This window comes from Chrysoperla carnea, chromosome 1, assembly GCF_905475395.1.
Source record: "Chrysoperla carnea chromosome 1, inChrCarn1.1, whole genome shotgun sequence".
In the NCBI taxonomy this organism is placed as follows: domain Eukaryota; kingdom Metazoa; phylum Arthropoda; class Insecta; order Neuroptera; family Chrysopidae; genus Chrysoperla; species Chrysoperla carnea.
Genome location: NC_058337.1, coordinates 76,842,381 through 76,903,328, shown reverse-complemented (window position 1 = coordinate 76,903,328; position 60,948 = coordinate 76,842,381). Strand labels below are relative to the sequence as shown.

Below are 60,948 nucleotides of genomic sequence, written 5' to 3'. Positions count from 1 at the left end.
GAAAAAAAAAAACCATTTTACCCGAATTCCTGAGGAAATTATGCATAAAATAAATTTTTCCAGATCTTTCCGACTTTTTTTTTAGTTGATTTAAAAATAAAAAACTTTATTGCAAAATTATAATTTACTATAATGATAAAATTAAAAAACTTACAAACATTAAAAAAATAGAAAAACTTATAAACTAACAAAATAATTTATTATTTTCATTCAAACTTTAATGGACCTTTAAATTCCAAAATTTCCTAAAATTAAGTATCTTCCCTATATGTTTATAAGAAGGGAAATAACAAAAAAAAAAAAATCTTAAATAAGCAATGTATAGCTTACTTATGCTAAGTCGTTTCTTGGGAGATTCTTTTTGAAAAATAAACATGAACATTCTTAGAGATAGATAATTATGATATAAAGTTCTAAAGTCTTATTAAAATCGGTCCAAGTGGTTGAATAAATACTGGATAGCATGGTAAGTGGAAGTATTTTATATGAGGGCACGTGAGACATATGCATTAGTGAAATACGAATCAAGTGAATATCGTATATATTTCGTATGAGTGTTGACTCCCATTAGGAGTAAACTTCTATACCGGGTGTCTCATTTTAAACAATTCGCTGAAAATTTCTTCAATTAATAGTTTTTTAATAAATGAATGACCTTCGCAAAAGTTGTTGTGTGTGGAGAGGGACATTCCACAGAAACCGTGAATTTGATCTAGACTTGCAAGGTCATTTAAAAATCAACTCTGCTCTAAGCTGATAAGAGCTACTAGGTCAACCCTAGTAGCTCTGTTAGTTAAAGGTAAACCAATTCCGTACGCAATATGTCTAGGGTAGCGGATTCAATTATCGCAGTCACAACAAAAAATCAATTTAATTAATGGTTGTGATGGAATAGTATACGCATGAAGGAGGTGTACTCAGCCAAAATAATAAAAATAATGATAATGAAAAGATAAATAATAAATGAAATGTGTCTCTCGTGGACAGCCAATATAACCTAACCTAACCTAAGTTGATAGGAAATGACGGAAAATTTTAAATTAAAAAGTTTTTCTTTATAAAATAACAAGTAGCTTTTGTTAGAAATTTTTTTTGGAAACCATACTCATAGTATTAATTTAGAAAGTAAAAATAAAATAAATAGTAGTACCTACTATTTTGGAAATAGTAAAAGAGAAATAGAAAAAAGCTTCAAATAACAAATTTTGTCTTTTATATAAAAAACCCAACAAGTTGGAAACACTTTTTTGTACATTGTTTAGATTTCATAGAAATCAAATAGAAAAACTAGTATCGATAAATTTTTGCGTTCGATTTCTGCTGATATTATAAGTTTAATGAACAAATATTTCTTACAAAAGTTTTTTGTTACTTTAAAAATAAAAACTTTATATAGTTTAAACTTTTCCTCCAAGTGATTTTCAAAATACCATGCAAATTTAGATCAAATTTAAGGCTTCTATGAGATGTCCACTTTCGAATAGATTACCTGGATTGTTTAAAATATAGGCACCCGGTACATACTATCTGTTCTCTAACTGCACTAATCTAAACTTAAGAAAATTAATAACATTGCTGCATTTCGTATCAAACCAATATAACTATCAGCTGATAAAATATAATTCGGGCTTAATAACTATTTTTTATATATGATTAACTTAATGATGCCGCACCACCTCTTCGATTATCGAACACACCCTCCGATTTCGAACGGATCTGCGATATTGCTGTTGCCGCTGAATAACCAGATTCAACTACTTTTACGAAATCAATACCTTTTTTACGTAGTTGCTTTGCAACACTTTCATCGTCAATACATTCGTACATATATTTAATTTTATTTTTTGAATAATTTAATTTGGGTGTAAATCGACAACTTTGTAAAGCCTTTTCTAATGATTGATTCAATACAAAATAATTGAATAACGTATTAACAATAGCACTTAAAATTTTTCCACCACCCGCAGCACCAATTTGGAAAACAGGTACGCCATTTTTATCAACCATCACCAAACCAGAAATCGACGAACCGGGTGTTTTATTTGGACCTGGAGCATTGCGTACGGGCTTTCCTTTACGCCTCCAATTTGGACTGCTAAAATCACGCATTTGATTATTGTAAAAGAATCCCATTTTTTGCGATAAAATACCCGATCCAAAAGTGTGATTAATTGTACTGGTTGCCGAAACGGAAGTATTTCCAATTTTTATGACTACATTTGTAGTACCAAAATTTAATGGTGATATCATTGGTGCAACGGTCACAGTACCAAATTTCCGAGGGATTGTTGGTTTGATTTCCACACCACCTTTAACAATTGCTGTTCCCAATATTTTTCCACCTTTATCAATGATATTTTTAATTGTTTTGCTCGTTAATTCACGTACTTGCGGTTGAAAAGCATACGTATATTTCAGTACTTTTAATAAATATACAGCTTTTTCAGTTGGTGAGGCACCCTTCTTCATTAATGACTTAATTTGTTCAATCATTTTTAATGCGAGTAATACTGTATATCCGCTTCCAGGGACTCTTGTTGTGTATACCTAGCACAGATAAGATACGATACATAATCAGAAAAGTTAAAAATTTCTACAATCATGAAATTTTTATCCTTATTATGCTATATAATATTAATGGATAACCCGAAGAGACAAAATATTAAAATGAGAAAAAAATGTGTTCTAATTTTGCAAAAAATTGTATAATTAATATAACTATTCTAATGGACAATAAAATTTGACTAACATTACTCTTCAAAATTTAAGCTTGTATGTTTCAAGAAAACCAAGATTTAACAATGGAAAAAGTGAATAGAACGAAAACGAAATCTGGTAAAAATGATATTATATTACATCGCTTATCGGGATTCTTGTATGAATTAACCCTTATTGTTTTCTTAATAATAAAAGAGTTTTGAGTAAAAAGGTGGCAAATAATAATAATTTGAAAATTCAATTATTTATAATCGAAAATTAAGTTTCCTGCGGGGCTCATGCTATATAAAAAAAATAGTTTACACCAAATGATTTTCGCGGAAACTTCGGATTTTCATTTTGATACAGAGTTTATATAAACAATTGTTCAATAATCAAAAAGGTGGTAGGGTAAATCAAACATGTTTCGATCGGTTTCGGGTTTTTGCAAAGTTTTAACTTAAAGTTGGATGATTCCGGATACATATTCCTCATAAAAAAATGCTTGTTCCGAACTATGCTACCTTCCCTTGGATTGTTAATCATTTATTCAGATATATATATATATATATATATATATATATATATATATATATATAATATATATATATATATATATATATATATATATATATATATTATAGTATACTAACCGTATATTTTTCAAATTTCGCGGTTGCTGGTGCCATAACTTTTACTTTATAATTCAGAACATCTTTGGATGTAATATGCGAAGTTGTTTCCTTTAAATCTTCCATTAACATTTTATGCAGTTTACCTTTCGCTTCGTACATTGAGGATGAAGGACCATCTTTACTAACCTGTCGTAAAAACTTACAGAACAATGGATTTTTAATAATATTTGTTTTGAAATTAATATCGATATATTTGTCGTACTCTCTCGAAGTGTTGTATTTCTTGATTGTCTCAAACATTGCACGTGTTGTTTTAGACATTTCAAAACCTTTTTCACATAAGTTAATAACTGGTTCAATAATTTGACTCCACTTTAGTCCATTTTTGTCTTTATCTAAATTATACATTGTTTCATAGCCCTTCAATACACTTGGAATTCCAATTGAATTACCTTCAACTAATTCGTAATCCGAAAACGAAGCATTGCTTGGAGATTGTTCTCGAGAGTTAATATACAAAGCTCTTTTCTTTCCTTTACTTTTAGTATAATATACAGCTTGAAATCCACCACCTACGCCAGAATCCATAGGATGAACAAGTCCTTCACAAAGTGATACACCAATAAATACTTCTCGTGCATTCCCACCTTTTGCGATTAATTTATTTGCAATATTTGTACAATACTTATTGTTTGTAACAACAATATTCTGTTTCTTTGCGATTGTTTCACTTATTGTTATTAATAAAACCGCAACTGTGTACACTACTAAGAGTACCCTCTTCATTGTTACACTCCGATACGTATAGTATGGGGATGATAAAAAATAGAATATTGACGTTTTGTTGAATACTAAATTATGTTGATGTTGCATACACATTTTTATATTACCGGAAAAAAATAAACTTTTTCCTCATGAAAATATTAATCTATTTTATCAATCTTCCTCTATTAGGATCTTTGACTTTAGTTGTGTTTATACTCAGATTATAAATTTTTATCAATTTGATTGTTTACCGGGTTTTTTTTTTTTTAAAAAAAAGGGAATATTCCAAACATATTTTGCGAGTGACAAAAATCGAATGTTTTCTTACTTTATGAGCATGCGTATGTGTAGGCCCCACGGCAGGATTATTTCAATGGAAGGTCCTAGATGCAGCATCTAGATCAGGGGTGGCGCGATTCTTTATGTATATAAGCGTGCCATTTTTCTAAAGAAATGTTTGACTAGGTCATAGACGTGCCGTCAAATAGTTCTGATTTCGTGATTATTGAAAAAAAAATCGTTAATATATCACAAATAAACTTTAAAAATACAGTTGTGCAAGCACAAGTACTCTTTTTTGAACCTTTTCAACTTGTGAAGGTGTACCCTTGATTTTGGATAAAAATTTTCGAATACTCATCAATTCCTTGGAGCTAGTCATAAAATACGTCACGCAAACAGGAAAGAGTGAGAGGTTATGGCTTAGCGCGACAAAGTATGACATGGTGGATGGGTGAAGACGTTGCAATTCGTCGCCAAATTCATTAAAATTTTTGTCTTTGCATGGGGTTGCAGAAAATGTGACGCAATTTAACGAGGAAGGAGGGAATGATTCAAAACAATGAATTTTTGCGGGGCTTATTTTATGTATAGCCCCTATCTAATAGTAATCTAGTTTGTCGAACTAAATAATGAATGACCATCGTCATAATTTATGCATTTGGTTAAGCCCTACTCACACGATTGAGATTTAGGTTGCAAACCAGTTGGAAAATAGATTTAACTCAGTCGTTTTCCTTCATTGTTTATTTCAACTTGTTGCAAAATTGTTTGCACCAAAAGTAGCATCCGTGTGTATATATAAGCCCTTATAGATTTAAATATTTTGAAATATGAAGAACAATTATTATAATAAATTTGTTTCAACAGTTATAATACATGTATCCTAAAATCATGCTACTATAATCCTTGCATAATATGATACAATAATGTTTCAAAATGGGCACTGCGATACGGCATAGCACCATACACAGGCGGATTTACGCTGTAACCTATCTACATAGGCGGATTTAAGGAAAAAGGCTCTGAAACTATAGTTTCAGTACTCTCAAATTAGTTATAAGACTTGCTAAGACCGTACCAAATTTTCGATACGGCTAGCTCCTAGTTTATTAACGGGAAATTTTAATCGTTTTTATGGAATTAAGTCTCATCAATTGTAAATGTTATGAAAAAAATAAATTTTGAGAAAATATCAGTTTGACCTTATGATGAATGTGGTATTTTTATTTTTATTGCACATTGATAAATAATGTTATTAAAAATAAATTTAACTGATAATTTTTTTGGGAATTCCTATATCTAATAACATTATGAACTTGGAAGAAAAAAATTTAAGCACATACTAATACTTTTTAAACTTTTAAAGTACAACCTTTTATTGCAATAAAAGGGTAAAAAATTTCTATAAATAAAAGTTTGAGGAGCGCAGGACAACAATAAATGCAATTAACGAAATTTCTAAACATTTTAGATCGAGACCTTTAAGGTTTTGCGAATGGTTATATATAAGGTGTCCCGGTTCACCATCGTCGTATTTTAGATTAGAAATAATCCGAATAAGTTTTTTTCTCAAAATGGATTATTCGAAGAGACTAGCCTAAAGGTCTTTGTAAGTAGAATTATTACAAAAATCGGTTATAAAAAATTTTGCTCTAAATCTAATTAAATATTTTTATATTAATGAATTTGAAAGTTTAATATACCTATAGCAAAATATTCTCCTAATGAGAAATACATCTGATTTTGCTCATTTTCAAACTTGGATTGCACATTATAAATTACAAAAACTAGTACATTTGCATACGAGATTTAAAAATAAAAAATATAGTTTAATGCGAAAAAGAAAGTAGAAATTTCCATCTAGGTAATATTCTTTTGTCGTTTTTATAAAAATTCAAAAGTAATTTTAAAAATAATTTTTTAAATATTAGTTTTGGAGCCAAGGATAAAAAAATTCTCGGCATCTTTTCACGGGAATTGAAAAAATTTGAATTGCTCCTCCAAGCTTCAAATTGAAAGATATCCCTTTTGTTTTTCAAACAGAATAAGATGATTGAATAACAAATGAAGGATTATGTTGCCCGCTACCGATAATTTTTTTATGTATGATGCTGCCCGCAAAGGTTTACAGAACACATACAAAGTCTTTACGGTGATGTAATCAGTATTTTTTTGAGCGTGAGCCTACGGATTATTATGATGTCATAATAAAGAAAAAATATTATGTACAAAAAAACTTTTGTAAACTCTGCATTAAATCTAAATTGGACATTAATTTGATTAAACTTTTTTTTATTTTGATACATCTATTCATCTGAATGTTAAATTAAAATTTGATCAGTGGTTATCGTTAACAATAAAATTACAAAAATTACGGATATTAATTTGGTAAATTGAAAAATTACTATCACAGAGCATTTTAGCAAAAAAAAGTAGACCGACTTTGAGAACATGGGTAAATATTGAAAAACCAAAATGAATCAATGAGGCAGGATCAAAAACATATATGTATTTACCTGCTACCCACTAGATTCGAGTTTCACGTCCTTATATATAGGGTTAAGGCGGCAACAGTGGCTATAGAGGGAACACTGGCGCAGTAGGCATTGCTTAAAACTTAAAAATAAACGTTCTATCTCTTTCATGCTTTAGACGGCCTTTCTATGCGTAGATATTACATGCAGTCCGCTTAACAACAAAAACAGCATTATTACTTGACTTAAATTATTCATGATTCACTGTAAACTGAGGGCCTATTCACTGTATCCGACCCCCAGTACACAGTGGCTCAAAACAGTTTTTTTTAGTTTTTTTTTTTAAAAACACTGCCTATCTCCCAATATATTACTCTGTTGAACTAAATCGAATTAAATAATCAATATTTATATGTATATATATATTAGTTACACTTTACACACTTACCCCTTTTTGCATCTTTTTAGCAATCTTCTAAGTCTAGTTTGGGGTGCTTGAAAAAAAAAGTGAACCACTGTTGCCGCCTTGACCCTATATATGTTCTTGGCTAAAATTTAATTTATACAAAATACTAATCTCCAAAAGAGCGTGTAGGAACAAACTATACCTCTTTAATAATAATATTTTTTTTAATTCAAACATAAACTTCATTTATTGTTTGTAGAAAAATGTTATGCCAATTTTCACATAAATAGAATAAATTTTATCTCACATTTTGTACTTATAATTCATATTGTACTTATAATTCATTACTCAAATTTATCGATTTCCAAATTTCATCTACATTTTCGGTAACAGTTTGTAGTAATGTTTCATTTAAATCTTTTAATTCCTCTTGTTTACTTTCAATAACTTTCAATAAACTTTCAATCTCTTCAAAATCCTTATCATATGTTTGCATTTTATCGTCTACAGAAATTGTTACGAATGGTTTTGTATTATCATCAAATAATTTTTCCACTTCTGTATCATAAATTTTGTTCTTATTTTGTCTACAAATAAAGCGTAACGGTTTACAAATTAGTAATTCAAATAAATTAAATAAATATAAAAAATGTATGTACAAACTCTTTATTAAACAATTCACGGTTCAATTTTTTAAATTCCATTCTCCATTTTTTTTTGGTGTGTTTTAACATTTCTACATAATTCGTTGTATCACTTGGTATTTTGGCAAGCGCATTTTCTGAATTGAAAGACATTTTTAATTTAACTTTGAGATTTTTCTGAGGTTTTTCTAAATTTTAACGGTTATTGAGGTTAAAGTAAATAGTCTTAAATTTAAATTTTTTAGTAAACAAATATCTAACAAACTGTCATGTAAACCATGCATGCAGGAAAGGTAGATATTAATATTATTGTAGTACAAATCTTTGATTAGTTTAATAAAATTAAAATAGATGGCAGAGATTGTGTTTTATTAATTGTTAAAAATTGTATACTGTAAATTAATCTAGTTCGTAGAGTAAAAATTTCAACTTTTTTCAGAAAGAAATGCGGCATCTTTATGGGGAGCAAAAATATGTGGCGAAAAAATAATTTTTTTTACTATATTTACAAAAATATAGGATGGTCTTTAATCCTGCAACTCTTGATAGTGGGACCCATGTATAAAGAAACTTTTATGTTTACTTAAGGTACTCATTAAGGGAAATGGAAAATAAACATAAAAGTAACTATAAATATGGATCACATCATTAATAGGAATAAAGACATTCCAGTATTCCTGTAACACCTGAGAATACCATCTAGGTTTATATATATTTTGGGTCTCTTTTATATTTATTTTGGGTCTCTCACTTCGTACCTAAAATATTTACTATTCTTCCTGTATAAAAAATGAAATTAAGTACAATATTAAGATGCTATTAAGAAGTTAAGAGATATAAGTATGCTAATTACTAGACACTCCTTAAATTAGAAACTCGAAAAATTAAATCCACAAATACAAAAAGAGTTATGCAAGAAATGTTTTATGGGTATGTAAGTCTAACGATTATATAATAATTTGTATCAAAAATTTGTATCTAACATAGGTGTAGAACCCAAAAGAATGAATTTGTGTAGATCTAGAATCCTGCAGGGGGGTGGTAAGGCTAATTTGTAATTTTGTAATTTTCGTTTAATATTTAAAAATGTATAATCTGTAATTGAAACATACCTACTTTGAGAGCGCTGAAAAATAATTGATTCTCGAAGTGGGCGGTAGGCGAAATAAGTTTAAGAATCTCTGGTGTATATTAAGCACAAAAAAGTTCGGTGTATCAATGGCAGACGATTTATGTGGGAATTACTACGTGACGGACACACAGACTGGCAACAAATTGATGAAAATTTAAACAAACTGTTACAAAGCATATTTAGACTTATCGATTGCTATGTTTTGCCTCTGTACCTGTTGAAAATAGTTTTTTTTTTTTTTTTTTTTTTTTTTTTTTATTTCAATTAACCATGATTCTCACGAAAATGTTTGGTTTCGCACGTTTTTAGGATGTTTTATATTACTTTGTTATCATTTTTTTCTTTATTTTTTAAACACCGAATTTTTTGTTAATCTACATATTTTCACTGTTTATACTACTATAGGAAATATCTAGATTATGGATTTTGCGCAAATTTTTACAACTTTCTCATTACTTCTTTTCTCGTTAAAGATTAGCCTTTCATCTCCTACCAACTTTTTTCTGCTGTTGCCACCGAATTTTGAGATTGATAGCTACCTTGAAGTTATCAGCTATTCGATTTTTAAAACTATCTTTAAGGGGTGGGTTGAGTTTGTATAAATGATTAAGAGACAAATATGTGTTAACGGAAGGGAGTGGTATTTTATTATTGAAAATTAAAAAACAAATGGTTATAAAATTGTTCAAGGCCAATAATTAGATTAATAATAACATTATTAAAAAATCTGATGTAAACACCCCATAACTTCTATATACGAAGAACGTATACGCTTCTACTGCCCAATATATTTATAACAAAAAAATAAATAAATCGGTATAGCCGGAATTCAAAGGCGAAAAGTATCTATGCATGAAATAGGCAGCCGAAATGCCACCACAGGTCAATTGTTTGTTTTCCCTTGTTTAAAATGTATATTATGCTTGACCTTTATGTTCTCAATCATGCAGATGAATGGTTAAAAAAGATATTTTTGGAATCAGGTAATCTAACAACCTATAATCGAATTTTCGGGTGGAAAACATTCCCTTTATAAAATCACGTATATATGGAGGTTTAAAAATATGTTCATAAAATATCCTTAGAATTTTTAAATTTATTCTTTACAGTAATTTGCATCTCCTACATATACATAAAACAGTTTCTACATCCAAGGTAATTAAAAAAGAAACTGTAAAACTTTTTCGTACTTATGACTCAGTGGCGTATTCTTTTGCCGAGTTTACATTGAGTAGGACTACAGTTTAAAGGATACTTTTGGATCAATTTAAACGCGCTTCTAATTCAGTAAACTAGTAAAGTTTACAAAAAGTAAATTGACAATACATTTTCTTGAACATTCCACCAGAGATAAATTCATGGAATCCAAGATTGTTTACGTTGAAAGGATTTACATTCTTTTAGAAATATGATTTCTTTTAGAATCTAACAGCACCTCTAATTCAGTGGACTAGTGAAGTTTACAATCATTACTTAACAATAATGTTACTGAAAAATGATCATTAGATAAATTCATATAAAATTATTTTTCACGGAGTTAAAAATTTTGTTTTAATACCTTTCGAAAATGGTTTTAGTTTTTTTTTGCCTTCTATTGAAAGTTGCAAGTAATTTTTAGGAGTTGATAGGTCGATTCGCGTTCATTATGTCTTTGTTTTTATTAAAAATACTTCTTGTACTATCCTTCGCAATATCAGGACCTTTGCTTCTTGATTAAGTGACCAGAGGTTTTCCCTAAAATTATTCCCTGACTTTCGTTTAATAACGTTTTGCCTGCTTTGAAGTGTAGTTTTACCTAAGTGTATGCGATTGTTAGGCTTTATTTGCAAGACCATATCTCTTACATGAAGAAATTCGATGGTCTTGTAAAGTAGATTTCACTTGATAGAAACAAATAGCATATTAGTCTTGCTTATATGAAGTCGATATACCCCCCGATTACAAGTAATTCAATGTGCTCGATTCTATTTTCATTTGTACTTGGTAGTGAAAAAGGCGAAGCGAAGCAGATAGCAGAGGAAAACTAAATGTCTTCAGCTCAAATGTTCTTTTTCCGGAATTGATCTTTCTAGTACCTAGAATCAAGAATTTGACAGTCATATTAGAAATATTCTTTCAGAATTGTGTCATCGAAAATATAAAAAGGAGCCCTTTTAATTTCGCCAATTCCATCTGTGTTACAAAAATCAAATTTTAAAAATCTTAAAACACTTTGTACCTAATTTTGCCATTTGTATTTTGATAAATAGCATATCTAACTTTCCTTTTCAAATGCACATAGAGCCAGATACGAACCTCCATAAGATGCAAAAATATCGATAGTAGTACTCAATAAAGACAATCAACGAAAGTTATTTCAAACATTAGACGTTAATTAGAGGAAGTGGGGGGGGGGTAAGTGTAGTATTTCATGAAGACCGTATGATTGGATAAATGTTCGAAAGATAAATACAAAATTCCCAGTAAAATTTTTACGTCTCGTAAATATTACGCGAGATAAAAGCTCTTAAAAAATTTGGTTCCTCCTATAAACCTAAAGCCACATGATCTAGAAATCTGAAAAATGTAACGATAGTAGTAGCTCGTTAATGACTTTCAACGAAAATTATTTCGATCGTGATATGTTTATTAGGGACGAAACATATTCACCTGAAGAGCAAAGTTATTCGAAACTTTTTTTATATTTTTAAAGATCCATATACAATGCGATTGTGCTTTTTTATACTATATCTTGCCCAAAATCCGATAAAATGTTTCCTTATTGTTTCTCTCATAGATCATATGATAGAATCCTTTTATACCCATAATACAAGCAATTTTATGGCAAAGATGCGGACTTTTCATATTGATAGTATCCCTATAAAATTTAAATGCATTTAATCCATTTATTTAAATGCCTACTGAGCTACAAACACCTTTTCAAATACCTAATAGTTGTATTGTAAATATTTAATAATATTTATTACAACAGTTGTAACTTGAAGTAATAAAATCAATTTATCATTTACAACAATAAATTTTATAAATATAATAAAATTGAATAAAAAATTTGCGTTTAAGGTTGTTGTCGCGATATTTGAGTAGCGTCAGAAAAGTCTAAATTTTTGTGTACTTACTAAAGACATGATTATGATAAATTTAATTAAAAGTTTGATATTTAACATGTATGGTATACACTCTTTATACTTTTGCATCAGTTATTAATTTATAACAAACTAACTGTCAGATATTTTCCAAAAACTGACAGTGTATTAATTGATTTGTTTCGATTCTAAAAAAAAAAAAAAAAAATAAAAAAAAATTTTTGACCGTCTAGTTATTTTTAAAAAATGATTTAAAGTTCAACAATTTATAAGCAAGTATACATAGTAGCGAGTCAGACAGAAAGAAGTAGTAGCGAGTATACATAGTAGCGAGTCAGACAGAAGAGTGTTAGGATTGGTGTTGTGTACGTACACACATGAATATTGTATGTGTAACGTCTCCACGAATACAGGCTTGCTTAAATATTATGGATCACTTAGCTACAAGCTCGTATACTTTTACAGCGCGCATATTCCATAATATTTAGATATATATTGTACCACGACAACTACCTTAACTTGTTATTATTAAATATGAATGGAGTATTTTATTTAAAACCCTTGTTATAACAACATTCAATCAATTAATTATGTATTAATTATTAAAAATGTGATATATCATTGCCATACCAGGAGTCATTTGATACATTTCAATCATAAATTTTAAAATCAAACAATTCTGATATATACCTATTTACAGTAAGTTTGTAAAATATTCAAGATATAGAAACTCCTAAACTACTCTCCTAAAATAAAACGTAAAGGGGCTATATCAATAATCATTTTGACCTTTTACAGCATATGAATATTCAAATTAAAGCTATCGTGAAAAGCCATGAATTATGTAATGAAATTCAACGAAATTCTCATGCAGTGAAAAAATATAATTATATTTTACATTTTATGATGATCAGTATGACTAATATCACTTTCAAAAGTGTAAATCACAGAATTATAAGTAATAAATATACAGGATGTGTAGGTAAAAATAAGCCGATTTAGATAAACTTACTTCAACCATGCTCCGTCTGGGTATTAGTTTCGTAATTGTCTTTTTTTTTTTAAATAAATTTAAAGTGGAAAATATGATATTATGTTACAATTTACGGTACGTTGATACTGTTTGTTATATCGGACAATAGAAGCGTTATTAAAAATATGATTCAACAAATTTTATTGGCTTGGAATGTTCAAAGTTTTAGTAATTAAACTTAAATCATCCAAACTTTTATACACTTGTGGAGGATTTTAAGTATTAAATTTTCATGAAGTAATATGTTTAGCATGGAAATATAATCTTGGGAAGGCACAATTACTTTTAAGGTTTACACTAAATTTTTAATTTTAATCACTGAAATCTGTTGAAATTGAAGTAGGAATTATGTTCAACTGTTCTTTGCATTTAAAAATATCATTTATAAGATATTTAGAGATTGATCCATCTATGCTCAAAGTACAATTAAAATCTATTTCTATTGACCTCTTGATAATTCTAAGAAAAGTCATTCGCATTTCAGGATCATATTGGGAACGATCCTGAACTGGATGTGTATTATAAAAAGTAGGTATATTCTTTAATTTGGCAAATTGTTTTGAGTTTGACGATGGACCAGCGAAACTCAAGTAACGCGTGTGTATTTCAGTTGAATAAATGTCGATACATGCTGCTGTAAGAGGATGAATTAAGTGAAATAAAATTATTTTCATGAAGCTTCAGTTTGTAGCCTTCCAATACCTCAATATTTTAAAAGCTCCTTGTACAAGACTTACATTGTAAGTATATTTAATAAAACAACTTTTTATTTATTATAAAATCATTTCATGACATTCTTAAATTAAAAAAATATAACTTTTTTTTTTGAGTTTCAAAAAAAATTATTTATTGTTTAAATCGGTATTACTTGAATATTTCTGATAATAATTATATAGCAACTTTTAAACATATACTGAAGTAAAAGTTTGATTAAAGACGTTTTACTGTACAATAAATAATAGCAATGAAATAAATAAAATTAATAATAAAATAAATAGTTCAAATTAACACACCTTTTATTAAATGAATTAAAAAAAAAAAAAAAACAATTACATAAGAACATATTTCTTAGAATTCAGTGTCACTGTGCTAAAATAAAACAAATAATATGTTGTATAGCTACTAAAATTTAAAGTACAATCTCTTACGTATGGTATCACTGTTCTTTTTCTAGGTCATGTATCAAAAACATTTAGATTTTGATAAAGATCATCATAAAATTTCTATACATTAATATGAATGTAACAAGCATGATTTTGTCATTAAAAACCTCATATTGTCTTGGCCGTTTTGTCCATTTTTTTAAAGAGATAATAAATTGATTGACTAGTGATTGTAAGAATTATAAATGGCGGAATTACATGGGTTACATAAAATGATGAATAAGTGTAAGCTTTAATTATGCGAAATTGAAACATATAGACAATCAAGGCAAAATTTGTCTTAAGTGTCACCCGGGGGCTCCGTGAAAATGCACCTCTGATACCTCTATACTACAAAAATTGAGTAAAAGATCAGATAATAGTTTCTGAATAAATATAATACGTAAACCAAGTACTTCGTTATTGTATGTAAAATCATAATTACTGTAGGTATATCTTTCAGAAAAATTTAGTGCACAGCATCTGATTCTGATGGACAAGTTCCAGCAGAAAAGAACGAGGGGAAGAAAAAAAACATCATGGATGGATAACATCATTAAATCGACCAACATTAAATTCAACCACCTCATCCGTAGTGTTCATGTTAGAATTAAATGGAACAACGTGGTCTCCAACTTCCTTCCGTTTAGAGATACGGAACTCTTGATTGATTGATATCTTTTTAGAGACAAACAGATCTGACCTTTTAAATTTGCGAACTGATCTATTAGATCTTCACAATCTAAATGGGGATGAAAATCTGATTCAATACATATTTTTAAAACTTTCCCAACATGAAAATGAACGTTCTGCGCTGCAGTTTGTAACAGCAAATGTCATGAATATTCGATATGCTATTTAAACGTTTGTCAACTCTGTGTAAAGGTCAATACGCATGAAATTCGTTATTTAATGAAGACTCGAAATCTAAGAAATTAACGATTTTTTTTTTCCACATTTTGTCACCCTGGGCTTAGCACCATATGGCTGTAGGATTAATCTAACATTGGAAGTGTGCTTGCGTTTGGTAGGATGGTCAACTTGAATGGATTGTACTTAAAAATAAGAAAGAAAGAACTTAAAAAGTTTTTTTAAAACATATTTTTGAAACGGACACTCTACCATACACGATTCTTGTGTTTGTCTAGTCCTACGATGGTCCAACGATTTTTTATGCTTTTGTCGTGAATACAATTCTTGGATGGTGGAGGGAACGTTTTTTCGTTAAAAAAAAAAATGTTTTTTAAAATTGTTTTTCGAACTGAGGGTGGTCTTAAAATTTTTGTAGTAGGTGTTTCAATTTGACCCAACAATATTTCAAAGATTAAAGCAAAAAATTCGCACTCCTTCTGTTTAAAATAGTATTCATGGATTTTTTTCTTCCTTGATTTGTAACTTCGATAATCTTAAATCTTCAAAAATTATTTAATAAATCGTGATGTGGGGAAGCTGGTGGGCAGTAAAGATTGATCGAACGATGGCTAAGCATTTGCCATGGATAAGTTCGGAATATTTGATCATTTTCATTATGAAAAGCTACGCTGCTGTTTTATGGTGGAGGCTGTGAGAAATTATTTCAATCGTTAATATTTATCAATCGGTGGGTGGTCAAACGAAAATTGAGGTTTATCAAAAGTGGTCTTACTATGGTGAATCGATTGAGCTCACAATTAAATTAAAATTCGTTCATGAGAGTGCCTACAGTGGAGGCTATGGGAAATAAAACACAGTTTTATTTTAATTATTAAATAATGAGACTGAGAAAGTTCTAAATTTTAGTAAGATTATAAAGCTTAAAATATATCGATAGCTATAGAATAATGATAATAGTTTTTTATGTGTCAAAACGGTAACATTTTTAAAAACACTTGACTAAAAACAAACATTGATTACGGTTTCCCCATGTACCGCCATGTAAAAAAGTTTATTTAAAAAAAATACTTTTGCGTAAACCATATAGGAATCGACTGGAAAATTATACAGAAGACGTATTAAATAGGTACCTACTCATAATTGGCACACAAAATTCTTTATGTTTGATAACACTATCGTTTCATCATAAAATGCCTTAAGTTTTTTTTATAGAAAGCCTATAAACAAAAGGGAAGTTGATATGATGAAATTTTTTTATTTTTTTTGTTCTGAGATATCAACTTCTCTTTTTTTTATACGATTTTCTGTGATTTCGACTTAATTTTCTATGATAGATAATAGTAGGTTTTTTGAATTTGTTTATAAAAATAACTTTTTAATCCCAATTTAATATTTAATGACGACCTTTAGTACTATAAGTGTTTTTATCTCAAATTTCATGCTAAATATTTTTCTTTTGACAACAAATTTTACAAAATTTTGATTATAAATAAAAAAGTTTTACTATCGAGTCATCGTATGGATTTTTGGACAAATTTTTTACAAAACACCTTTCTAATTTGTAAAAAGAGCGTATTAATTGATCGAATACATTTTTAACAAAAAATAAATAAAAATGGTTCGAACAATTAATAGCCCAGTGCCTTAAGTTTTAATACACAGCCTTCTACATGCGACATTTGTGCAATAATAGCTTGTATTTAGAAAAGTATATTTTGCTTAACTTTTTTTGACTAAAAACATAAAAAATCAAGTTATTTTTTTAACATTTTCCCCATTTCTCGATGATTTTTCTGTTGAAATATTATTGTATGATCTTAAGAACCTTTAATATACAAGGTTTAAGCCGGAAAAACAGGCAGGCTTAGAAGCAAATTAAAAAGAAGCTCTTAAAAATACTAGAATTTAGAAATATTTCTAAACGACGATATATTTACAGTGTGTCCCCGGATAGAGGTAACTATACTTGTAAATTTTCTTTTTTTGCATTTTAAGAAAAAGTATGTACATGATAGTCAAAAATTTGGTATCACTTTTTTTTTTTTTGGTAAACTATCCATCCTTTTTATAAGTTGACAAAATGTTACTAAGAAAAGTTGCTCGAAATTAACAACTATTCCATTCTTAGTGAATGTTTATCCGAGGAAATAAATTTTCTTTTTAATTTTCTAACAAAAAGTCTCTTAGTCCACAAAAAAAAATACACTCTCGAATAGTACATGTTAATTGATTTATTATTATTTTCTTTGTTGCGTTTTTTTGTAATAACAACTTTTGTCAAAAAAAAAAAAAAAAATTGCTATAATTAAAGTATACGGATCTTTTTGAAATTTTGTAGTCATAATTGTTAATTGCGAGCAACTTTTCTGAATAACATTTTGTCAACTTATAAAAAGGAAGGGTAGTTCAATTTTTTGGCTACCCTGTGAATTATTTAGAAGTTTTAAATATGCCTACATACTTTTCAGAATAAGCAAAATTTTTTATAACGAATGACTTTTTTTCTTAAAATGAAAAATAAGAAAATTTACTAGTATAGTTACCTCTATCCGGGAACACACTATATATTTAGATATATGGAGGTCAAAATATAAAATGAATTAACCTTTGTAGAAGATGATGCTGTTTGTTCTCCTTTAAATAAATATATTTTATTTACAGATAGATATAAGTGAAAGTAAACTCTAAAATTATTAATAACAATTAAAATTAAACATATTCGCTTCAGCATCATCACGACCGGTTGTTTATTTATTTATTCGGACATCCGTACCGTGGCATGTCGGTCGGGTCGTTGATATGTGAAGATAAAATTTATTATATTTAAATGATACTCATTTTTTATTTTTATGAGTCAATAAATTAAAAAGATGTTTTGATTTTTTATTTATGTATTTGTATATTCAAAGAAGATAGTATCAAATTATGTTTCACTTGCATAGTAGTAAGATGAAATTTTTATTAAAAGAAAGGAGTTCACAAATATTCAAATAAAAGTGGTATTTCCTAATTCATAAAAACCTCACGGCATTTCTTTGGTTTTGTATAGGGTAAATGAGGGATTAATGAAATTTATACTAAAGAAGAGATATTGATATTACATCTCAATTTGAAGTTGAAGTTGAAAATTACAATACGTCTTAGAATCTATAATACCTTACCAAAGGCTTACCTATAATACATCATCTTATTAAATAAATACATCGAAATCTATAAACATTTTACATCGTTTCTTAAATGGAAAAATCTTATGTAAAAAAAACATTGATATCTAAAATTAACGTAAGTTGGACGGATAAGCTACCGCTAAAACTAGACTAGAAAAACATTTACAATTTAGAATACACCAGTGGCATGCGATATCGTTTCCCGAAAAGCAAGGTAAGCGGATCAAATTGGCCCAGTTCGGTGATTTCCGGGAAAAGATTTTGTGGGATGATTGGAAATAGGATTTTGAAATAGTTTGGATGAAGGTTCTGGTTGTGGGATGCCTATGGAGAGCTTCAGTCGGATATCGTAGGGGCTCTCGTAATCATCCGAAGACAACAATTTTTGGGCGATATTTGTAATCGAAGACAACGATTACAACTCGAAAGGGTATTGTATTTCATTTAACGATTACTGTTTTCGTATGACGATTTATCAAGACTGTATTGTAAATGATCACAATTTCACAACTCCCTACTAAGCAGCAAGTTGAAATGCAAGTTCCTAAAGATCTTTTGAAGCCCGTGAAACATTTAATCGATTTCCGGTAAAAAAGTAATTGCACTTCTACGATGTTGGTTGATCTAAATACAACTGACGTTAGCTTTAAGAGGCAAACTGTTTTTTCACTGGCTTAACTATGTACTGTTATTGCCCGAGTACTCTTAGAACACTTTACCCTATCACCCTCTGTGCTTCATAACAAAATTTTTTAACAACAATTCCATACAAGCCAGAATAGCTACCTGAACTACAACCTCTAACAGTAATCACGAGAATGTGAAAATGATACTCGCGGCGAAGCTTTGTTTCTTAAACTCTTATAATTCATTAAAAAAAAAATAATGCAAGCACTGACATTCAACACTTTCTATAAAGGGTACAAGGGGTAGAGCCCAAAAGGATGAAGAAGAAAAAATTTACATGCTAATATTGTGTACAAAAATCTGCCGTTTCTTTATTTTTGCTAACTGTATGTATGATGAATATATTGTTGACTTTATTATTGGTACAATTACTATAATTATTATGACTGACTATGTAATTAAAACTAAATGTTGTATCGTTTTTTTTATTTACTGTAATGCATAATTATGTAATAAATCAATCAATGTAATCATGATTACATTCATTAGTTCATTAAAATATTTAATTACAGCGGGAAATAAAATTTTGAAATGAAAGTAGATAGATACTTATATCTTCTTCATTTAGCTTTTAGCTAAATTTTCTTTCGGTAATATACAGGTTGTCTCTAAAAGGTTCTACCACATGTAGTACAGCTTACAATAAGCCGGTATAACTAAAAATATCAACTTAGTATTAAGTTGCTTCGTTTGTGAGCTATAGACGAGTCAAAAGTGGAAATTTTGAAATCGTTTTTTATAACTTACCTCCAAATGCGAAATGATGCGCTAAAGTTGGGTATATTAACATTGTTTTATATGAAAAAAAAGGCTAAGATAAAAATTTAAATTTATCATTGATAAATTGGCGTAAAACGTAGGCCAAACGTATTTAGTATACGAACCCCCGTATTTCTACGCCCATAGAGGTGAAGAATTGAAAGTATTGAATTAATATTATCTTACCTATCCTTATACTCAATATTTATAAATTTCATAATTGCAATCAGTTTTAGCAAAAAATTGAGCTACGAAAAACTACGTTCTATTGTTTCAGAAGTATATTAAATATAAATAAATCGTATAAAGAATACAATGAGCTCCTAGCTCAAGATATCTAAAAAGATTAATTTATAACAGAAACGAGGTTCCATATTCTAAAACCATGAATCTAAATATGTCATTTATGACTTTAATATCACTTCTTTTAAATTTGGAGGTATTAGTATCATTTCCACCATGGTATTTATTAGTAGCAGCTTTGTTTCAGAGGCCGTGGACAATAAATAATTCTTAATTATTTTATTTGATTGATTAAAAGAATTTTGTCTTTTATATTTTAATTTTCATATTTTTTTAAAATTCTTACGGTTTATCATTTGTAGGAGAGGAGCCCATAGTTTTCTAATTTTAGCTTATGCGGAGAGAATGGGAATTTAAAATCATTGAAATTTAGTTTATGCAATACGAGAACGCTCCTTGAGAAGCGTCTATGTGTCGATTTCTTGGATATATGTATTTTGTATACTTTAGGCTTTTCTGACTGTGATTTTAGGCATTATTTTGGTTGTAAATTTGAAAATTGCAAAAATTTGCCATACTTTGCACTTAGTTTTGCACTGAAGTTTAATGGTTAGTTAGCATGAGCGCTTTTATAGATCTGTAAGAAAAAGCTATAAGTCACCCTAAATTGCTGGAGCTGCTCGGAAATTTTCAAGTAAGTAACCGTTCAAAATCTTGAACCAAGTAATCCCATTATATTTGGGACGGTTTGAGACAAAATTTGATTTTTGTAAAATTTTGTTTTTCGGGATATATATACTATTGTTTATGCCAATTTTATAGTGGAATACGTTACAATTGTCTTGACAGAAACATTGGCGTAATTACGTAGGCAGTAAATGCAACCGTGAGACACTAAAAACTATCTCCAATAATTGAATGATTACCAGTATAAGCTGTTAACATCCTGGTCAGTCGGCGAATAAGGGATATTAATTTTTTTACGCACAGCTATAAAAGACATTATTTTGCATATTTTTTCGCTCGATGGTTAATATAGCACACGATATTCGACTCTATTTATAAAATTGTCATCGATTATAAAATTTATGTAAAAATCAACAAAAAGTGAAAGCCCCTATTATAAACAACACTTAATAGTAACAAAACATTTGAATGATAAAAGTGTTAAGATATTAGATATACACCACAATGGAGACAAACTTAAGAGCTATAGCTAAGCTAAGTGGAAGAAGAATACAAAATCACATGTAAAGAAAGACTCCCCCCACACATTACTACTATATGCACACTCATATAACAGCTATTATAGTGTCTCATGGTTTTTATTGTCTTGGATTATTTAGGTTAGTTATAAATCATTTCGCTCGCCAAGAAATTCATTTCCAATTTTTTTTTTAGTAAGTGGAAGTAATAATACACTTCGGATGTGATACAAATTTTATAGTAACGGAGGAACAATATGAATTATTTTATGGTGTTTAGTGTTGATATGTGCAAGTGAATCTTTCTATTATATATTTTTTATTAATTATTTCAAATAGTAATTAAATTATTTTGGAAGTTTTTTTTTTATAGTTTTAATTATTTTTTATTTGTAAATAATAAAATGTGGCAAATTACATTAATGGATTCTAAATTAGTAAGTTAATTTGTTTTTATTTTCTTTTGAATTAATTAAAGGGGAAAATTGGAAAATTTTAAGCATATAATTTCTAAAAATAAGTTTAAAAAACGATTCTTTGAAATTTTTTACTTGATTGTTGAATATAAAAAAATTGCAATTTTTACCTGTTTGGAAATAAAATTAGCTAGCCCTATAACTTTGGTACTAAGAAAAATTTATCAGCAAAATAATAGCCTAGTATGAAGTGATTGGGTAGGGATACAATCCCATTGTTTCTTGTTCATCCTGTATGAAAAATGAAAACTTTTTGAAAATAGTCAGCTCCTATTATAATTTCGTATCTATCTTAAATAAATGATACAAAGGTGGAAGCAGGGCCGGATTGAAATTTCTGCCGCCCTGGGGCGCTGAAGAAAATGCCGCCCTATGACTGAAATTTTATTTTAATAGTTTTGATATCTTATTTAAAAAAATTAGAATAACTAATTAATTGCAGAAAATTTATTATGTATTACATATTATTTATTACTGTTCTTTTAAATTTAAATTAATTGGTGTTATTGGATAATTCTCCAATTTAAGGAAAATTCATTGATCAATTAAAGTTTCTGTTATCAAAAAGACATAGATAATTTGAAAATATTTTTAATGCTTCAAAAAAACTATATTTCTGGAATTGATAAAATATCAAATTTTATTTTTGCAAACCTTTATGGAAATAAATTAATTAAACTATTTTAATAGTTTTCACTTAAATTTCCTATATTATAATATACAAAATTTTGATTTGATACATAATGCATAAATTATATTTCTTGAAAAATAAAATGTTTATTTAAAAGAATTAGTTAATTATATATTGTATTGAAAATATTTTTTCACTTTCCAAATTTTGCCGCCCTAGAAAATTTGCCGCCCTGGGCACTAGCCCCGACTGCCCCTAGTGTAAATCCACCACTGGGTGGAAGTTAAGGGAATATAATACCCAACGATTTGTGAAAAAGAAAACAATCTTTCTTTGTACCGCTTTTCAATATTGTGCGACATGCGGTCTAAGCAGTGAGGAATTTACATTCCAGCTTAATGCTGTCTGATACTGAAATAACAAAGTTTCGATTAAATAATCTAACTTTAATATTTGAAAATTTTTTGGAATCTCGGAAGTTTAGCCCTATTGGTCGAAAAAAACTTACTGGAATAACTCTGTTCTCTAACTTTTAAAAGGGACATATTGAAGTCATAAAAATAGGTATTTAAAAAGCCGGTAGGCATCTACGGTAGATTAGGGAAAAATATCTAGACTTCATACAGAAGAAAAAATGCAAGATCTTTCTGCGTTTTTGTTAGTAATTAGTATGGACTTTACTTTTTGATGAGCCATTGCCACAAAGCAATCCTTACTTATCAAAATAAATTATTTTTTAAAAAATAAAAAAGTTTATTTTATTAAAATTATTGAGACAAAATAGAATGAATAAAATAGGCGCCGGTATTGGTTAAAATTGATAATATCTTATTTTAAAAATAGTAAAATTAACATTTGTAATTAATGTGGCATTCAGATTTATGTAAAATTAGTGTTTTTCGCTTTTATTTTTTTAATTATTTCTTATCTTACTATAATGGTCAAATAAAACGAATGTGTAAAATTACTTTCACAAATATTATAAATGAAGATGATAGACGTTAAATATAGATACCAAAATAAAATTTGGAATATTTCTTTAATTTTATGGTTTTCATAAATATTTGTATTTGGCTATATAGTGGTCTATACTAGGTGATTAGGTTAAACTTGTTTAATCATCAATCATGTAATTATAAATATTTGAAATTTTTTTCATTCTTTACACTTAATTAGCAAATACTTTTACGTTGGATGATAAAAATTAATACATTTTTTATTTTGAAGCGTAGCGAAATATTGAAAATAGCATTTATGAAAATTTCAATCTTTTACCGTTTACATTAATCCGGTAATTTTTTAACTCATAGAACTTGTGAGCTAAGAACCATTGGAATTAGGCCTTAAAATATATCTAGGTCTCAATTTAATTATAATATTAAAATATATCTAGGTCTTAAATATATTAGGTCTCAATTTATAATTTTCTAGCTATAACAGTCGATGGTGCAGTTAACTTTACTACCAAAGTATAAACCTGTCCTCAAAGTATGAAAAGGATTAAATATATAGGTTGAGGCATCTTTCAATTTTTTTTAAAAATGCATATTAAATACAAATGAAATAAATATTTTCAAATGATTAGTACTTTATATTCGAGAGTACCTCCTACACCTTTCAATTATGAAACGAATAGTATTTCATTCAAATAACTGCCTTGGCTACATTTCTATATATTTTTAATGAGTTTAGCTCCCCTTTCTCTTTAATTGCGTCCTTCAAAGTCACAATAGTTTCTGGATGATTAGTATAATATTTGTCCTTGACGGCTTACGTCAAGTAATAAGCCGTCGGTTAATAAGTTATCAGTATTTGATAAATGAATTTGTGATAATAAATTTTGAAGTTTTCATTCTCCAATCGTCAAATGATCCGGTTTTTTGGATATTACTGGTTTAAATTATTCTATACTAAGTTCCGAAACAAAAACTTATATTAAGGGATACTTTCAATCGGAAATTTTCAAAATTTCCCAACATTTACGGTGTATCAGCTCCCCTGTGCTACTGGACATATAATACCGAACTTTTGTCATTTGAAAGGTGACCTTCGATCTTCTAGCTGCGAAATAACCACCAATTTAAAAACTAACGAAAAGATGACTCACTCTGTGTACTTTATTATATAATTTCCCATCGCTTCTACCATTATGATGAAAATAATTTCCACCACTCAGAGTTAGCAAACTTATTATCTTTCTAATTGCGAGATTAAGGAAATATTACTCCAAAAAATTACAAAAAATATAAAATAATTTTAAAGTACCGACTTCAATCAATAATTTCCTTATAAGCAATTATGCTTTGAAGATGACGCCAATGAGTCGGAACGAGTGACGATTTAAGTCGGCTATTTTTTTACTTTTTTTGAATTCTATTTTTAGCAAAAATTTTCTATTTTGTACTTTTTGAGAGTTTAGGCCTAACTTTGTACGTAGTTCATATCTTAAAAACTACTAAACCGATTTCGATGAAAAAATGGTGAGACTACCTGTAGAATATATAATTTAGTTGGTTAGGTATTTGCCTAAATGCCTTAGAATTTATGAATTTTTTATTTTAAAACTATCTTATTTGCTCCCTTTTATTCCAAAAATTCCTGTTTTGATAACCGTTGATGATCCTGGATCAGATAATTGTAGGTTGATTTATAGAGCTATTGTACGAACGTTTTCAAAGACTTTCTCAAAGTGTTATAGATTGGATCTATATAATGATGTGAACAAGAATTAAATAACAATTAATTATAAAATAATATTGGATCAGATTATTTGATAAACACACGGTATTCAAATCCAATGAAACAAACATAAAAAAATTATATTTATATGCACTTATTTGAAAAATAAATTTTTTTTTAATTTTTATTTTATTATTATTATTATTATGTGTCCAACCCACATTAATAATAATAATAATAATTGTTCTTTTAAAAGATTCTTCCACACACAGGAAATGATTTAAATACACAGGCGGTGCAAAATAATTTATCACACCGTTAAAATAATAACTAATAATCATTAGAGAAGAGATAGACATACTACTGCTAACAACAAAAAAGTATTACATCAAAGAAGTCACGATTTTTTATTTAAGAGAAATTAACACGAAATATTTTAATGGTTTTTTATTTTTTTATTTTAGAATAGATGATCATTTTAACATAATAATTTAGTCATTGTCAGTGAAAGTTTTTCTATTTTATAGGGGTTTTAATTCTTGGAAGTTTAATGCAAAGCTTAAGTAATCTTCATCTCGCCCAAGTTGAATTTAACCAAAAAGTAAATAAAAATTAATTCAAAATATCTTCCATTATATTTTCTGAAACTTTGGTTTCTAGTAACCTTTCATGGGTAGGTCAAAAGTGTTAACTCAACCAAGAGAAAAGTTACTGAACAAATTTTATTTTACTGTTAAAAATTAACGAGTCAGCAATTGGAGAACGTGAAATTATATGGTATTTACAGTAAATAGTGATTAAAATTGAGCCATTAAATTTTTGCTGAAGGCATGTTTTTTTTGCCAATTTTTGAGTTTTAAGGGGGTTTGGCTTGTATTTAAAAACTAGGATACTTCTTCCCGATGACATAAAGAATAAATAAAGTACAGATTATTTTTTTTTTAAATTTTCGTATTTGTTATATTAAAAATTAAAAATTAACTTTTGTCACCAATATATGACTAAATTGATAAAATGACTAAATAAAGCGCTCAACATTAAAGTTCCTTGTGCCTATAGAACTTTAGTTTTGCTTGTGTTTCGATATAGCTTGTGTTTTGAAAGCTTTTCTTTATATAATCGATTCACGGACTCACTGATATAGAAATTGTACCTATAATCTCGAGTCTATTGTAATAAGTAGAAAATTCCTCGCATAATTTACGGTTTTTGATAAGCGCTAAAATAGACGGTTTATCACAAAAAGTAATTAGTTTAGTAAAATGATTTATGTTAATTATTTGACAATAACATTGTATAAAATAAATTTTGTAATTTTTCCTGTAATTTAAAAGGTTATTAATTAATTGTTGAAGGTCAAATATCGTACAAGTAGTCAATGCCTAATTATATATATACTTACAAAATTTTATTCCTATGCAGTCAATAAACGACAATTATTATTACATGCAGTCAATAAACCGGAAATATCATTTTTTTACCTATAAAAAGTACTTGCCAAAGTAATAATTTTGAAAATTTTACGTAGTAGGTATGAGTTCCGTATCTAGGATCACAATTATTAATAATTTATAACGCTATCTCTATATTCACCATTGATAGCAGGCAGTTACGTTAAAACATTGCAAATCCTATCAAGTTTCTCTTATAGACATTCAAAGTCTCCAAAAACAGCTTCAATTGCCTTCTTAATTTATTCCGGGGTTCTCTTTAAAAGTTACCAAAATAATTGTAACATTAAGTACTTAGCTATTACTATTGATCAGTGGTACAGTACGTTGTTTTCATCCTGGGTACATAACAGTACGTCTATCCAAACGTTACCTCCTATATACATTTCTAAACAGTAAAAGCAATATTTATTAGTTCTTGTTTTAAAAATTTCGGCTTAATTTTATTTGAAAATAAAATAAGTCGAATTTGATTTCACAAAGTTGCTGTCTCATAAATGGCAATATCTCCAAGAAACTGAAGATAGATTTTCTCCCTTTACTTTATATAGTGCTCTCTTAAGTTTGAAATAGTGCAAATAGTGATTTTTTATACATTTCACTATTTCGTTTTTAGAGAGTGTGTCTTTAGATGGAATTAGAATAAGAAAAATCCTGTAAAGGCGTATCAGGATTAAAAGTCAAATAAATGTGTTAAAGCTTAAAGTTGTTTGCAACGTTTCATTATTTGATTGTTACTTTATCAAGCTCTGTGTGTACAGTTTAGGCATTTAAAGAAAAGTCAATAATTCTTAATATAATATAATGAAATAATTTGTTTGTTATCAGGAGTTCTATATATGAACTGGATACAAAATTTAATAAAACTAAAGTATTTTACTTTGAACCATCCAAAATCACCCATAATTTGCTTCATTAAAAGCTATTTACTGTCGTTTCATTTATTGTCTAATAATATCTTTTTTTTTCAGTGGATAATATGTACAATTTTATTGTCATTTTTAATAACAACAATATCCACATCTGCATGTCTATTTGGTCCATATGGTAATTGTAAATTTGTACCGGTACCACATGGGAAAACACCTGAATGTGCACACAGACCAGGGCAAACATATTGTGAAGAAGTTCAAGATTATCCAAAGTAAGTTAAAATTTTTGCATACATTGCCTGTATGGGAAATAATTTTTTACACAAAGCAGTTTTTTTTTTTTTTTTTTTTTTTTTTTTTTTTTTTTTTTTAAATAATTTCATTATAAATAAATTCACTAACTAATTATTAGGTGAGTTTTAAGGTGAAATTTACTCACAACAAATTTAATTTATATGTAGGTATTTCTAATTTAATTTATTTCAATAAATTATAAATTAATTAACAAATAAAAAAATCAATGAATATTAAAATTTCGTAATTAAATCATAGTTGAATGAATTAATTCATTAATTGTAACATTGACAAACAGGTGATGTAAAAATTACATTTTTAATTTAAATAGTATATCAATCATTGATTTATTTTGATATGCGTTGGTGTAAGGTATTGCAACACAAGATTCAATGCCAAATTTTGGTCCTATGCTGCTGCTATTGTTGTAGAAGCATGTATCCAGGAGAGTCGTATTAATCCATGCTGGAGCTTTTGCGTGCGAGGAAAGGGTGTGTTGAATAAAAATTTAATTTTATGCGTTGTTGTCCAGAGTTCAACACTTTGCCCTCTGGTAAATGCAGTGCCATGGCGCTGAGAACTACATACCTTTTATCTGCCTAGTTGTCCTAGATGCAACCCTTAGAAAATAATCCAGCCAGCACCTGAAAATTTTTATTTTCTTTTTGAATTTTTAGTTTCTATACCTAAAGCTATTTTTTTTAGAAAAATTCAAATTTTCTTAAATAAAATAAATTAATCTCAGGAAAATAATAATAGGACCAAAAATTTTCGTCAAATCCGTCAATAAAATTTAACCAAACCTATCGAGTAGGATATCAAATTGAAAAAAATTAAAAGAGGATTGCAAAAATATATACATATAAGTTATATGTTTAAAAATTAGAAATACCAAATAATAAATTCGTTTTTATATATAAAGTCTTGCAGTAAAATAAGAGGGTTTTGTTAGTGGCATTAAAAAGTCCAAAATAAAATAAAAAATTCAAAAACCCGACTGCGTTAAATAAAATCTGAAAAGAAAGAAAACAAGTCCACTAGTTTACATTTCGACTTTATCAGTTGGGGCTCTTTAAAATCTATTTCGGCTCAAATCTTTCCAATAATGGGCCTGAGTTGTTAAAGTCGCTATGTAAACTACTTGACTTGTTAACCTTTTTTTGCAGATTTTATTTAACGCAGTCAGGTTTGTGATTTTTTAAAATTATTTATTTTATTTCTTAATTGTTTCAAAAACAATTTCTCTTTTCGCAGGAATATGTTAAATGGTCAATGTTTTTTTTTTTAATTCAGCTTGTGCCACACGATTTTTATAACATAAATTTGCATGAATAAGTAGATTTTAGAAGTGTACTTTTGTAAAATTTTTTACTAAAACAAATGTTATTTTATACACGAAAATACAAAAATTATGAAATAGATTATTTAAATCAATTTGCCGGATATGATGGATCATATAATTTATTTATAATTTAATGTTTATTTTAAAACATTAATAAATTTTAATTATTATTATTTATAATAAAAAATGTTAAGTAATTTTAAAATATATATTGTTACATCGTTAATTATAAAACTTAAGTACACATTTGAAATAAAATATAAAAATAAATATTTAATTTTTTAACAATTTAGTCATTTTAACACGAATACTGGTAAATTATATCAACATTTTTATATTTACCTTGAATACTTTTTAAAAAAATAATTTTTTAAAAGCAGTTTTCTTTTTCTAAAGGAAATGATTTTACACCATTATATTATATGTAAATTCGCTTTATCTCTAGGACGTATATAGAGCCAGTAGCGTAGCTGTAGGGTAGATTAATTCCAATCAATAAACATAATTCCCATTTTATCCTTGTTAGGTATATATTTTCAATTTAATTATAGGGCATTAATTAATGTCAATTTTTTATTTTTTCAAAAATGTTTTAAAACTTTTGGAAAAGAGGTTAAAAAGTATATACAGAGTAGACCATTTTAATATATTATGACCAGGGTTCGAGGATATATATCAATGGATATATATGATGATATATATCCGATGTATATCACATGAATTTTTTTGATATATATCAATACAAAAATGATTTAAAAAAATTTAATATTATTTAGTAATTTTTGGCGTTTGTTACTGTATTTCTTTTTCCCAAATTTTGATGGCATTGGAGTAGAGTTAAAACATACTAATACTAAGTTCTAATCGTGTCGTGTCAGAAAAATTTCGTTACTAAAGAGTAAGTTTAAGTAAGATTCAGAATCGGAAGATGATCTACCTCTATCTACCTTGCAGTCAAGCCAAGCACAATTATGAATACGACATTTTTTTATTTTTTGACTGATGATTATTATTTCTAATGTTTATTGTTTTGTTACTTAAGGGTAGGTATGACCATTGACTGATTTATAAAATTGTTTTATGTGTTAGAGTTGATTTTTATTTATAAAATTTTATGATTTTTAGTTGATTTTGCCTGATCTAGAAGAATATTTTATGTTTTGGTTTCATTTCTCTGATTTTAAGTACCTTAGTAAATAAAACATTAAAAACATTTTAGTTTTTTTTTTATATATATCAAAATTTTGATATATATCAAAAATATCCGATTTTGATATTTATAATAAATATCAGATATTTTCGAACCCTGATTATGACTGATAGTTTTGTAGCTAACCAATCAAAAAATAACTTAAGCAAAAGTTGCAAAGTTTGATGAGACACATCATGTTCTGATATCAGATTGGAGCTACTCCACCGAGTTACTTTAATAGTCCATTTAGACCCTAAACGGTAAGAGATAGAATGACATTTTAAATTAGAAATTTGACCCTCTTATAAAACCTAACATTTATTATTTCAACATATTTTCGAACATCGTTAGCTTGGAGGAAATGTGACATAAAAATATGTCATTATTGCATTTAATCGAAAGAACACCTTAGCAATAGAGGACATGCGCCTGTGACCATGGCTTTGAGCTGTAATTCTAGTTTCAACGTGATTTGACCTTGATATTCATATGATCTTAAAAATTTTCCTGGGCTTAAAAGTTGTTTACACGGATGAATGACCTTTATTTTCCTTGATAAATTAGTTTAAAAAATTATTCTAAAGGTAGCGTATTTTCGTTCGATTCAATGCAATAGGGACATATTTTTAAGTCGTATTTCCTTCGAAAACAAAAGATTGAGGATTAGGAACTAAATTGACTATCAAAGCAACCCGGAGAACTAGATCCAATCTGATCATATCCAATCAGGATATGATTACCCTCCCCCCCCCCCCCCCATCAATCTCTGCACCTTTTGTTAAAATTATTTTTTGATTGGTCGCAACTACAAAAGAAGCTATTAGTCATAATATATTATAATGGTCCATCCTGTAAACTGCAAAAATTTTTTGGTAACCTTGTCATATTTTTCTATATTAGGTACACATGTCAAGATGGCACAAAAATCTATCTATGGCTAAATTTTGACCAAAAATGTTTTTAGTTTTCGAACTGTTGTTTTAGTTTTAGCGTAGATATGAAAGAAATCAAAACAGATATGAAAGGTATAAAGTATAAAATAGATATATGAAATCCTCACTTGCACCCCTCCCTCCACATTTCCTTGCGTGGGATAACAGTTTTGTAATGTACACGTCATGCTCTTTCATTTGATACCCCACTTAGGTATATTTGTAAATATTCGATAATTCCTTCCCACTTTCTCCCTACACCTTTCTACCCTCCGAAGGTTAAAAGTAGATAAAAACAATAGATCTTTGAAGCTGGTTGTATATCGTGTCAATATTTGAGCTTAATCGATGCACAACTTTTTTAGTTTTTGAAGCATATCCTTTTCAACCCCTATTTCAACCCCTTAAACTACTATAAAATGGATGAATTATACATAAAAACCTTCCTCTTGAATCACTCTATCTATTAAAAAAAACCGCATCAAAATCCGTTGCGTACTTTCAAAGATTTAAGCATACAAAGGGACATAGGGACATAGGGACAGAGAAAGCGACTTTGTTTTATACTATGTATTGAAGTAAGTAATAATTTTGTAAATATGTATTGACATAATGATTCATACATCATACATCAATACAAAGAAGTATAATAATAGTAAGAGAAAATAATTATTTCATTTTACTCCTAAAATAATTTATTTATTCAAACTTTCTTTATCATTTTCAAATTATTTTTTACACTTGTGCATATAAATTGATATAAATAATTGACAAAATTAAACTAACTTGGATTTGACATTCAAAACTCATAATCCAAGTTAATTATAAATTCAATATACGATCATGAATTCACAACAAATGATTCTCACTCTTCAAATTTTTAAAATTTGTGTTTTTGGTAAAGATTGGCGCACATTAAAATTCTTCGCTTATTAAAGGAATTCAAAATTTCTGAATAAGAGTATATTATGATCCTAGGCCAGAAAATTTGAATAACTGGCGTATGAACAATTCAAGCCGAAAAAGTTGATCTGTCTGTAATTAAATCAGATATTTTCAAAATATGTTTAAAAGAAAAGTTTTAAAACTAAAAAAAACATCTCTTCTATATATAAAATCTTGAATATCTCTTCTATACATGGCCCAAATCAAGGAGGGGTCTAGCCGGACAATCGCACGGAGCAGCTTAAATGTGGAGCGACAAAATAAATTTGCCGCTGCCAGCGCTATTTTAATTGTTTTGGAATTTGTTGAAACTTAATAGATGGGGTAATTTTGATCCAAAAAGTATAAAAATCAGGTTTATTTAATGATTGGATGCAGAGTTTCTGAGATATCCAAATATTTGGATGTACTTTAGCCCGTATCTTAAAAATTATTCGACCGGTCAACAAATGCACTCGATTTTTGTACTGTTTGGGTCAAAATTACCTTATATACTGAGTTTTAACGAAAGTGGACATAAAAAAATGTTTTCGATACTTTGCGATTTTTTTAAGGGGTACGTACCCCTTTGAAAAAACCGAGTAAATCGGAAAAAAATTTTTGGTTTGGAATTTGATGAAACGCTGAAACAATGTCAGTGAGTATCATGGGCAAACCTTATTTTCAAAAAAATTCTCTTCACCGAGTTCTCCACCGAAAAATTAAAATCCATAATAATGTGAACAAAAAGGAGGATAACTGAGGGCTATAACGTGATAGTTTTTTTTTTTTAAAGGAGAAATTGCCCAGCAAAGCAAGCGGGTATCTGCTAGTATTTTATAAACCTTAATTATCCAAAAATTTCTGATGTAGAAATTTAAATTTTGCCAAAACTAATTAGAACAAGTAAAAAAAAAACAATTGACTGAGTTAATTGTTGAAATACCATGTATAGACAGTGTTGATTTCACAATCGTTGCTTTTTTACGTCATGTAAGTAAAGAAAGATAGTCATCGTTCCACACAAAGTAATAAGAGTTTCTTTCTTCTCACTTCTTCAATGTACATCGTAATAAACAAACAAATACAATATACAAAATAAATATACTTTAATACAATATATGTAGAAAGCAACTGCTACTGTTACACATAGTATAATATGCTAAATTAAAAGTTTATGAAAGGTTAACTGAGGACAAATTATTATTAAAGTAAAAGCATTTTCCTTGTAAAAATATATTGAAACAAACAATAATTTTTATGTACAAAAAGTAAGAGAAAGAAATTTTTACAGTAAAAATGTTATAGTATATGTCAATTAAGATAGATAAATTAGAATTGTTTATAAATAAATAATTATAATTCTAGACACGTATTACTCTATATGCTAATTTTTCAATGACTTATATATAAATTTACTAGAACAAAGTCTTTGTATTTATTAACATTGGAATAGTTTATATTGTTAAATGTTAACTTTCGGTTACAAAAAAAAAGGGGGGGGGGTCTAATTTTGAAGTGACGAAAACAAGTGAACCTTAAAAAATGATGAAGAAATAAAAAATACTTACGTGCTTGTGTAGTAAAGCTCTATCACAAAATCATATTTCTCCCTCATTATATAATATCTTTATAAAAGAGTCTTGATACTAATTCAAGCATCATACCGATCAACTGTCTAGTTCAATTAAGGAAAACTTAAGCTTAAAGTCATAAAAACGTCGAAAACAGTGGTTTTTGCCTTGGAAATCTACCATATTCTCGTTTCTATTACATCGATCTGGTTATAGATCCGGTAAAATTTGTCATCGAGCATGAATAATTTTTGCATTGAACAACGAATAATTTTCGCGGTAATTCGATAGTTTATTGTTTAAACTATTTTTTTAAACAAATAAATAATATTGACTAAATCACTTTATCATATAATTGGGGTCAAAATTAATAAAAGATGATAAATATTTCTCTAAAAAAAAGCAAGTTTTACGATTTACGATTTTTACGAAAATCGGTTTTTAGGAAAAAGAAACTTTTAGAACTTTTTTATTAACTCTGTTAATTTCGAGTCGATTGCTGAAAATTCCGTCGTCTAAAACAAAAAATCGTTATTTTTGATTGATTTTTCGCGCGCTCCCTTAACAATTAACAATCAAGCACTTAAAATGCAAATCCTACCGGGTTACTCACCGGCATCCTGCACTCTTACTTTCATGAGCATTTTTTAAACGGGATCCGGCAAAAATTTTCCATGTGAAAATTATTCATGTTCAATAGCGGATTTTACCGGGTCTATTAGTAAACAACTCTACATGTTAGTGTAATCTACACTTTCGGAAAAAAATATTGTCGATAATGTCAATAAATTATTTTGTCATAAAATATTTTAGCTCATAGCCTGCCTGGAGAGCTCGAATTTGGTCATTTATCTTTTGGAGAGTAGATGGCTTTCTTCGATATCTCATATATTTTAATTATAAGGGGTTCAGTACATAGCATACTATTTATTTCGAAATACTATTAACCAATAAAAATTGAAAATTACGAAATAAAGTTACCCCAAATTCGTATTTAAAATTCAAAAAATTAATGTATGAATCAAATTAAATTGTTACATAAGAAACTCCAATCTTAAACAATTAATGAATCAAAGTAATCTAATATTATATAAAGTTAAATACTTTATGGTTATTTAAAGAGAAACCATTTAAAGTAAGAATTATGAATCTCTCGTTGCAACTCATTTCTAGTATAAAATACTTATAAGTTTATTAAACAAATAAAAACACATTTCTTTTTTTAGATATGTAGATATTAACTTTGTTATAAATGTGTAGAGGTAAATAGCGGGTGATTCAACTTTTTTACCTCTGTACATCTATAAAGATGTATGTTTAAATTTATGCAGCGAAAGAGATGGCATGTATCTTTGTATAAAAGTTAATTGTCTCATGGTTGGTTGGTTATCAATATATAGATATAGGTAATAGTTCCTTAACCGATTTGAAAAATTATTTCACGTATAGGAAGCACCAAAATAATAAAATCGATAAAATTGTGAACAAAAGGAGGATAAGTGACGGCATATGAAGTGAAGACTATAACACAATATAATCTTTGTATTTAAAATTGAAGTAAGTTACCTTTATTTCTTTAACGGTATAAATATATTGAAATAGAATTATAGAACTATATAAAAGGTAGTTTTGGGGTTTTCTCAAAAACGGCTCTATCGATTTCGATTAAATTTTACACAAGGCTAGACCTTAAGGTGTTCTTAGGATTGGTATAAGCCACTTATCCGGGAAAATTCGAGAAGGCCCACACCCTAGGGAAAACCTTTTCAAATACAGGAAAATGGGATTTTCTAGGGAGAGGCTGAGGGGACAGCAGTGAAACTTCGTATCAGGGCTTATATCAACAAGGTCCTAGGTTTGATATAACTCCCCTCTGGGATCCCTCCTCCTATAGCCGTGGAGCTGGACGGGATGAAATCGTCAAAAGTGGTCAAATCAACCCTACCCAAAATTGATCAAATATTATTTAAAATGTCTTTTTAAGTAACTTTTGTAATTTGGTAATATTTATTTAACCTCACCCTTACTAAACTACATCCTTCTAAATATTATATTAAATCTAATAAATACCTAAGCCTGTTTCTCATTACCGTATGATTCCAAATATACCGCTATGTTTGTATCTATAGCTGATATAAAATAAAATTTGGGAAAAATAATAAATTATCCAAAAATTATCTACCTTTTACCAAAAAATTATTACATCATAAAGTTTGTAAAAAAAAAATCGAGAAGGGCCACACTCAAGGAAAAACTTTTCCAAATACAGGAAGCTTTTCCTCATTTTTAAATAATTCTTACAATTGACTGCTTTCAATAAAAATATTACAAGAATAATATATCAATTTCATAATGTAATAAAGTCTTGTCCGATGTTTCGGACCGTTTATTTTTTTGGGGGTGCAGCCGAGTAAAGAGAGAAAGCAATATTGTCCGATAAAATCAGTACACAGATGTCGTGTGATGTTTTTTATTAGATATTTATTCAATGCATTTCATTAATAATTTTTTTTTTTTTTTTTTTTTGATTGTGGGAATTCCATGCATAAGACTTTCTACTTGTATAGATATTTTAATAGTAAAAATAATATTATTATTAATAATGATAATCACACGCATATTTATTAGATAAACATACAAAATAAATACAGCAGGTAGTATTAAAATTATTGTACACTAATTATTGTGTAAAGAATAATAAATATCTTCTTTCTTTATTTTATTATATTTCACATGACATCTGAATTATATAATGAAATCATTTTATCAGTCGAATTTTACTAATCAATATTCTTTCGTTTAATTAATTATTATTAGCAATAAAAATTTTTCATGTGCATAAAAAAAACATAAATGTCGTTTAATAATAAAAATTTTTGAGCACTATAAATCGTACAGAAGACGCCGTAAATGTCTAGTCCTCATACTGGTTGTAGTGTTACATAAATGCGTAATTAATTTGCTTCTCCAACTTCCCTGGTAGAAATGATTCCGGGCCCCTGACTAGGTTCCGTACAATGCCCAATTTGAATTAGGGCCCGACAAAAAAAACCAGACAGTTAGTATTCACAGTAATCGGGGGTACTATATTTAGCCACGATGCGATGGGTGCTCAATCAGATTTATACGCAGGGGTTAACGATATTTTGCCGAGTTGGTTGTCTGGTTGGGTCAATAGTAATCGGGGTAGCACGTTCAGCTGCTGTGGATGCTTGTTGCCCGGTCGGGTTAAGATTCTCGGGCTCACTATACCAGTTACCTTGCCGGATATTCGGTAGTAGGGGCAGTATAATCGGCTCCGTTCTGGCACCTTTCATGGCTCAAGTCTTCGGACCTTCTTTTCATTGCCCGATTGGGCCCTGGCAGCAAGTCAGGCAGTGGTCGGACACCTTCTACCAGGGTTCGAGAATTTAATACCTAAATAAAAGAAAACAAATTGCTAAAAATGTTGTCAACTTGGTTGTCGCTGAGAAAAGAATACTCTTTAAAACATTCTCAAACGATGGGTGGACGCCAACACGCGCCCTTTAATAGATAATTCTGCACAATTAAAGCAGAATATTTTTATTTATAAGAAAACGAATGTTGGTAAATTTTATGCGTGCCAACAAATTGAAAATTTTTAGGGTTCAACTTTTGAAGCATTTTTAAAAGTTATTCAGCTGAATTAAATTTAGCCAATCACGCAAGAATTTCTAGCCGAATATTTATCAATAACAGCACCCAGTCTTATTTATATTCATTCTTCGCATTCATTATGAGATGTTAAATATCCATTTCATATTTGCCTGACCGTAGCTTTAGAAGAAAATAAGACATCATTCAAAATATTGATTGACTGTTAAAATATATAGTTTGTTTTCATTTATAATATAAATCTCATAAAGTTATGTAACAATTAATTATTTAATAAAAGTTAAAACATGCGATCGTAAATTATATCGACGTTTGCCAAGTCCACATACACTATATCAAGTCAAGGGTCAATTATTGTTGTTTGGCCATAAACAAATACATTCTATAATTTGAATCTAATTCTTTTTAGGTAAAATTGTGTAAAAACTATAACATTTAACAAATTATTCAAATTGGACTTGTACCTTAAGCATAACACATATTGGCTATTTATCCTTTTGAATTATCGATTATAACTTTACAAACAATAATAACATCACGTTTATTGAACACAAGTAAAACCTACGTAATTCATTTAATTACTTAATATGGCCAAATGAATATAGTTCATGATAATAAGAAGTTGGATTAGGTTTTAAAAAGTTATGAGTTGATTTTTATTTCATTTCAAGTAAGAGATAATATTGTACGTATAGCTCGGGTTCAGGGTCGAAATCGTAATAGGGCATTCGTAGCAGTGCTCCGAAACTTTCGTAAATGACTTGTCACCTTCTTTTTTTCTCAGTTGCTTTCTGCCAGGTCGACATTTTCAAAAGAGATCAGTTCAATGAAAAATGTTAAAGAGTTTGTCCGTTTTGTGATAATTCAGAATTCGTTATTTTTACTTTGCATTTCCATGATATTATTATAAAGAGTGATTTTTGGATGTGACCCCCAAATTTGGTTTTGCGCCGTAGCTTTTTCAGCTGTACATTCAGCCCTAGCAGAGTTACATTAAAATTTGAATGAAAATCAAATTCAAGAATTTGTGGTCCAAATACGTATGTGCTCCTAAAAAATGAGCGACTGAAAATGAATTTGGTCACAACGTTAAATGTATATTCACCATTCCTTCAAATCACAAATGATAAAAGTCCACCGATTCATTATTTAACAAAACATTAAAAAATAATGAATTGTCTCAACCGAGTTTCGAACATGCGACTACTCCATGTGGAATTTTCCTTGGAGTCAAATATATATAAATTTATAGGTATTAAAAATATTACCAAAATACAAACTTTTATTGATTGCACCACTTTTCTTTGTCACCTGTATATGGCAATAATGAAAGCTTGAAGCACCTTTAGTATGGCCGCTGAGAGAGCCAACCTATGGTTGTTTTTTTTTCGAAATATGATCGAGTAATTTTCTTTAACAATTTAATTGTTTATAACGCTACCAATCATGGTAATGATTTTTGCAGTTTTAAATGTAAAAACGGTAAATGTTATGCGCTAAAAGTAATTCTTTGAAAGAATTTTCAAAAATATTAATAAGAATAAAAGTTATTAAAAAATTTCGGGAAAACAGCATTTTTTAGACATTTTCGTTATATCTCGGATTTTAATGAAAATGCTCATTTTCAAGCTAGGTCATACAATACTCAAATATTGTTTGAAAGGAAGTTACACCGATTTAAAAAAATGTAATTTTACAATAAATTTCATGTAATATTTTTAAACGTTTATTATGTAGGAGTATTTAAAACACAATATTTATATTTAAAACACAAATATTTTTCGCTTTTCTAGACATCTCTAACTTGATTTTCCCTTGATAATTTGAAGTTAAATGCCGGTACTCGAATTTATTAAATGAATTTTTTTATAAAACAATTTTTTTTAAATTTATCTTCAAATTAACGTTTTATGTTCCACTCAGCGGCCGGAGTATTTTTGAAGTGAGCATAGTTGTAGGTAATAAGTATTTAATACAAATAAGCAATAAAACTAAACCATTTTAACTGAAATAGTTATAAATTATTGCATAATAAGATTAATCTGAAAGTAGGTACTATCTATGTAAACAGGTGTAGATTACATTTTGTTGAAAAATTGTAGGTGATTGTTGTATATTTTTTTCTATAGCTAATGGTACATATCGTAATAGGTTGGCTGATAAGTCCCCGGTCTGACACATAAATGGCGTCGCTAGTATTAAATGCATATTATTTTTATATAGTACCAACCTTCAAATGATTCGTGTCAAAATTTGACGTCTGTAAGTCAATTAGTTTGTGAGATAGAGCGTCTTTTGTGAAGCAACTTTTGTTATTGTGAAAAAAATGGAAAAAAAGGAATTTCGTGTTTTGATAAAATACTGTTTTCTGAAGGGAAAAAATACAGTGGAAGCAAAAACTTGGCTTGATAATGAGTTTCCGGACTCTGTATTTTTTCCCTTCAGAAAACAGTATTTTATCAAAACACGAAATTCCATTTTTTCCATTTTTTTCACAATAACAAAAGTTGCTTCACAAAAGACGCTCTATCTCACAAACTAATTGACTTACAGACGTCAAATTTTGACACGAATCATTTGAAGGTTGGTACTATATAAAAATAACATGCATTTAATACTAGCGACGCCATTTATGTGTCAGACCGGGGACTTATCAGCCAACCTGTTATGTTTGTTGCTCTAGGGTCAAGGTTTTGTTTTATTTTAATTTATTGTTATTGCAAATTTACAACGGCTTTTTATTTTATTATACTAATAGATATATTTTAGAAGCAGCTAATATAAAATAACAAATGTAGGTAAGTTAAAAGAAAAGAACATGAAATTTAGTTAGCAATACGCTGCAGTTTTTTAGCACAACTTTTTTGGTAGTTTAACAATGTATCTCAACTTATTTATTTATTATTCATTTACAATAGATTCAAAGTTAAAGATAACAGGAATATATGTATTGTAATAGGCTTTTATCCTCTAAGAATAAATCGGTTGGATAAAAGTTTCTGATGATTAATCATGATATGGAGATAACAAAACATAAAATTAATTTTTATAAAATATAAGGATTGTTATTATTTTTAAAAAAAATTCCTTAAAATTATACATCCGGTCACGTGACAGCAAACACCAATCAGATGTACTTTGAAGGTACCACGTCACGCCATATGAAAGATTAGTTAAGTTTACAAATACAAAAACATGTAAACTTGTAAATACTTGTAAACTTGCATATACAGAAATAATTGTATGCCATTGTTTGATGTCATTCAAGACGTCATGTAAAATGAAAAATACATAAGGTAGAAGAATGTGTACTAAAATCTACACTCTCTCTTGTACGATGTCATTTTGGTTGAAGCGACCTATACCTTATATAATAGGAGAAGTGTAGTATCCAGAATCAAAATTAAAATTTATGCCATGCATTAAAATATCACAATGTTAATTTGTTACACTGTTATAGTATGCTTCAACGATTTTATGTAACCGATATCGATATAAACGCATCGAAAAGTATCGATAATTACGCGTGAATCGTGATACAGTATCAGAATGTAACCATATAGTATCAGAATGTAAACCTTAATGTACCTAGAATAACTCCCCCACCTATTGAAGCCAGTATCAGGTTAACCCATGTCGAGGCATATAGGCAATTTATTTCTCTGAAGTCGCTATGTTCAACATGTGATCGCTGGAGTTTACTTTGGATAATAGAGTCTCTAATAAAATGCATGCGAATAAAACATTGAAAACCCTACTTATTTCTCTTACAGCCATCCGCTACTCTGTACGTCCAACCAAAGCTTGAACTCAAATTTTTAATGATCGAAGGAAACTCTTTTGCCACTTTTACTTCGCTTACATATTCTTGAAAACCCATAAAACAAAAACTTAAATGTAATATTGAAAGCTTACATGTGTATGGTGCAAGATTGATAGATTCAAGGTATGTACATCACTTTGTGTATCTATTTAAAACTGTACGTCTTTAAATGTTTAAAATTTGAATTTGTTATACTAACTAAATCACCAATATCCAATGGAATGACAAGCTACAAATTGATTCAAGGTACATTTGATTTTAGGTACTACATCTTACCCTAGAGGTAGAATTTTTAGAAATTTATTTAACATTTACATCGAACATAAATAGTGTAATGTAATGTATTATTTTATCACATTCATATTCAATCAACTATAAAATTAAATATAATAGTAATAAATTAAAATAATAAATTAATTAATTACTTGTGTATACTTAAAACAAAAACCTTGTACTATTAAAGTAGTAAATCGTAATAATAAAATGTCCTTTTTTTGTTACAGATATTTAATAAAAAGCCTTTTAGATAAATGGTGCTACGATTTCAACACATTATTTTTAAGTGAAACACCAATTGATTTTAATGGTAATGTAGTACGTAATCCACATCCAACCACACATGGACATCATATTCAACCTGTATATGGACCACCAAATCATGTACCACCAAATGTGATTGGACATTACCCAGAACCAATTTATATACCAAAACCAGCATATGTTACAAATGAAATTGGTAATTATTGACCAATTTTTTAAAAATTAAATAAGAATGTTTTATTTAATTTTTTTAAATTTTACTACGTTTATGCAATAAATTAAGCCGGTTTGTATTAAATTTAAAGAGAAAAAAATCAGAATTTTTAACAAACATTCAAATAGAATACCTGATACACTCACTTTTAGGCCAAAATTATTTTGTTTTTAAATATGACATAAACTATTTTTTTTAATAATAATTTACTCATTTAGGCATAGTAATGTTCTTTGTTAAAGTTTTTCTTTAGTAAAGTCTTCTACTAATTATTTCAAATAACTTCTTATTTCATTAAATATCGATTTTCATTGTTCATTATAGTGTCATAGTTATTTCTGTTGAATTTTCCAAACAATTTGAATCCATAATTTAAGATCTATCACTATGACGTTATTTACAATACCGTATGGTATAAAAAACTTTACAGAATAATTGTGTTCACTTACATATTGATATCAGAAAAAATTTCTTACCGTGTTGTTGTAACAGTCATTTCAAAACGATGCCCATTATATTTAGTTTGTGCGCTTATAATTTATTACATACATATATAAGTTTGTGACAGTAAAAAAATTAAAATTTAATGAAAATGCTGGTGAGACTTTTCTTTATACTGAAATATAATTTTTTGTTTATTAAGATTGTGCTTATCAAATTTCACTACATTTGGCCATTTATTTTTTTAGTAACAAATACGCGAAAAAAATTGGCTTCTCAAAAATGCCGGACAGTTAATATGGTAATCATAAGCAGGCTTAAATCTCTCGTTAATCATTGAAAGATTAAGCTATTTTTTGTTAGACATTCATTCATACGTTTGAACAAAGGTGATGAGGGAGATCAAGATCAAGCTCAAGACCATAGTTATGTTAGTATTGATCTTGATCTTGACTATTAAATCTTGGTATTGGTTTTGCAATATTAGTTTTAGTCTTGATCTTGGTATTGGTCTTACGAAACATATGTCTTAGTCTTGTAGAGTTAAGTTTTTATCTTGGTCTTGGTCTTGCAAATATTATCTCAGTCTTGGTTATAATCAATCGAGTCTTGTTTTTGATCTTGCATCAACAATTTGAAGTTTTAAATTTTGAATGTTCTTGTAATATTTCAGAATTTTTGGAATCTTACTTTGAATAATCATTCAAAATGATGAGAACAGATAATCAAAGTCTGTCACCCAAACTGTATTAAACCAAAAGTTAGTAGATTAGTTATTGTATTTCCTTTATTTCTCTGGTTTTATTTCAAGTACGAAAGAAGAATTTACTCAGGTATAATAAAAATGCACATTGAAAAATTTTGTAGGTTGATCATTAATTATTTCCAACAAGTTTGGTAAAAGTCTTACAGTGTTGCGTCTTGGTCTTGATCTAAATTCATATAGATAGGTCTTGGCAGTGGTCTTATCGAAGTGATACTATATTGGTCTTGGTCTTGGTGTTAAAAGTTTGCAAAGCCAAGATCAAAACTACAAAACCGAGGCTAATTTCATGATTATTGAACAGTATTGTTGTAAATTAATATAATTTCTTTGTATCCATATAAAGCTTTTTATCGAAGTTCTTTTTAAAATCAACGATTTCACATGGCAAAATGATTTTGATAATATGGCATTATCATTTATATTGTTATTAATAGTGTATGGTTTGATTCTTAGGTAATACATACTTACCACCATCTCCACACGCAGTTTCGAACTATTCAGATCATAATCAAAATTATAATCAAGCAGGAACAGTAAATAATAATGTCCATTCGAATAATAACAACTATTATCCACAAAATTATTATCCAAATACGATACCATACATCCCATACAACAATCAACAACAGTTAGCATCATTAATTTCCAGAGACTTTTGGGCACGATTAATACATCAACGTGTACGGAGATCTCCATTTAAAGAGAAACAACCATATAAATTCATTCCAAAAACGGAGTCGTTTAAAGAATATATAACACATAAAGCACCCAGAAAAATTGATTATACAAGAAATTCAACAGATTTTCAACGGGAAAAACGACAATTTATGTCAACTGTAAATAATGTGGGCGCAGAAGAAATAACAAGTTCTACACGTGTTAAAAGACAGTTTGGTGGAACAGAACAGTTGTGTAATGTTGATACGGCATTTGTTAAACCCAAGACCGCAATGAATACAAATGGAAATTGGAAATATGTTGTCAATTTGGATGATAATCCACAATATGAACAATTTGTTCAAAGAGTTGAGTGCGTGTAAGTATTCAGTTTTTACATAAACATATTTTCATAGGGAAGAACAATAGTTTTGTTATTTCCAACCTTTCAAGGATAGGTACCAGAAAAAAGTTTTAAAGAATTTCATTTATGAGAATACTTTCATTTATATAATCAATTATTTTTATATAAGTGGATAATTTTTTATCTACGCCCGTGAGATAAGAAGTACTTTTCTCACTCAGTATGCGTGGGAAAATAGTTCAGTACCGCACTTGTATCGTAATGAATTCATTATCACACTTTAAACTAATAATCAAAAAAAACTAATAAGAAATTTCTATGGTAACTTTTTTAACGTTATATTTTTCTCAATAAGCCGACAAATTTTAAATAGTAATAACCGTTTTTTTCACATTTTAGAGGCGTAGATAAAATTTTGTACAATATTTTGTGATAACGCATTATTAACGAAAATTTCACAGGCATACGTTAATAATGCTGTTGTACCACTAGTATCGTAAATAACTATTACTCACGATTTAATCTAAGGAAAAAAAAATTTCATTCAAAACCAATTTCATATTCAATTTCAATTTCATAATTTAAAATTTCATTCAAAACCAATTTGAACTCATTTGTTTACGAATGCAAACGAACATCCTAACTTCATTAGAAAGTGTTTGGATTATAGTTGCAGTCGAACATGCTCGTTCATGGTTCTAGGGCACACTTTTGGTTTTGGGTATTGACTATTTCACTAAGTTATTTCATCGCAAATAAATTATACTAAAAGCAGTCCACCCGAAGAAAACGCCAAGACCCTAATACTCAGATTTTTAATATACATTATTTCGGTGGAAGCGTTGGGAAGCATTCAGTTTTATAACAATGTAGAAATGAAAATGCTTTCACAAGCGAGCCTTTAAAGTATATATAAAATAAAAAAGCTTAATTGATCTTTGTCGGAGTTTAAAAAGGAATAATAAAGAATATTTTTGGGTTGAAATACTTTTGGAAATTTTTGACCATAGCATTCAAGAACAAGGCTTTGAATGTTTTATTAATTAGTTTACTGGTATTTTCAGATCCCCTCGAAGTCAATGTAGTCAACTATGCAGTCTACCTGAAGGATATCGGTCAGTCTGCGAACAACGATACGTGCAGAAACGTTTAGTTTCTCTAGCCGAAAATGGACAAACTTTAGAGTCAGATAGATTTTGGTTACCTAGTTGTTGTGAATGTGTAATTCAAAGAGTGTAATGTTCGTGCGTAAACTAAAAAACAAACTTTTATAATTTATTATTATTGTTGAGTATTAAAAAGCTACTAGATGTAGTTGCTATCATTTATAAGTGAACTTTTAACATACATTCATAGATGTCAAGAGATCTCTCACATTTAAAAAACTAAACAAAAACATAAGTATTTATAATTTTTTAATGAAAAATAAAACTTAAAATGTACAGTATTATTTATTTTTTGAAATAAAAAAATATATGAAGTTTTTTTTTGTATCAGTCCTATTTTAATTAAATATTTTTCATTTAAAAAAAGCAATTATTTTTAAGAATATCCACCAATACAGTAAAAATTCGGAGTAATAATGTGGTTATTATTCAAAAAACAAATACATCTCAGCAATGAAACGTTTCATGATATTACTATCACGAGAATAGAAGCCCAAAGCTGTCTGTTCAAAATCGTTTATTACAAGTTATATTGCGAAGGTTAATAATTCCAAGGGTTTGCTTAAATGCTATTAAATGATATCAAGATAGCATTTGATTCTTCAATTTTTCGTTTGTGAAGGGCTCAGAATTAGAAAAAATTTCGAGACGATGTAGAGGGAAAATTATAAGTTTAAATAATTTTTAGTTATGAATTAAGTTTTAATAGATTATGAACGGACTTGTTGATAGAAAAACATGTTAGATAATTAATGTGTTGTACCAAAATTCAAAATTTTGAAAATCTATAAAAAATAAATTCATATAAATTATATTGTATTCATTTTTTTTTACTGATTGTTTCAAATAGCTGAAAAGTAGAACTAAAATATGAAGTTTTTATTTATTTTTTTTTTTTTGTAGGCAACTTTTATAACATTTTTGTAAAGTATTTGATTGTATTACATACAATTCGAGATTTAATAGTATTAAAGCCTTATTAAAGCTAAGTAGAATATTATGAATGTGGTTTAACGTCCTTTGTTTGTTTATTTCAAATGAATACCAAGTGGAGAGGGTAGCAGGAAAAAAGGCGTCTATCTCAACGAGGTCTAGTCTCGGTCATTGCGTACTTGGTACTGCGCATGGGGCTTTCTTTTGTTTTTTGAATTTTTGTCTTTTGTTTTCAATCACTTAGACAGCCTAACGCGCAGTACAAAGTACGCAACGACCGATGACTAGACTCCGCACAGATAGGCGCCGTAAAGTCAGCCATGGGGCTTATAGCTTGGCATAGGAGTTTCACGTCCTTATATATGTTTTTGTTCAAATGTATTCCGTTATAAACCTACTCTTACACAAACTATGTGTGATATTTGCATGTAGGAACTAAACATTGCCAATGCATTTTCTTAAATTAGACAGTGCAATAAGTGAGAATTAAAATTTGAATGTACATTGTGACAGTTTTTTTTTGAAAAGTTTAAACGGGTCTTAGGGGGAAATCTCGGCGCCTATTTTTTAATATGAATTTGTTTTGGGATTTCAAGATTATGATTAGGGATTTTTTATGAATGGTTCAATGAATTGAACGACGTAGCTCTGAAAAGTTGATATGGGCTATTGGTATCAGTAACTACTGGTAAAGGAGAGAGATATGGATGGATCTTTACCTGTACATTGTATATTAATCTCTCATTTAGTCTTGTTGGATATTAGATATGATTTTTGGTTAGATTTCTGGATCCATGTTAAGAGTTTAATAGTTTCATTTGCTTATAACAGAAGTTAGCATAAAAAGAAAGTTGTGCTATCAAATGTTGCTTATAAGAAGGACACCTTTGGGGACGTATATTTATCAGATTGTCTTGATAATCAAATGAAAAATCAAATTAAATTTTTTTTAAGCTGACCTTAGTTGTGACCTTACTCGGTCTTGGTGAAGTTTAAGGCAAAGCCAATAAGTAATAAAAAGAAATCACAGGTATAAATTTAATCCTCCAAAGAACCTTTGAAGAAATTAAGGCAGTTGTGGGGCAGAAGCTCTTATATGACTCCTTGGATCAGGATTCTATGGCCAAGAAAACTAAAATATTCTATTTCAGTTTAAATTGCCAAAGAATTTTGGATGAAATCAGCAAATTTTTATAGTTAATTTAATTTAACTGTGCTTTAAAGAATTATTAATATATTATACATATGCCGATAAATAGTATATCTTGTACTTGTACTAAACTAGCTAAGGGTAATTTTTGTGGGACTATATAGAAAGTAAACTTTTAAAAAAGGTTGTATAAAATTGTTTATTAATCAATCCAATAACATTTATTGAATTTGTAATTTGACAAAAACGATGATTAAAGAAATGATTCTTTTTTTTCAATTCCATTTAAATTTAACTATTTGGTATCTGTAAAAAAATTGTAATTTGGTCGCGTAAATATATGATTTTTGCAAAAATAATTCTTTATAACAAATCCATATGTTAATTTTTAAAACTATTTCAATTTCAAGTTTGTGGCACAGGGTATACATTTCGTAAAACTTTTTTTTTTTTTTTTTTGTAAATTGGAGTATAACCAAAATTGCTGCCCCATAAACTGAGCTTCATCTTGCATCACTAATGTAGCGTCTTCTCCAAAAGCTGCGACCCACATTGTGCTTTGCCGTGCTAGTTTATTTGAAAAAACGAGGTGTATATTGCTTTTAATTTCAGTTAATGTCAATTTTTTTGAAGTAAAGATAAGAACTTAATTTTAATAAACTGTATTGTTTGTTTTGTCCTTACAGAGTTTTGTTGGTAAAATTTCGTCATACAATCATAATATTATTTAAAATAGATATAATTATGTTTATTATTAATATGAATGTTAAAATGTATAAAATATAATTATGTTAATTATGAAATATACAATGAATTTTTAATTAAAATATAATTTCCTAATTTAAATATAAAATGTAAAATATAAATAAACAAAATAATAACAAGACAGATACCTAGAAGAACGCTAAACTACGCAACAACAACGCATTTACGCATACACATTACACATATTATAAGGAAAAACATACTGAACATGTAACATACTTAGAAGGTTCAAACTTACTGTACTCTCTGAAGAACACTGCTCTGTGCTCTTGTTGATGATGTGACGACAATTTACGTAACAATTTATTATTAATTATAAAACGTTCTTGTTTTACGTTTTTGTAATTATTATTAACATTTTTTGTACAGGGTCTTTCATTTTATCAAGTTCACCTGTTACAGAAAAGTATATTTTGATCTATTGTGATTTAATAAATTGTTTATAAAAATTTTTTAAATTATTTTTCCCGTCGCGTCCACCATCAAATCATATTTCTTCCTATGTATTTTCGAAATTCATTATAATATTTAAAAAAATATTGAGCTGTCAGTAAAATTGTACATGTTTTCAAGTTTTATCTGGACGATACTAGAGGTTAGAATATACCGAAAAATTTGAAAAACAATTAGTCTAAGAGACGATATAAGATCACCTATCTAATTCACCTATCATCTATCTAATAATTAGATAAGACATATTTTTTATGAAATTTTAATAGCTATACTATACTTAGACTCCCATTAAGTCCGTTAAGCTCACCCGCAAGCCCACTTCCTGCTTAGCCCGCCCGATAAACACAAATTTTACTAATATCGAATGGACGAGCCTTCGACCTTCCACCTGGCTAAAGCCTTGGACAGTGGACAGTGGCTGTAATAAATACATATTCATAACACTTGAATAATAATAAATACTACCTTAAACTATTCGAATACTTGTTCACAACTCTAGAATAATATGGTGGGAACGCAAATAAATACATAAGTATATAGTGATACAATATAATATAATTTATATGCGTTTCCACCATTTATTGCATTGAATATTTTGTCTTAAATTTTCGAATGTTTCGCTCAACTTCTTTAATCTTCCTGACAATAATAAACATAACAAAAAAGAATTGGCGACATTGTTCCATCCGTTCTCAAGTCATAGCGTGACCAAGTGAAATAGGAGTACATTTTTATATATATTAGTGATGGGACGAATATTCTCATTCGCGAATATTCGCGAATTCTTTACCATTCGCATTCACATTCGCAAAAAAATATGCGAATGTTTTGACTGCTGGGTTATCTCGTCAATCTCTCCGCTTTAAGCTGACAATTATACATTTATCATCTCTCTTATTCTCGCAGGTGTGAGTCAACGTGGTCTTAAACCATTTTACGATATAAATATTTTATTTAATGTCAATTTTTGTAATAAATTGTTAAAGGAAGCCACTGTATATAAAGAAGTATGTATATTGTATATCTATGTTGTATATATGCGTCATTGTGCGTGATGCTTTCCTGATGATACATATATAATACATACACAAAAGCTTCTTGCTTCGTACCAAACTGTTTATATAGCGGAGACAATGGAGACTGAAGTTATGCATTATTTCGGAAAAATTATGTGAAGCTTCAATTTTTCTGAAGCCTTTTGAAATTTTTTTCATCATATAAGCGTGAGGCATTGTTCAAGAGTAAGGGTCCGATTTTCATAGATGATAACATAAAAATTTGAATTGATAGAATTCATTTTCAATTTTAAGCAAAAATTTTTTTTGTAAATTCTCTCCGTTCCTAGTACCTAGTTAAAATGCTTAGATTTTGTTAGAGAATCTGCAGTCTGAGTCAGTAAATTTTCAAATAAAAATTCCTTCCTTTTCAGAAGGTCTAAAAATATCGTTCCAGAACTATTTGTTAAAAAAACCACGTCCACGAATTAAACGAATTAAAAAACGAAGTAGTCCTAGAATTTTTCCTAGTAGAAAGTAAGAAGCTCTATTGAATCCACTAATACTATGTAGTATCAGTACAGAGTAGTAGTACACTGAGTACAACATAGTTCAGTTTCAGAGCATCATACTTATTTTAAAAACACTTATGATGATACCTTAAACCAGTTAGCGCCAAATATTAATATTTAAAAAAAAATTTAAAAAATTAAACTTAATCCGACATTTTACTGCTCCATCTATGATCATCATTTTGAACCATAAATTAAAGATTTCTGTAAAAGGTAAAAATAGTAAATGTAAAACAATTCATGGCTATATTTTCTTATATACTCAATGAATTATGACTATTTTATACAGTAAAAAGTTGAAAACTGTGCATATATTTTAGCTATAAAAAATTATCCCTTCGCTTGTTAAGGAAAGGGGATAAGTATGATTAAGAGAGGTGGAGGCTATAAAGCGGTGGTTTTTACTTTTAAGTCTAGTGAAGCGGGTGGATATCAACATAGTAATTAATAATTTTTAATTCACGATTGTCTCCATTTACATTTCCATAGACATACTTCAAACGTTAAAATTAAAAAAAAAATGAAGCTGGCGTTAGTGGGGTTTGAATAACAAATTAATTTGGCGTTTAAAACGTCAAATATTTTGAATAATGAATAACTAACTATTAATTATTTAATTGGAGCAATTAATTATATACTCAGAAGAAGCATTTCAGTAGCAATTTTTTGATATATCATTTTTTTCAATAGCAATATTTGGCGCTAACTATTTTATGGTCATGATGATGTTGTTCGTTCAGTGTTGAGTATAGCACAGATACTTACTTACTTCTACTTCATACTGTAGTTGTAGTATGTTGTCTTCGATCGATGCCGTTACTATAGTAACGACTGATCTGTCACATCGAATTGAACTTGTACTACTACCACTACATACATAATCGCCCATACGCATGGTATATTATATAGTACAATATGCGTATATACACATATTCACTCACTATACATGCATATATACGCAAATTTTATGTTGAAAACTGTACATTATAACTACAGTACTCAACAAACTACAGTTGACTACATACATGTTCTGAATTCACTTTGTTCGATATATATTATAATATTGTATGATGCATTTTATCAGCGTGGCGCGGTGTTTTGTGTACATACATACTCTTTAGAATATAGATTGAGGATGGATCTGAGATATCATGAACTTTTTCTTCTATATTCTTTAATCAACTTTGTTAGAAAGGAAGCTCTCTTAATATTCATTTGCTATGAACACGTAGATCTCTGGTTTGCTTAAATTAATTTATACGGAACCGATAATTGTTGGCTTTGCTTGGGTAGGTAATTTGTTATAAAACCAAATCTAAAATGATATTTTGCAAAACAATATTTTGTAATTATTTGATATCTAGATGACCCAAAGAACTTCGTTTCAAATAAAATTTATTTAATTGTAACTATTGATCAGTGATTATTAATCTTAATTAACCTGCAGCTCCAATTCATTAATAGTTATACTTAGCCCGCCCACTGAACAAATTTTACTACTATCTTATGGAATATCTTTTTGACCAGACTGAAGGTCTAATATACACCTATTCACAATACCGGATTAATAATAAATAATACCTCAATACTATTCAATATTCAAATACCTGTTCATAATTCTAGATAAATATGGTGGGAGCGCAAATAAATACATAGTATATAAGAAAATGTAATGTAAAGCATGATTTATATGCAGTTCCACCATTTAAAGCATTTAATATATTTTTTTAATTTTCTAATGCCCCGCTCAACTTTCTCGTGACAATGATGAACACAACAAAAAAGAATTAACAAAATTGTTCCATCCATTCATGCGTGATTCGATTACCTGCAGAAGTGGTTCATTTTTAAATATACAAATGGTGGAATAGGTGGGCGAAATATTTTATAGAATAGATTAATACAGAGAAATGTTTGAAATAGAAGTTGTAGGGCTCAATGAAAGACATCTTAAAGCGAACTTTGACATTCAACGTCATTTAAAAATCGGGTTTGTAAGAGATTAACACTTAACAGTAAGGAATTTTTTAGAGCATCTTTAGAGACAAAAAGGTTACTCTTTATAAGATAACTAAGTACCTAATAATTTTTATTTGAAACATTTTTTCGGAAAAAAAATGGATTAAATTATTAGCAGAACGAAATAAAAATTTTTAGCATTAAAATTATTCTTCAGGAGAAGTATATCGAAAACAATTGTGTGAGATAAATGCTGAGAAATAACCTCCAATTACGGGTTACGAAAACAGCAGAAAGAAATTTCTTCAGGTAGAAATTCGACTGTCACTTATACTGTAGAAATGTGCCGACAATCATGTTGATAGAAAAGAAGTTTAGTATATTCGAAATGCTAGGCTGGGGTATCATCGTAGTTATCGCAAATGGTTGATATATATCAATGAGCAACCTTTGATTTGAGTACTCTTTGCTTTGAGCAATCTTTTCCCAGTTCTAGAGAAAGGACCCATTGAGGCTGATAAACTTACGAGATTAATCGCAGGAAAGGAATTTATCGATTTTTTGGACTTTACCATCGATAAAATCAGTGAAGGAGAATATTGATCAACAGGATATTATTCTATCTTAATGAAAAAAGGTGGATTGCAAATGATAACTACCAAAGCGAATGCGATGGGGGAAGAATGATCGAATAACCATCTAATGTGCCGTTAAAGAAATACCTGTCCTGTACTTGAAAGCCAGTGTTCTTCAATTTTAGCAAATTTTTTACAACATGATTTAGAGGAAATGGTCGAAATGGACATCGAGAAACTAAAGAGTTTTGCTAAAAGATGGAAATACTTTAAGCCAAAGGTTTAAGTTGTATGTATTGTTTTTTTAAAGTGGAGTCACAGGACACATGCTACCGAATGGGCGCAAGCAATGCTAATTTAGCATTTTAATTTTGCCTAATCGATCGTCAAGATCATCAGTTGGTATTAAAATCAATTTTTATTTCGGTAATTTCAAATATATGATTCCTGTTATCCCTTAACAAAAATACAATACTTTTTATCATCTGACGTAAAAATATGGCATTTGAATGTTTAAGGTTTCCACAACTGTAATATCGCTACGCCTACAAACTGAATTCAATAAACAGAATAATTACGCCCATGGACAATTAAATAAAGACATTTATATATTTTTTCTACGACATTTCAAATTTAAAGTATGATGATAAGAAAAAAAAATGTTGATGAATATTCGTGTCTTGTTGCAGCAATTAAAGATAAAAATAATTTTTTTTAATTAAAAGATCTAAGGAAAAGATTTTATTTTATTCGTATACAATATTTTTTGTTTGATCAAACAATAATAAAAACGTAAACATAAACGTCATGTTGTCATTGTATGAAGTGTGTAAGCTTGTGCGTTCTAGAAAAAAAAAAAAAAACGAAAAAACAATTGAATCAGAGTATAATGTCACTTTGTTTACATTTACGTATAACGAAGAAGCAGGGAAAATTTATTATTTTCTAGTATTCTATATACATAGAATTTTGTTTTTCACATGTTATTTCACTGAACGTATATTCAGCGTTATTGCGTGAATGTATGTTATATAACTATAAAATCAATTGAAAGGTTTATTCAATCTGAATTGATTGAAGTTTGAAGTTTCCAGTTAGTTTATATATACTGATACAGATATTTTTATACAGGGTATTTCCAAAGTTTTATATTATTATTATATTTGTCAGATACTTAACCAAAAGGAATGTTCGACGAGTAATTGTAATATCCCCGCTTTCGGAAGCCTGATTTCCGTTAAGTAGGTCCTTGTGTTGTTGGGTTACGGCCACACAAATTTTTGTTTTGTGTTAAATAATTTTCCTGGCTTCATATTTGTTTGGAAATTTATGTACCGAAAATTTTCGAAGAGAGAAATTCTATTATCAATTATTATTTGACAAATATCTGTTTTAATTATGCTTAAAATAAATTCTAAACCTGAATCGTTTTGAAAAAATATGCTCCTTAAAATTTTTTTGTAAAATAATAAAGATAGTACAAGTGGCTTAATCTTTTGTCCTTTTCTACCTTTATACCAAAAAAACTTTATGAAGGAGGAACTGAAAAGACCGATTTTCCAAAAACCTATTGGCAATACGTCAAAACAGTACACCGATATTCCATAAAAATAAGTATTAGTAAGTGAAAATGAGTATGACTAGCATCTGTGTAAAAAATAAGATTCACCAATCAACCTTCTACTTCAAAAACTAAAAAATTTGGGGAATTTCAACAATATAATACAATACAAAAATATAATAGGTATAGGTAATATAATATATAATACAATACATTTCTACAGTATAACACAAAATTTCGAAGCAAGCCGGATTAAGCCTTAGAATGCAAATCTATTTATGCATTGAGCTATAAAATCCTAAAAATGAATTTTTTCGTAGAAATTTCTTAGAAAGAGTTCACTGTAAATGTATTTATGTGTTTGTATGCGGTCTAGCAACGGTTTAAGTTCGATCGGATTGAAATCTGATATCTAAGAGGTTTTTAAGAAAGATTCATGGTAAATATTAAAAATTTTTATTAGTACCAACTTGTAGACCATGAATTTTATACATTTATCATCCGAACATTTTATCGATCTGAAATGACAAAAATCTGTGTTAATTATGACATTTAATTTTAATGAGTTTCACTTGCTACAGCAAAGACTTGTACGATAATTTCTGGTAGTCAACTTAAATTGAAGATTCCTTACAACATTCAAGCTAAGTGTTATCATGAAATCACGTTTGGCCAGGTGGAGTGGCCCCATAACCATGGACTTAAGAAAATAATTTGTATACTGCAAATCTAAATCTTAGTAAATAATAAATTTGCTTGATTATTTCCAACTTTACCTCTTCAATATAAATAGAAAAATACTTAAATATAAATATTCACATTATAAACATTTTCATTTAATGTTAATAATAATTATTAATCTTTCAATAGAAGGAAAAGTTGTCTAGTTAGGCTTACTGAATAGATCGCACTGAAATTTCTTGGGTATTATCTGTCGTGAAATTTGATTGATTTGCGAAGTTGCTGCAATATATATGTTTTGTAATTAGTGGCCCTCGAATTAGGACAGAAATTTTATAAAAGTTTTCAATTGTTTTTTATAAAGAGTAATATAGAATTACTATGATAAGTAACGTAGTGATCCAACTTCCTGGTTGAGGGTGAATTATTTGAATAGGCAAGGTTGGCCCAACAGATTGCGAAGCCACAAAAAACAAAAACGTGAAATTTGTTAAAAAGATCAGAAAATAAATATGAAAACCCAAGTGTTTTTCATTAATTTTAGATCAGATGAATATTTTTTTGTTTTGTATTATTTGAACCATAAGAGATCTTCAGAGCCATATACAACGTAAAATCTACGTTGGACAAGCTTTTTGTGATACTACGTATATAAAATTTCGTCTGAATTGTAAGTAATACCGAAAAATTCAGCATCAACCTAGGCAGAAAAGATCTAACTTTATTCTTATAGTGTTTTAAATGATTTTTACTTTTCTTTTCGTCATCAGTTTACAACGTACGGAAAATAAGGGGGTGGGGGTCAAAAACGTCACTTGTTAATTTTAAAATATTAAAACACGAAAAATATATACCTGACAGCGAGCATTCCCTGCCTGCGCCTTCGTAAGCGCCATTTGACTTAATAATATTTTGAATGAAAATTAAAAAAATTGAAAATGCTGCTTTAATTTAATTATTTCTAAATATAAAATTATGTGACGCCACACTAGTAGGGAAGGGGATTCACAAATGTGACCACCAGTGACAAGGAAGGAAGAAAAGGGATCAAAAAAGCATAAATTTGTGTGATGTTATTTATGGATGGCCCCATATCTTTGCCTTTGCCTTTAGCCTTCTATAAACTGAAAAGATTATTGTGCAATCAAAAACTAAACAAAAAATTAAGATTGCGGTTTCTAAATTCGTATGTTTGGTCCTTTTTGTTATATGGTTGTGAAACATGAACTTTAAAAAAAGACGTAATTAACAAAAGAAATAAAGAAATGCGTTTGAATGCAAAATAAATGGTTTTATCGGCGAATGTTAAACATTAAATGGGCGGATAATGTGACTAATGATAAAGTGTTGAAAATAATACAAGAAAAAAAGTCTCTATCAAAATTAATTAAAAATGCAGTGTTCTTACTTTGGCCACATAATGCACTCCGAAAAATAAAAGTGCAACAACGTATTCTAATAGGTAAACTCGAGCAAAAAAGATCCATAGGCAGGCAAAGAATATCTTTGTTAGATAACATCACACAATGGACAAAAATCAAATTCCTTGAAGCTATCCGAATTGTCCAAGATAGAACAAAATCGAATCAAGTGGTCTCCAACGTCCTCTAGAGGATATGGAACTCATCATCATCATATCTTTGCGACAATGGGCTTGAATTTCCCCCAAATTGGACAATAGCCAAAATTACGGGCCGACCTTGATAACATTCCCATATAATACATAAATATTTATAAATACCTACATAAATGATTGAAAAGGGAAACTGTTGGAAAATAGATGATAATGGAAAATATAAATAAATCTCTATCATCTCTCTATATAATTTGTAGTGCGGTAGGATGTATGATGATGATGGACTTTACAAAAGTAAATGAATCGTTCGTTTGATGATGAGTTAACTATGGTACGCAACACATATATACACACATACATATTTTATTAATGCGTTAGTTACTACCTACGCTACGTTGTTGCTCTCGTTATCGTTATTACAAATAAATCGCGTTATGCGTTTTATCCGTACATACTGTGTTGTTATTGTTGTTGTTCATGTTTAGAGTTATATAGCTCTTGTTTATTGTACAATAATACGGTGTACTCGTTATTAGGTACTAGCTGATACTCCTACTACGTTGTTAAACTTGTAATAACAGTACAAATAAGCTCATATTTATATGATGTTATATTATGTGTGTAATTTAAGGGTTGTACAAAAATTAAATTCATGTATATCCCGCAATAATAGATAAGAAAATTTTTTTCTCCGAAACTTTTTCTATCCCATTCAAAAATGTTCTTTGGATCGATGATTCTGATCAAAAGCTCTCACGTTAATGACTAGGAAAATGGCTTTCTGTAAAATTTTTTCAAAACGCCCCCAAAATGTTCTTCGAATCGTTCTGATAAAGTGCCGCAAAAAATTGCGGCATCTTAAACAAGGTATCATTTATTCCTTTTCAAAATTTTGAATTTTTTTATTATCCTTTTTTCTCCAAGGAATAGAATAAATAATATAACAGGTATAATTAACTACATATTTATTTAAGGAAAATCAATATAATGTGTATTTTAATTATAATAAATATAATATGATACCTCGAAGAGGAAAAAAACATCGGAAAATTCAAAAATGATTTTGAAGAAAGGAGTCTTTCAATTGCCATACAGTAAAGAAATTACACAGTAATGTTACAAAGTTTCAAACATATAACCGAAAAAAAAGATGTTTCCCTTTTTTAAGGGGCCATCCATAAATTACGTCACACCTTGAAGAGGGGGAGGGTATCATTCGAATGTCACATTGTGTGACAACAAAAGCTTTGTGACATCACATTTCAAAATTTGTGATGTCCAAACGCGAAAGCATAATCAAGTGACTATTATTTCTTAACTAGTCATTCGTTGTCTTTATACTTTGAATATTTAACTAAAAGTTGATTTTATTAAAGATTATTCAATAAATATAAGAATAATTGGAAATAATTTTTTTTAATATTATTTTTCGATAAAATTGGAAAATGTGTGATGTCACGTCAGGGAGAGGGGTTTTTCAAAATGTGACAGCTTGTGACAAGGACGGGGGTAGGGGTTAAAAAGTCCTCAAATTTGTGTGACGTAACTTATGGATGTGCCTCTAGGTAACAATGTTTTAAATTCTTATGTACGCAAGGTACGCAGGCTACATAGAAAAATTCCGAATTCGAAATTGAATTCTTTTTTTTTTTCGACAAAATGATTTTATATTTGTTATTCAAGGACTTTCATTCAGGGTGAATTCATAACGAATGAGATTTCTAGCAATTATATGTGTTTAAGAAATATATGAGAGGTGTTTTGAGTTTTGCCAATCGAAAGTATGATCGTATACACCATGAGGCATATCAAACATTGGAATTAGGGTTACTATTAGCCAAATGTTATGGTTTGAGTTACCCAAAATGATTTATATTATTTCAGGATGCATTGATTTGACCCAAATAAGACATATCGAATGTCAAACTTGCGTTTCGTGTGCCATTCAAACCAGGTCCAAGTTAGAACGTTTGAAACGGTTTCCTCCCTAATTTGGCTTTCTGATTAGGTAGTAGTTCGGAAGATTAGGGAGGACCTCGCAACTGGATTACGTCCAAAACGTGGGCCTGCCTTGAATGCCTCACCTTAATTTTTACGTTCGGTATGATTTATTTTGGTCGAAACAATACCTCACTGAAATTTACAGTCGGGAGAAAGAGAAATAGGAAGATAAAAGAAAATAATATAAAGTAATAGAAAGACGAACTTGCCCTCAACTAGATTGAAATCATGCCACATTATGCGTTCCTACTTAAGAAGGGAGACAGACTAAACGGGGAAATCGGAATCCCTCACTCAAACCTTTTAAAGCTCTAACTGCAATTTTTAGCCGGGATATTGCAGTTATATATCCACAGAATTCCGTGGAATCACTACTAAATTAGAAATTTTATCTTCGTGCAAATCTTAGTTTTGCCTAGTGTGAATCTAAGAAGGCGTAAACTAAGCTTACGTAAGTTATTCGAACCAAACTTACTGACTCTTGGATTTTCCCTTACTAACTCTTGGACTTACCTCACTACATTTCTAGTCGGATCACTACATTTCTATCTTTTCACCTATAATACCTCTTATTTAGATGCATTGCTTAATGCATGTACTCTGTCATACTCGTGATATTTATATGTTTAGATGTAAATCGAACATTATGTATAATAAAAACGATCCTTTAGCATTCGCAAAACTTTGTACAGTACTGTAATATCTATAGCATATATACATACATATTTATATGTATGTATGTATGTACTGAGCTTTAGTAAGTACAAAGCAGTCAGTAGTCAGTATTCGCTCCGAGCGTGAATTTCGTTTCCATGACAACGATACACTACTTTAATTATAGAATTAATGGATGCATATATAATTGTGTGGATTGCATTGAAAACTTACATTTAAAATTTAATATTCTTGTTTCACAAATTTAAATAAATAATTACGATAATTAACATTTGAAAAATAATATTTGTACAATTTGATTTCTTATTTTCACAATTTTTAATGCATTAAGTTTAATTAATTAGTGTTTTTCAATCATTTTAATTTGACAGTTTCTATATCATTAACATGTAAATAATTGCAAATTAGTCATAACAGCCCACTTTATCTCCAAAATTTTTCACTTAAAGCGCTGGCATCGATTTTATTATCCCCACCATGACTACGCACACAACGAATAGTTACACATTCACTCACTAGAATGTAGTAGGTAGTAGGTACTAACAGTGTTCATATTTAAGCGTGTGTGTAAAAGGTACAATATATACGTACATATATATAACGTATATGTATAGTTGGCGTATAAAACATACTGACATATAAACCTGGAACATTTTCAATGTCGCATTTATAACCGTTGTCTATAATATGTAGCTTGTTTGTATATAATATGTATGTAGAGTATATACGTACGTCGCGTAGGTATCGTATATTATATGGAACCTTATACATTTAACATTTATATTATTATAAGTTTGATGTATGTATTATATTTATATATTTAACTGTATTATATTTATATTAAATATTACTGCTTCATCGAATTCAAATCACGCTGATTATTATTATTATTATTATTATTTTGTATATTACTACAGTTGAACTTCAAGAAGTTAATCTTTTTTTTTTCATCCAGAGTAGTACTCTCTTTCCAGAATATGGAGCGCTTACTTTTTTTTTACAAGATATTTTTCTGAAAGTATAAGGTGTTAGTTTTAATCAAATACTTGTTTGATTCTTTAAAGAATTTAATTTTATAGCTACTTTTAGCTTTTACTGTATGAATTAATTGTAGTATTAGTTTAAAAAAAGACATACTTCTGATTTAGTAGTCAACCCAACATGTGCGTACATTACGTTTGGTTTGATCACGATATTTATTATGACATAACATAAAAATTTCCTTATACATACTTGAAATTATTTCTGTTATCTTTAACTTCTGATAACTTTCACAATTCAATTTTTTTAAATGATAAACCATAAAATTTTGGAAAAAAATACAAATTGACAAATTATAAAAATATTTTTACATTTAACAAAATTCATGACAAGCTTAATTGATAAAAAGTTTTAGTTTCCTAAGTAACCAATAGATGTTGGTTTTGGTGTCATTTTTTTTTGAATTTTTTATTGGTTTTACTTCCCAACCAGCAAATAAATCAGAACGAACTTGTGATAAGGAACATAGTTCCAAAAAATACGATGCACTAAAAAATTTACAACTTTTACTGAAATTTTAAACAGCTGCTGCATTTCTGGTACAAATGATGGGATTTGAATCAGTTTATTTAAAAGTTTTCAGTTTCTTGTACTTTAATTAACTATGAAAGCATACACGGAATGCATACATTTGTTTCTAAGGAAACCGATAAAAGCTCTGGAAAGCTTATTTATATTTTCAAAATAACCTCTTTTTTTTTAATCGAACTAGAAACTCGAAATTGTTCTAACGCCTTTTATCAAACGTTGAATATGTGAGAAAAATCATTACTCAATTCTTTCAAAACTTTGAGAGCGTACACGAGGTGT

At 28.7% G+C, this 60,948-nt stretch overlaps 2 protein-coding genes across 2 annotated transcripts; one reads left to right on the top strand and one right to left on the bottom strand.

Annotated features, from left to right (window-relative positions):
- Positions 1–1,108: 1,108 nt before the first annotated feature.
- LOC123299237 (glutathione hydrolase 3-like) lies at positions 1,109–4,170 on the bottom strand. Its single transcript, XM_044881562.1, has 2 exons — positions 3,351–4,170; positions 1,109–2,547 (listed from the first exon to the last, which is right to left on the bottom strand). The coding sequence occupies exons 1-2, from the start codon at positions 4,116–4,118 to the stop codon at positions 1,654–1,656; spliced, it is 1,662 nt and encodes a 553-aa protein (XP_044737497.1). The 5' UTR covers positions 4,119–4,170; the 3' UTR covers positions 1,109–1,653.
- Positions 4,171–21,594: 17,424 nt separating this feature from the next.
- On the top strand, positions 21,595–45,402 carry LOC123305329 (protein spaetzle 5-like). Its single transcript, XM_044887014.1, has 5 exons — positions 21,595–21,664; positions 27,436–27,608; positions 41,557–41,789; positions 43,468–44,050; positions 45,100–45,402. The coding sequence occupies exons 1-5, from the start codon at positions 21,632–21,634 to the stop codon at positions 45,272–45,274; spliced, it is 1,197 nt and encodes a 398-aa protein (XP_044742949.1). The 5' UTR covers positions 21,595–21,631; the 3' UTR covers positions 45,275–45,402.
- The last annotated feature ends 15,546 nt before the right edge of the window (positions 45,403–60,948 follow it).

Coding starts and splice junctions, on each gene's coding strand:
- LOC123305329 (XM_044887014.1), top strand. CDS start 21,632: ATGTGGCAAATTACATTAATGGATTCTAAATTA. Junction 41,790..43,467: donor ATATGTTACAAATGAAATTG/GTAATTATTGAC, acceptor TTTGATTCTTAG/GTAATACATACTTACCACCA. Junction 44,051..45,099: donor GTTCAAAGAGTTGAGTGCGT/GTAAGTATTCAG, acceptor TGGTATTTTCAG/ATCCCCTCGAAGTCAATGTA.
- LOC123299237 (XM_044881562.1), bottom strand. CDS start 4,118: ATGAAGAGGGTACTCTTAGTAGTGTACACAGTTGCGGTTTTATTAATA. Junction 2,548..3,350: donor CGAAATTTGAAAAATATACG/GTTAGTATACTA, acceptor TATCTGTGCTAG/GTATACACAACAAGAGTCCC.